Raw genomic sequence first — 70,144 nt, 5'->3', positions numbered from 1 at the left:
CCCCACGCTTGTCTCAAAGCAGTCCCCACGCTTGTCTCAAAGCAGTCCCCACACTTGTCTCAAAGCAGACCCCACGCTTGTCTCAAAGCAGACCCCACGCTTGTCTCAAAGCAGTCCCCACGCTTGTCTCAAAGCAGACCCCACGCTTGTCTCAAAGCAGTCCCCACGCTTGTCTCAAAGCAGTCCCCACGCTTGTCTCAAAGCAGACCCCACGCTTGTCTCAAAGCAGTCCCCACGCTTGTCTCAAAGCAGACCCCACGCTTGTCTCAAAGCAGACCCCACGCTTGTCTCAAAGCAGACCCCACGCTTGTCTCAAAGCAGACCCCACGCTTGTCTCAAAGCAGTCCCCACGCTTGTCTCAAAGCAGACCCCACGCTTGTCTCAAAGCAGTCCCCACGCTTGTCTCAAAGCAGACCCCACGCTTGTCTCAAAGCAGACCCCACGCTTGTCTCAAAGCAGACCCCACGCTTGTCTCAAAGCAGTCCCCACGCTTGTCTCAAAGCAGTCCCCACGCTTGTCTCAAAGCAGTCCCCACGCTTTTCTCAAAGCAGACACCACGCTTGTCTCAAAGCAGACCCCACGCTTGTCTCAAAGCAGACCCCACGCTTGTCTCAAAGCAGACCCCACGCTTGTCTCAAAGCAGTCCCCACGCTTGTCTCAAAGCAGTCCCCATGCTTGTCTCAAAGCAGACCCCACGCTTGTCTCAAAGCAGTTCCGACGCTTGTCTCAAAGCAGTCCCCACGCTTGTCTCAAAGCAGACCCCACGCTTGTCTCAAAGCAGACCCCACGCTTGTCTCAAAGCAGTCCCCACGCTTGTCTCAAAGCAGACCCCATGCTTGTCTCAAAGCAGACCCCACCATACCCAGTTCAAAGGCACTTAAATCTGTCTCGATTGTCTCAAGATCTGTATCGCTTTCCCCCTTTTCCGCCCGTCTGCTCTCAAAAATTTGATGGAGGTGTAGTAGCTGCTGCTGGGTCAGGTTTTTTTTTCTCCCCCTCGCATCTGCCATGTTTTCAAGACAGCAATCTCCGCTAAGCCAAGCCTGGACAGGGATCTTCACTAGTTCTCTAGCATTCCACGACCCATTGGAATATCCCTGAGCTGTTGCACCGCCTCCTCGCTGATGGAAATCAAGATAATCGATCTGGGAGGAATCAAACACACGTGAATGAACCTGCTGTGGAGAGAAGTGGTGTAGTCGGTGGTAGAGAAAGAAGGGAGGGTGTAAGACAAGAAAAGGGAGGATTGCTGCTCTGCTGGCAGAGAGTATTTGAAGTCTGGGAGACGAAAGAGTAGCCCACATCACTCTGCCTCCTTCCCTACCTCTGTCTACATCCCCCTCTCATTCTCCCTCTGTGCTGCCTTAGTGACAGATCCCTCTGTTTTTATTGGCCCAATGCCCAACCAAGTCATGACATACTGTATGTACACACTCACATACATCATCAGTACCTCTTTATTGCGTACGTGCTGGTGCGTGCGTGCAGGTGTGTGTGTGACATCGATACCTCTTTATTCCTGACAACTTCAAAACACTCCCAGTCCCTTTCATCCCTTATCTGTTCTACCAAGGGAGAGGCCCTACAGAGCAGCCCGGCCTCAGCGCCATACGAAACATACTTGAAGTAATTCTGAGCACCTCCAAGACATATGATACCTACTTATGGTCTAGTTAGTTTGGCCTGAGACCACGTTGTACAGAAGGAGGTATGCTTGTCCTGAGACACTATGCAGTGGTAACATTTTGTCATTCTGACGTCTGACCAATACAACTTTTGAAATTTTTATTTTTTTTTACATGGAAAAACCTTATCATCATTCAAAAAAGATTTCTTCGCTGAAACCATTTTGGCCTCCATCCAGCAAGAAAGAATTATACTTCCACTAGGCTACACATTTAGCTGTGTTACAAAATGGTGGTGGTTTTCGTTCAATCCATATCGTTATCTGAGGTATCATATTTCCACTGGGTCCTGACTTGAGAAAAGTAATTAATCCACATGGAGAAAGAAATCACACAATCTAATATGCTTGGCTCCAGTCTCACTAGACAGACTAATAAAATGCTCATTACTGCCAGGGGTGAAGGCAGAAGTCATTTCTTACTGGTACGGGACCTACTATATGTGTTTCTGCAGATTTTCTATAGCATTTTAGAATAGCACACTACTGACGGGCGGGCGGACGGATGGACAGAGTCAGACAGTCAGACACTGTAAGAGGAGAGAAAGAAGGAAAGAGGGGGAAAATGAGAAACAAGGGGCTGTGTGATGAAAAAGTGCTGGTAAAGAAGAGAGTGAAAAGAGTCTTGATGGACAGAGCAATTACAGGGGAAAGAAAGAGAAAGGAGGAGAGCAGAAGTGGAAATAGATGAAAAGAAGAGAGCAGAGGAGAAAAGAGGAAGTAATCCTGTTGCTGTCATTATGCTAGACAGATAATCCTGTTGTAATCCTGTTGCTGTCATTATGCTAGACAGATAATCCTGTTGTAATCCTGTTGCTGTCATTATGCTAGACAGATGACCCTGTTGTAATCCTGTTGCTGTCATTATGCTAGACAGATAATCCTGTTGTAATCCTGTTGCTGTCATTATGGTAGACAGATGACCCTGTTGTAATCCTGTTGCTGTCATTATGCTAGACAGATAATCCTGTTGTAATCCTGTTGCTGTCATTATGCTAGACAGATGACCCTGTTGTAATCCTGTTGCTGTCATTATGGTAGACAGATGATCCTGCTGTAATCCTGTTGCTGTCATTATGCTAGACAGATGATCCTGTTGTAATCCTGTTGCTGCCATTATGCTAGACAGATAATCCTGTTGTAATCCTGTTGCTGTCATTATGCTAGACAGATGATCCTGCTGTAATCCTGTTGCTGTCATTATGCTAGACAGATGATCCTGTTGTAATCCTGTTGCTGTCATTATGCTAGACTGATGATCCTGCTGTAATCCTGTTGCTGTCATTATGCTAGACAGATGACCCTGTTGTAATCCTGTTGCTGTCATTATGCTAGACAGATGATCCTGCTGTAATCCTGTTGCTGTCATTATGCTAGACAGATAATCCTGTTGTAATCCTGTTGCTGTCATTATGCTAGACAGATGATCCTGCTGTAATCCTGTTGCTGTCATTATGCTAGACAGATGATCCTGCTTTAATCCTGTTGCTGTCATTATGCTAGACAGATGATCCTGCTGTAATCCTGTTTCTGTCATTATGCTAGACAGATAATCCTGTTGTAATCCTGTTGCTGTCATTATGCTAGACAGATGACCCTGTTGTAATCCTGTTGCTGTCATTATGCTAGACAGATGATCCTGCTGTAATCCTGTTGCTGTCATTATGCTAGACAGATAATCCTGTTGTAATCCTGTTGCTGTCATTATGCTAGACAGATGACCCTGTTGTAATCCTGTTGCTGTCATTATGCTAGACAGATGATCCTGCTGTAATCCTGTTGCTGTCATTATGCTAGACAGATGATCCTGCTGTAATCCTGTTGCTGTCATTATGCTAGACAGATAATCCTGTTGTAATCCTGTTGCTGTCATTATGCTAGACAGATGATCCTGCTGTAATCCTGTTGCTGTCATTATGCTAGACAGATAATCCTGTTGTAATCCTGTTGCTGTCATTATGCTAGACAAATACTTGTTTCGATGTATCACATGGGACTCGCGATAGGTGGAACACTTCAGGAAGAACTAATCACACAACGTCTGTCGGAGACATGAGGTAAGTCCCTCCCTCCTTATAAGGTGTCACTCACCCGCCCACTGGTAATTCTCAGTCTCTTCCTTGCAAAGGTTACTACGCTCCTGAAGCTCTTCTCAGCACGACTTGATCCCTATCTTCCTGCCTAATTGTTTGCAGGCGAACCCTGAGATTAACACTGACGAATCTAGGACCTCAGCATTAGCTCCCGGTATGTTCATTAAGTGTGCGGAAGTGGAGAACCCTATGGGTTGGGTCTGCGTCTGCCCGCTGCAAGGGGAAATTGCATCGTCTGTGGAGCAGGTCATCGACTGTCACCTGCCCACCATCAAGGACCGTGCAGGTACGATCATCGCCAACCCTGCCCACCCAAGACACCCCATCTTTCAAAAACTCCGCTCTGACAGATGGTTTCGGTCAATCATGACCTAACCGCCCGCCATCTGAACCGTTTTTTTCCCCCATCCTGTGGCTCGGATCAACCGGCCATCGGTCTCATAGGGATTAAGTGACTTTACATTGGGACAATTACTGCACCTCAAATATGAATCTGCACTATATTGCATTTGACAGAGTTCTATGTTTTAGGTTTACTGTACCGATATTGAATATTCTATATGATATCTGTGGTCTATCTGTCTGTATGTTGTCGATTGCTGGCAGCACTTTCACACTAAAGCAAATTCTGGGTATGTGTAAATGTACTTGGTGAATAAAGGTGATTCTGATTAGACGATTACCAGCTTTGCTCCCCGACAAAGAGCTAGCGGTACAAGACACGGCTTCTCTTGTAACCAACTCTCTTCCCTTCCTTTGGAATTGTGGTGGCCGACATCAACCGCCAGGGTATCACTTGCTCTCTGCATCTACACAGACTAGCTGTCAAGATTAGTCTGTGGAGCAGAGTACACCTACTCTTACTATGCACGACTCATGTCCCAGGCATACTGAATGTAGGAGCGGACTTGTTGTCCACGGGATTGGAGACTCTATTCCCAAGTGGTGAACCAGATCTGGGAGAGATGAGGTTGAGCCACCTTAGATGTCTTCGCATAGCACAAAGACACACACTGCCCGCTGTTCTTTGAGCTAGCAGGAAATACACCACTAGGGTGCACCAGATGCACTGCCACACCCTTGACCAAGGGTCTGTTACACAAATGCTTGTTTTGCTATGGTTGAGAAGCATATTTTGAAAATCTGAGATGACAGTGTTGTTAACAAAAGGCTAAGCTTGAGAGCTAGCATATTCATTTCATTTCATTTGCGATTTTCATTAATAGTTAACGTTGCGTTATGGTAATGAGCTTGAGGCTGTATTCACGATCCCGGATCCGGGATGGCTCGACACAAGAAGTTAATCAGCTTCTTGATATGCCACACCTGTCATGTGGATGGATTATCTTGGCAAGGAGAAATGCTCACTAACAGGGATGTTAACAAATATGTGCACACAATTTGAGAGAAATATGAAGCTTTTTGTGCATCTGGAACATTTCTGGGATCTTTTATTTCAGCTCATTAAACAATACCCCATAATGTCAAAGTGGAATTGTGTTTTTCGAAATTTGTACAAATTAAAGCTGAAATGTCTGGTGTTAATAATTATTCAACTCCTTTGCTATGCCAAGCCTAAATAACTGCAGGAGTATGAATGTGCTTAACAAGTCACATAATACATTGCATGGACTCTGTGTGCAATAACAGTATTTAACATGATTTGTTAATGACTACCTCATCTCTGTACCCCACACATACAATTATCTGTAAGGTCCCTCAGCATGGTGGTTATTAATTACACTTTGGATTGTGTATCAATACACCCAGTCCCTACAAAGATACAGGCGTTGATGGAGAGGAAGGAAACCACCATGATTTCACCATGAGGACAATGGTGACTTTAAAACAGTTACAGAGTTTAATGGCTGTGATAGGAGAAAACTGAGGATGGATCAACAACATTGTAGTTATGCCACAATAATAGGGAAATGTCAGTTGTACAACTGAAATGTGTCTTCTGCATTCAACCCAACCCCTCTGAATCAGAGAGGTGCGGGGGGGCTGCTTTAATCGACACCCGTGGAACAGTGGGTTAACTGCCTTGCTCAGGGGCAGAACGACAGATTTTTACCTTGTCAGCTCAGGAATCCAATCCAGCAACCGTTTGGTTACTGGCCCAACACTCTAACCACTAGTCTACCTGCGCTAACCTAATTGACAGAGTGAAAAGAATGAAGCCTGTACAGAATACAAAATATTCCAAAAGCTGCATCCTGTTTGCAACAAGGCTCTAAATTAAAACTGCTGACAATGTGGCAAAGAAAGTAATGTTATGTCCTGAATAGAAAGTGTTTTGTTTGGGGCAAATCCAATACAACACTCTACTGAGTATCACGCTCCTTATTTTTAAGTATAGTGGGTAGCTACATTGTGTTATGGGTATGCTTGTAATCGTTAAGGACTGTGGAGTTTTCCAGAATAAAAAGTAATGGAATGGAGCTAAGCACAGGCAAAATCCTAAAGGAAATCCTGGTTCAGTCTGCTTTCCACCAGACACTGGGAGATTAATTGACCTTTCTGCAGGACAATAACCTAAAACACAAGGCCAAATCTACACTGAAGTTGCTAATGTGATTAGCATGAGGCTGTAAGTAACAAGAACATTTCCCAGGACATAGAAATATCTGATATGGGCAGAAAGCTTAAATTCTTGTTAATCTAATTGCACTGTCCAATTTACAGTAGCTATTACGGTGAAAGAATGCACAGGAGAGTGCACAGTTAGGAACTTGAAAATGTATTAATAAACCAACTAGGCACATTTGGACAGTCTCGATAAAACATTTTGAACAGAAATGCAATGGTTCATTGAATCAGTCTAAAACTTTGCACATACACTTGGACAGTCTCGATAAAACATTTTGAACAGAAATGCAATGGTACATTGAATCAGTCTAAAACTTTGCACATACACTGCTGCCATCTAGTGGCCAAAATATTACTTGCACCTAACCTGGCATAGTACATGATGGCCTTTCTCTTGCATTTTAAAGTTGATGGAACAAAAATCAACAAAAAAATGTTAGTTTTTTTGTAATATATTTTACCAGATCTAATGTGTTATATTCTCCTACATTCATTTAACTTTTCCAGAAACTCCTTTCAAATGGTATCAATAATATGCATATCCTTGCTTTAGGTCCTGAGCTACAGACAGTTAGATTTGGGTATGTCATTTTAGGCGAAAATTGAAAAAGAAATGTGTTATCCTTAAGAGGGGGTTAAGTGTACTAGAACATCTATGGCAAGACCTTTTCTAGCAATGATCAACAACCAATTTGACAGAGTTTAAACTCCTTAGGGTTGCAATCCCGTTAACGGGATCGATATGACAACAGCCAGTGAAGATGCTGAGCGCCAAATTCAAAACAACAGAAATCTCATAATTAAAATTCATCAAACATACATGTATCTTAAAACTTTTTTAAAGGTAATCTTTTGGTTAATCCCACCACAGTGTCTGATTTCAAAAACGCTTTACAGCGAAAGCTCCACAAACGATTATGTTTGTGTCACAAAAAGCACAAATAGAGATAAAATTAATCACTAACCTTTGATGATCTTCATCAGATGACACTCATAGGACTTCATGGGACATGTTACACAATACATATATGTTTTGTTTGATAAAGTTCATATTTATATTTTAAAAAATCTGAGCATTACGTTCACTAGTTCCAAAAACATCCGGTGATATTTCAGAGAGCCACATAATTTTACAGAAAAACTCATCATAAATGTCGAAGAAAATTCAAGTGTTAGACATGGAAATATAGATATACCTCTCCTTAATGCAACCGCTGTGTCAGATTTCTAAAAAACTTTATGGAAAAAGCAAACCATACAATAATCTGAGACGGTGCTCAGAAAACAAATCCAATTTTCCGCCATGTTGGAGTCAACAGAAATCAGAAATTACATTATAAATATTCCCTTACCTTTGATGATCTTCCTCAGAATGCACTCCCAGGAATCACAGTTCCACAATAAATGCTTGATTTGTTCGATAATGTCCATTATTTTTGTCCAAGCAGCTACTTTTGTTAGTGCGTTAGGTACACATATCCAAACGCTCGTGCAGGTCAGGCATAACTTCGGACACAAACTTTTAAAAGTTATATTACAGGTCTTAGAAACATTTCAAACTAAGTATAGATTCAATCTTTAGGGTGTTGTTATCATAAATCTTCAATAAAGTTCCAACCGGAGAATTCCTTTGTGTCTAGAGAAGCAAGTCGATATCATGTGAAATGCGCGTGCCAGTAACCTGACTCATTCCCCTCTCATTCAGCCCCACAACACAGTAGAAGCCTCATTCACGTTTCTAAAGATGGTTGACATCTAGTTGTCGTGTCTTTGGCTATGCCAGATTAATTGCTATGACATGCTATTCTATAAAATTAATATCACCTGATGGGGCTAATCATGTAAATGTAATTAACTAGAGAGTCAGGCACCACAAAAAAATATTTATAGAGCTGTTATCTTCCGAATAAGCGCTTAAAGATTTAGCAATATTTTACATCAATAGCAGTCAACATTAATCATCATCTTACTTCAGTCTCATATTCTGAAAGTTGTAAATTCTTGGTTATCTGCAAGAATCCTGGCTAACAAGTTGAATCAGCAATACAAAATTGGGTTTAATTATTTATTTACTAAATACCTAACTAATCACACAGAATAACATATACAAATAATTAATTATACCTGGATAATTCTTTACGTCATAGGAAACGTCCCTAGCAGGCGGAAACAGATATGATAGCTTGTTACACAAAGGAAAAGGGGCGGGGTTTGAGTGAAAGAGCGGGAGACTGGGGGACAAAGGGAAGAAGCTGTGCTATCATAAATACAGTATCTTATGCATTCTAAATTACCGCCCATTTGGAAAAGGAAAACGCAATAAATATTTACTCTGAGCTGCGCTTCAGTAGGTTGGCGGTAGATGGAAGACCGTGTTGCCAAACCGAGTCCTTTGTCCTTTGAAGAATGTCTCTAGTGGTCACTTGGATAAGTTGTAGTAACGTCGTTGTGTGGTAGATGGCATACTCTGTCTGTTCCTTCCTAACCTGCATTTGCAGCTGCGGTCGCTAACTCAACGGCTAGGAGGTATCACTTCTGTCGTGAATAAGAGTTCAAGGTTCATACCATTCGCAACCAAAGCTCATGCTGATGTTGGCTTCGTTCTGTGGTTTTTATCTGAACCATTCTGACATGGGATCGTCATCTCACATCCGCAGAACAGAAAGTTATGTTGTAGTCAAGAGCTTATATAGGAAGGAAGAGGAGGCTGTGTTTGAAGAGTTTTATAGCCTTTGTCCCTTCACAGGGGAGGGCCACTGATTGAGCAGCCCTATCTTGTGAAATTCCAAATCTCACATTTTAGAAGCTAAAATCACATTTCATCCCATCACAAATAATTTCATATTCAAACATTTAAATTGAACAACAATTCCATGTGAATCTGATAACTCTGATGTGTGGACTTTCCACTGTGGAGTTTATGTCATCTTATCATTGATGAGAATGTCTCAGATGACAACCAAACTGACATCATATTCATTAAGTACCACTGCATATGTTCAATTGTTCGGATTACCAGAATATAGTTAATTTCCCCCCACATACTGATATTCCCAGAATCTCTATGTTAAGTTTTTTAAAAAAGTAACCTCAGTAGGTTAGAGAAGAGAAAAGGGGGGAAGAGGTATTTATGACAGTCATAAACCTATCCCCCAGGCCAAAGTCATGATAGAGGAAGCCCTAGGAAGTGCAACTTCATCCATATCCCACTGTGAATTCAATTGGGCTTGGGTTGAAAATCGACCAACCTCAGATTTCTCACTTCCTGTTTGGATTTCTTCTCAGGTTTCTGCCTGCCATATGAGTTCTGTTAGACTCACAGACATCATTCAAACAGTTTTATAAACTTCAGAGTGTTTTCTATCCATAATATACATATATTAGCAACTGGGACTGAGGAGTAGGCCATTTACTCTGGGCACCTTTCATCCAAGCTACTCAATACTGCCCCTGCAGCCATAAAAAGTTAACCAGAAAAACTCACAGCTTTAATCGCTGCCAAAGTGGCTTCTATAAAGTATTGACTCAGGGGTGTGACTAGTTAGGTCAATTAGATATTTCTGTATTTCATTGTCAATAAATTTGCAAACATTTCTAAAAACATGCACGTAATGCATGTAAACACACACCTTGCTAGCACAGGGGATCTCTGAGGGAGTTCCTGACTCCATTACATACAGAAGATGCAGTGATGAAATCCATCCTTTATCTTCATATGTGCGCGTGTCTGGTTGGAAAAGAAAATATGCAGAAATATGCAGTTACAGAGGATGGGACGTTTAGTGGGAGGGAGGTATGAAGAGTATGCCAAAGAAGCGGAAGGATTGTGAGAATGAGAAAAGACAAAAGGAAGAAAGAGGAAAGGGAGAGAGAGCGAGAGAGAAAGGTAAGGAAATGGGGGATACCGAGTCAGTTGTACAACTGAATGCATTCAACTGGAATGTGGCTTCCGCATTTAACCCAACCCCTCTGAATCGAGAGAGAGAGAGAGAGAGAGAGAGAGAGAAACAAGACTCTTGGGAGTTGGGTTTATTGTCTTTGCTGGAGTGGAGTGGTGAGCAGTATAGAACACTGAGAGGTTACTGGAGGGCAGCTAGGGCCTTCAATCTCCATTCAGCCTTCACTGAGAGGTTACTGGAGGGCAGCTAGGGCCTTCAATCTCCATTCAGCCTTCACTGAGAGGTTACTGGAGGGCAGCTAGGGCCTTCAACCTCCATTCAGCCTTCACTGAGAGGTTACTGGAGGGCAGCTAGGGCCTTCAACCTCCATTCAGCCTTCACTGAGAGGTTACTGGAGGGCAGCTAGGGCCTTCAACCTCCATTCAGCCTTCACTGAGAGGTTACTGGAGGGCAGCTAGGGCCTTCAACCTCCATTCAGCCTTCACTGAGAGGTTACTGGAGGGCAACTAGGGCCTTCAATCTCCATTCAGCCTTCACTGAGAAGTTACTGGAGGGCAGCTAGGGCCTTCAATCTCCATTCAGCCTTCACTGAGAGGTTACTGGAGGGCAACTAGGGCCTTCAATCTCCATTCAGCCTTCACTGAGAGGTTACTGGAGGGCAGCTAGGGCCTTCAACCTCCATTCAGCCTTCACTGAGAGGTTACTGGAGGGCAACTAGGGCCTTCAATCTCCATTCAGCCTTCACTGAGAGGTTACTGGAGGGCAGCTAGGGCCTTCAACCTCCATTCAGCCTTCACTGAGAGGTTACTGGAGGGCAACTAGGGCCTTCAATCTCCATTCAGCCTTCACTGAGAGGTTACTGGAGGGCAGCTAGGGCCTTCAACCTCCATTCAGCCTTCACTGAGAGGTTACTGGAGGGCAACTAGGGCCTTCAATCTCCATTCAGCCTTCACTGAGAGGTTACTGGAGGGCAGCTAGGGCCTTCAACCTCCATTCAGCCTTCACTGAGAGGTTACTGGAGGGCAACTAGGGCCTTCAATCTCCATTCAGCCTTCACTGAGAGGTTACTGGAGGGCAACTAGGGCCTTCAATCTCCATTCAGCCTTCACTGAGAGGTTACTGGAGGGCAGCTAGGGCCTTCAACCTCCATTCAGCCTTCACTGAGAGGTTACTGGAGGGCAGCTAGGGCCTTCAATCTCCATTCAGTCTTCACTGAGAGGTTACTGGAGGGCAGCTAGGGCCTTCAACCTCCATTCAGCCTTCACTGAGAGGTTACTGGAGGGCAACTAGGGCCTTCAACCTCCATTCAGCCTTCACTGAGAGGTTACTGGAGGGCAGCTAGGGCCTTCAATCTCCATTCAGCCTTCACTGAGAGGTTACTGGAGGGCAGCTAGGGCCTTCAACCTCCATTCAGCCTTCACTGAGAGGTTACTGGAGGGCAGCTAGGGCCTTCAACCTCCATTCAGCCTTCACTGAGAGGTTACTGGAGGGCAGCTAGGGCCTTCAACCTCCATTCAGCCTTCACTGAGAGGTTACTGGAGGGCAGCTAGGGCCTTCAACCTCCATTCAGCCTTCACTGAGAGGTTACTGGAGGGCAACTAGGGCCTTCAATCTCCATTCAGCCTTCACTGAGAGGTTACTGGAGGGCAGCTAGGGCCTTCAACCTCCATTCAGCCTTCACTGAGAGGTTACTGGAGGGCAACTAGGGCCTTCAATCTCCATTCAGCCTTCACTGAGAGGTTACTGGAGGGCAGCTAGGGCCTTCAACCTCCATTCAGCCTTCACTGAGAGGTTACTGGAGGGCAACTAGGGCCTTCAATCTCCATTCAGCCTTCACTGAGAGGTTACTGGAGGGCAACTAGGGCCTTCAATCTCCATTCAGCCTTCACTGAGAGGTTACTGGAGGGCAGCTAGGGCCTTCAACCTCCATTCAGCCTTCACTGAGAGGTTACTGGAGGGCAGCTAGGGCCTTCAATCTCCATTCAGTCTTCACTGAGAGGTTACTGGAGGGCAGCTAGGGCCTTCAACCTCCATTCAGCCTTCACTGAGAGGTTACTGGAGGGCAACTAGGGCCTTCAACCTCCATTCAGCCTTCACTGAGAGGTTACTGGAGGGCAGCTAGGGCCTTCAATCTCCATTCAGCCTTCACTGAGAGGTTACTGGAGGGCAGCTAGGGCCTTCAACCTCCATTCAGCCTTCACTGAGAGGTTACTGGAGGGCAGCTAGGGCCTTCAACCTCCATTCAGCCTTCACTGAGAGGTTACTGGAGGGCAGCTAGGGCCTTCAACCTCCATTCAGCCTTCACTGAGAGGTTACTGGAGGGCAGCTAGGGCCTTCAACCTCCATTCAGCCTTCACTGAGAGAACAGAACCACAGGCAAACACACACACACATGCACACATATGCACGCACACGTACACACGCACACACTAGCATACAATGCCACTACAATAATGTTTACATATCTTGCGTTACTCATCTCATATGTATATACTGTATTTTATACCATCTATTGCATCTTGCCTATGCCGCTCGGTCATTGCTCATCCATATATTTGTACATAAAGTATATATTCTTATTCCATTCTTTTACTTAGATTTGTGTGTATTAGGTAGTTGTTGTGGAATTGTTAGATTACTTGTTAGATATTGCTGCACTGCCGGTACTAGTGGCACAAGCATTTCGCTCCACTCGCAATAACATCTGCTAACCGTGTGTATGTGACCAATAAAATTTGATTTGATTTGATTTGAAACACACGTGCGCACACACCAAAACAAACATACAACCTGTGACTGTTCTCTCCCTCTCTCTGTCTTTCTCTTTCTGACTTAATTTGCAACAAATACAAAACACTCTATTGTTAATTGTCTCGCTCTACTAACTCAGCTGGTTTGTTTACTGCAAGCTGGGTGTCTGTCTGACAGACATTGTTGCTGTTTCACTTGTCTCACAGCAATGGTTCCCTTACAAACCCTGTCCTCATTGGCAGACAGTTTCACACTAAACAGGATATCAATTCCACAGCAGCCGGATGTAATCAGTGTTCAGTTCCAGAACCCCAGCTGCTAGAGGTGAAGGATCATGGGTAGAGAGGTCCACTCTGGGATCAAATTGCAGTGTAACGTGTCGGAAAATAATCTTATCAAAAGATTCTTCCTAATGAGTCGTGATGTCATTACCAATTAACCTTCTGATCGGGCTAATCTGATTAAGGAATGACATAATATGGAATTATGAAAATGCAAGATAATTATAAGTGGATAAAGCATCATTTCGCAATGATCAACAACAGTCAATTCTAAACCACAGTTTTGTTCTGTGTACCCTTGTGCCTCTTAAAAGCTGCTTCGCACACACACACACACACACACACACACACACACACACACACACACACACACACACACACACACACACACACACACACACACACACACACACACACACACACACTGACTGGTCGAGGTTCTTGTGGTGTCACTGCCAAGTCATCTCCACCGGCGCCGATGTCTGCTGTTAATGAGTGGGCTGGCGGGACACACAGACTCCGAGGTGACATTTGTGTGTGTTCACGTGTGTGTGTGTCATAATGACTCAATTGCAACTTACCATCCTGTATCCATTTGATGATCATTAAAGCACACTCTCTTTTCTATTTCTCTCCATCTAGATAAATGGAACTCAAGTATCTTCAGTGCGTCATCCGCAGAACCCAATATTAGACCTAGCTTATACAACAATGTGATGTTTCCCCATACCCCAGGCTACCGCTGCGACTCCCGAGGTCTTGCTGTGGACGAGCTGGATGTTGTGCAATACCCTGACTCACATCTAAAATAAGTCATCCAACAGGAAACAATCTATACGAGCTACTTCGAAGAAGTTGCACCAAAATCCACTGGCCGAGGTCTCGTTAGGTAACCATACGTGTGGGTAGAGGTCAGAATAACTCCAGTTTCAGGTGTATGAGTGGTCTGTAGAGTAGAGTGGGTCTATATTTGTCATAATCCATGGATGACATCTAAATGTATTGAAATTAGAACAAGCATTTCATCTTCCAGCTTTGAAGTAGCCATAGTGTGAAATGTAGGTGTGGGCAATGTTCCCTCTAAGCTCCCCTTTTAGTTAACAATGTCAATGTTTCGCTCTACTGTGGGAATTGTGCTGGAATCAGCACTTTCAATGTAACATACTGAAACAAACTATGCAAGACTTAGTATGCAAAACAAACTTTGCAAGAAATGTTCTTGTAGGAAGAGCGCGTCGGAGTAGGATTCTATTGCATAGACAGGCACGACTCAGACTCATATTCTACACAGAGCTGTGCGCCATAACTAATCAGAGCTTGAGTAGGGCAATGCGCAAATATCCATTAACATATATGGATCTGTACCATTCACTTTGAACTGGACTGTTACACAGGGTGGAGCAGGTGAACCCAAGTGCAGACTCAGACGAGGAGACAGGGATAAGGTAGCTAAGGTATTTATTGAAAAGCAGGGGGGAGATGGGGTGCAGGCCAGGGGAAGCTCGGGCAGGTAGCAGGGAACCAGGAGCTGAAGCTGGGGCTAGGGGAATAGGGACAGGGTAACCAGGTCTGGAGCGGAATCTAAGGAAGAAGTAGAGCGGGGGTCCAGGGCAGGGAAGCAGGACTGATGAGATGAGGAACTGGAGACAGGGACCAGAGTCAGAGTGGACGGAACTGTAGCAGAGAGAAAAGCAGCGCCAGGCAAGGGAAAAACAGGCACAACAGGATAACAGGAACTATGCAGAAACAACTGGCAAGAACCGCAGACCGACTGCACAGAGGCAACAAACTAGCAGTGTGGAAGTGGCAGGGCTGAGTATTTATAGAGACCTTGATTATGGAACAGGTTGCAGCTGGTGGGGATCTGCTCCACCTGCAGCACTCCTGTCTCCACTCACACAATCACACACACACACAGAGGCAGTGGGAGAGAGCAGTGGGGGAGAGGCGGCTGGTTAGGGAGACACGGGATGAGAAGTAGAGGGTGTGGCAGGGGCAAATGTAACATGTACTGTGTTTACAACACGAGCGGTCGAGAGTAGATGTGGTTGTCCAGAGGTGCATCTAGCCATCTGTCTACATTTGTTCACATTCTTTGCTAGATAGTGAGTTATTAGCCCAGTGAGAGCTAATTTCCAGTTAACAATGGGGGAGTGGTTCCTTCCCACAAGAGCACACAATGTGTGTCTTTGACAAGCAAGTCAGATGAAGAGCTTTTTTTATGTTTAAAGGGGCAGTGTTTTAGACTGTCTTGAATAAGCTATGTAGCCAATAGGCAGAGGGTAGCATAATTTGTCTGAGCTGTCATCAAGGCAAAGGGTGGCTACTTTGAAGATTCTCAAATATAAAATATATGTTTATCACCTTTTTGGCTACTACATGATTCCATATGTGTTATTTCATAGTATTGATGTCTTTACTATTATTATACAATGCAGAAAATAGTAAAAATTAAGAAAACACCTGAAATGAGTAGGTGTGTCCAAACTTTTGACTGGTACTGTATGTGTCCTATTTAACTATTGCTGTACATATACTATTCTTCAGATATACTACATAGTCCATCCACATACTGTCCATATTGCTTATACATCCCATCAGTTAGATATATACAGTACCAGTCAAAAGTTTGGACACACCTACTTATCAGCATTATGAAATAACACATATGGAATCATGTAGTAACCATAAAAGTGTTAAACAAATCAAAATATAGTTGAGATTCTTCAAAATAACCACCCTTTTCCTTGATAGCAGCTTTGCACACTCTTGGCATTCTCTCAACCAGCTTCATGAGGTAGTCACCTGGAATGCATTTCAATTAACAGGTGTGCCTTCTTAAAAGTTAATTTGTGGAATTTCTTTCCTTCTTCAAGGGTTTGAGACAGTCATCTTGTCTCAAACCCATTAAGGTAGGGGTGGTATACAGAAGATAGCCATATTTGGTAAAAGACCAATCCATATTATGGCAAGAACAGCTCAAATAAGCAAAGAGAAATGGCAGTCCATCATTACTTTAAGACATGAAGGTCAGTCAATGCAAAAAATGTCAAGAACATGGAAAGTTTCTTCAAGTGCAGTCGCAAAAACCATCAAGCGCTATGATGGAACTGGCTCTCATGAGGACCGCCACAGGAAAGGAAGACCCAGAGTTACCTCTGCTGGATATGTTCATTAGTGTTAACTGCACCTCAGATTGCAGCCCAAATAAATGCTTCACAGAGTTCAAGTAACAGACACATTTCAACATCAACTGTTCAATGGAGACTGTGTAAAATCAGGCCTTCATCATCGAATTGCTGCAAAGAAATTACTACTGAAGGACACCAATAAGAGGAAGAGACTTTCTTGGGCCAAGAAACACGAGCAATGGACATTAGAACAGTGGAAATCTGTCCTTTGATCTGATTAGTCCAAATTTGAGATTTTTGGTTCCAACCACAGTAGTGTATATGTACTCCAAAACATATATGGGGGATTGAAAATGATAGAGACAATTACATCTGCAATATTAAAGTCCTGCAAGTTTTTTCCAAAAGTCTCATGGAATGAAGGCCTACATTGAACAACACATGTTCTGCTACTGTAGGCTGAATGATAGAACAGCTAATTCCATGTTAATAATATTGTTATTTTTTGATGGCAGGCCAATCGAGTAGGCCTACATTATGATAAAATTGCCACAGTAGCCTACTGTTAAAACTGTAACTTAAGTGTACTGCCTCATTGTTCACAGTAAACGCACCAAATTTTGAGCCTAATTTTCATAACATTCATAAAATTTCTCCGACCTAATATTTCTCCGTGCAAATATTGGAAGGAACATTGGGTATGAGGATTTGATAATTAGATGCCCTACATTTAAAATATGACTGTAATGTGCTTTTATCGTTTATTGTCATTGCGACATTGACTGTGTATTCATCTTGAATACACAGTTTCCAGCAGCATTCAAGCGCATGGATGCACATGTTTGTTTTACTATCCTTTTGGGCACCAGACAATTGATTCTCATTCAAAAATCTATTTTCCCTAACCACTATCCCTTAAACTAACCAGAGCTATAAGCTTAACCCTAACGTTAACCACAAACCTTAACCGTAATTGTACCTTCAACCTAACTAAACGTAAAATCATTTTTCCCTATGGGGACCACTTCCCAGAATGTTCCTTGTTTTACAACCCTTGTGAGACCCTTGGATCCCCACAAGGATAGCAAAACCAAAGACACACACACACACACACACACTCTCTCCCAGAGGACATCATTCACATGTTAATTAGCAGGTAATGGGACTGAGGGTGATATACTGGATGTGTGTGTGTGTGTGTGTGTGTGTGTGTGTGTGTGTGTGTGTGTGTGTGTGTGTGTGTGTGTGTGTGTGTGTGTGTGTGTGTGTGTGTGTGTGTGTGTGTGTGTGTGTGTGTGTGTGTGTGTGTGTGTGTGTGTGTGTGTGTGTGTGTGTGTGAGTGATGTCCTAGGGGGAAGTATTCTACCTAACTGCCTTTCCACCAGCTCCCCATCCCACATACATTTTCCTCCCCAGGGGAACAGGGGTATCGATTTGTGGTTCCCAGGACATCAATCTCGTTTGGAGGAGATGAACACGATTAGAGAGAGATGAGAAGCAGGGGAGGGAGGTGTTAATCTAAGTGTGTGTGTGTGTGTGTGTGTGTGTGTGTGTGTGTGTGTGTGTGTGTGTGTGTGTGTGTGTGTGTGTGTGTGTGTGTGTGTGTGTGTGTGTGTGTGTGTGTCAAATCAAATCAAAGTTTAAGGGTCACATATACAGTTTAGCAGATTTATAGCAGGTGCAGCGAAATGCTTGTGTTACCAGCGCCTAACAGTATAGCTAACTGTCAAACAAGTACACAAATTATTATAAAAAACAAGAAATCCCGAATGTCAAAATGAATCAAACTAACACGGTTTCAGTAATCTAAATGCAATCTATTAGCATATACACCAAAAAGATATACTTGGAATGAAATGAGCAGTAGATAAATTAGAGTGAGCTATGTCGAGAATCCAGTGTAGAAATAAACAGTGTAACAAAATGCAATATAAAGTAGTAGATACAGTGCATTCGGAAAGTATTCAAACCCCATCATTTTTTCCACATTTTGTTACATTACAGCCTTATACTAAAATTGACACAATTACTTTTTTTCCCTCATCAATCCACACACAATACCCCATAATGACAAATATATATATAAATACATTATTTACGTAAGTATTCAGACTCTTTGCTATGAGACTCAAAATTGAGCTTCCTTGAGCAGTTTCTACAACCAGATTGGAGTCCACCTGTGGTAAATTCAATTGAGTTGAGTTTATTTTATTTTTACAGGGACAGTGCAAATTAATCAACGTATCAGTAAAAGTGCCGGTTTTAGCCAGCCGGCTAATTTTCAACCTCAGTCCCTGGGCAGGTTATTAATTGATTGGACATGATTTGGAAAGGGACTCACCTGTCTATATAAGGTCCCACAGTTGACAGTGCATGTCAGAGCAAAAACCAAGCCATGAGGTCGAAGGAAATGTCCTTAGAGCTCAGAGACAGGATTGTGTCAATGCACAGGTCTGGGGAAGAGTACCAAAACATTTCTGCAGCATTGAAGGTCCCCAAGAACAGTGGCTTCCGTCATTCTTAAATGGAAGAAGTTTGGAACCACCAAGACTCTTCCTCGAGCTGGGCGCCCTGCCAAACTGAGCAATCGGGGGAGAAGGACTTTAGTCATGGAGGTGACCAAGAACCTGATGGTCACTCTGAATGAGCTCCAGAGTTCCTCTGTGGAGGTGGGAGAACCTTGCAGAAGGACACCCATTTCTGCAGCACTCCACCAATCAGGCCTTTATGGTAGAGTGGCCAGGCGGAAGCCACTCCTCAGTAAAAGGCACATGACAGCCACTTGGAGTTTTCCAAGAGGCACCTAAAGGACTGGTCTGATGAAACCAAGATTGAACTCTTTGGCCTGAATGCCAAGCGTCACGTCTGGAGGAAACCTGGCACCATCTCTATGGTGAAGCATGGTGGTGGCAGCATCATCCTGTGGGGATGTTTTTCAGCAGCAGGGACTGGGAGACTAGTCAGAACCGAGAGAAAGATGAACAGCGCAAAGTACAGAGAGATCCTTGATGAAAACCTTCTCCAGAGTACTCAGGACCTCAGACTAGGGCGAAGGTTCACCTTCCAACAGAACACAGACCCTAAGCACAGAGCCATGACGACGCAGGAGTGGCTTCGGGGCAAGTCTCTGAATGCCTTTGAGTGGCCCAGCCAGAGCCTGGTCTTGAACCCGATCAAGCATCTCTGGAGAGGCCTGTAAATAGCTGTGCAGCGACACTCCCCATCCAATCTGACAGAGCTTGAGAGGATCTGCTGAGAATAATAGGAGAAACTCCCCACATCAAATCAAATCAAATGTTATTTGTCACAGGTGTCAACATTACAGCTTACAAGCCTTTAACCATCAATGCCGTTTTAATGAAAACAAGTGTTAAGTAAAAAATAGAGAAGTAAACAATTCAAAGCAGCAGTAGAAAAGCAGTACGAGTGTGCCAAGCTTGTAGCGTCATACCCAAGAAGACTCAAAGCTGATATCGCTGCCACAGGTGCTTCAACAAAGTACTGAGTGAAGGGTCTGAATACTTATGTCAATTTGACATTTCAGTTTTATATGAAATAAATCAAATGTGCAAAAAATGTCTAAACCTGTTTTTGCTTTGTCATTATGTGGTATTGTGTGTTGATTGCACTTAATCCATTTTAGAATACGGCTGTAACATGACAAAATGTGTAAAAAGTCAAGGGGTCTGAATACTTTCCCGAATGTTCTGCATATTAGAACGAGTTATGTGAAGAATAAAGTATTTACACGGCGTGTAAAGCAGTATAAAAGAAGCGTTCCAGTGTTTAATGTCTCTATATACGTGGGATAGCAGAGTTCGCTGTGTGCGAGTTTTGTCTATGTACGTGTGTTTGTGAGTATGGACATAGGCGTGCGTGTGAGTGTATTTGGGGTTACAGGTGTGTGCATGTGTATGAGGTGTGTGTGTGTGAGCTTACAGTATGTGTGAGTGTCTCTTATTACAGAAGATTGTGTGATCGCTTGTACAACAGTCTGATGGTCTGGAAATAGAAACTGTTTTGCAGCCTTTCATTCCTTTGTTGCACCTTTACTGTCTTTGTCTGATAGATGGTAGCAGAGTGAACAGACCGTGACTCGAATGGCTGAGGTCCTTGATGATTTTTGACACAGAGTGCTGTAAATGTCCTGGAGGGCAGGCAGCATTTAGCCTCTGGAGAGCCATTCAGTTGAGGGCGGTGCAGTTACCATGCCAGGGCTTGATGCAGCCCGACAGAATGCTCTCAATGGTGCATCTGTAGAAGTTTGTGAGGGTCTTGAGGGCCATGCCGAATTTCTTCAGTGCCTGAGGTTGTAGAGGCGCTGTTGTTGTGTGTGTGCTTGTGTTTGTGTGTGCATGTTTTTGTGTGTGTGTGTGTGTGTGTGTGTTAGTACCTATTATTTGATCCACATCACCTCAATTTATCCAAGGTGTCAGACAGGACTGTATGATCTATCATACTACGCTCATAACAATGTCTATATTCTCTTAGGTTAAGTATATCTCCATAGACATTAAATGCAAACAGAGCATATTAGTATTCTTTGACATTGTGTTTTGGGTTGTTCTTCAATCCCGGAGAGCTACAGGATGTGCTTTAATATCAGCCCAGCACAGTCACCTTATTACACATTGTATTTGTATTTATTATGGATCCCCATTACCAAGGCAGCAGCTACTCTTCCTGTAGTCTGGAAGAGTAGCTGATCAATCAATCAATCTTGATTAGCTAAAGCAGGTGTGTTAGTGCTGGGCTGGAACTAAAGCCTGCATATCCTGAAGACCTACGCGCTGGATAGATTTCTTTTCGGCTCCCTCTTGAGCCACCCACGGCCCTCCTACAAAGCAGCACAGGAGCAGAACCATCTGTGTGTGTGTGTGTGTGTGTGTGTGTGTGTGTATGTGTGTGTGTGTGCATTTGTGCATATGGCTGAAAGAAGTAATCCATTAAAAGCTGCAGTTACACACAATACCACAGGCAAGCAATACCACAGCTACTGTGTAACCTCATCAGTATCATAATATAAGATGGCGCCGTACTGTATGGCTGCCGTCTTGAGAGCTCAGGCCCAACTTTGCTATTTTGGGATTATTTTGGCGGTTATCTCTACTCTTTTTGCACTACAGTTTACAATTGGCTCATTCATCCCCCTCCTCTCCCTTGTAACTATTCCCCAGGTCGTTGCTGCAAATGAGAACGTGTTCTCAGTCAACTTACCTGGTAAAATAACGGATAAATAAATAAAAAATAAACATGTATTTGCTATAATTTCTTATGAACAACAAAAACTTGAAAACATCAGACTGGCAGTTACTAACCTACATTTCAGCTGCAACTTCGACCCATATGTTTTGGGGACTCCACCGACAGCGTCGATGAGCTAACCACCTCGGGTTTCATCAGGAAAAGCATCGCTGACGTTGTCCCCACAGTGAAGGTTCACTGCTTCCCCAACCAAAAGCCCTAGATTAACACTGAGCGCTAAGCTAAAGGACAGACACACATAGGGCCGTTGTACCAGAACTCTTGCTACGACCTCCGCAGATCCATCAAACAGGTAAAAGGACAGTATAGGAACAAGGTGGAATCCTATTACACTGGCTCCGACGCTTGACACGTGGAAGGGGCTACAGTCCATTGTGGATCACAAAGGTAGCCGTGATCTATCCGACAATGGCTCTCTACTAGACGAACTCAATACATTTTATGAACACTTCGACAAAAACAACACAGAGCCGTGCACGAGGGCCCTCGCCGTCTCAGAGGACTGAGTAATCTCTCTCTCCGGGGCCAACGTAAGGTCAACACTCACAAGGCCACAGGGCCAGACGATATTCCAGGGGGAATTCTCAGAGCATGCAGACCAGCTGGCAGGCATCTTCACGGTCATTTTCGTGGGTGCACACCCCTTTCCACATCGACAGGGCCACAGTGGAGAGGGTCAAGAGCTTCAAGTTCCTCGGTGTCCACATCACTGAAGACTTAACATGGTCCTCTCACACCCCAGAAAAGACCCCAGAAACCGAGACATGAACTATTCTCCATGCTCCCATTCGAGAGGCGGTACCGGTATATCAAGGCTCAGACAAACAGACTCCCAAACAGCTTCTATCCCCTGGCCATAAGACTGTTAAATGGCTAACAACCACTCCCTCTCCCACAGACTGTCCACAGTGAATCTATACCCATGCACAGGTCTCTACCCACTCAGACACAACCTACATCTGCTAAAATAATTATTGATTGCCATAACCATTAGTATTTATCTATTTATCCTGCTACTGGTGACTATTACTTCTGTTTACATATAGATTTTACCATTAGTATATTACCATGAGTATTTATCTATTTATCCTGCTACTGGTGACTATTACTTCTGTTTACATATAGATTTGACCATTAGTATTTATCTATTTATCCTGCTACTGGTGACTATTACTTCTGTTTACATATAGATTTTACCATTAGTATTTATATATTCCAGCTAAGAGTCTCTTTTCAGCCCTGTTTACATGTATATCCTACTACTAGTCTCTTTTCAGCCCTGTTTACATGTATATCCTACTACCAGTCTCTTTTCAGCCCTGTTTACATGTATATCCTACTACTAGTCTCTTTTCAGCCCTGTTTACATGTATATCCTACTACTAGTCTCTTTTCAGCCCTGTTTACATGTATATCCTACTACTAGTCTCTTTTCAGCCCTGTTTACATGTATATCCTACGACTAGTCTCTTTTCAGCCCTGTTTACATGTATATCCTACTACTAGTCTCTTTTCAGCCCTGTTTACATGTATATCCTACTACCAGTCTCTTTTCAGCCCTGTTTACATGTATATCCTACTACCAGTCTCTTTTCAGCCCTGTTTACATGTATATCCTACTACCAGTCTCTTTTCAGCCCTGTTTACATGTATATCCTACTACTAGTCTCTTTTCAGCCCTGTTTACATGTATATCCTACTACTAGTCTCTTTCAGCCCTGTTTACATGTATATCCTACTACTAGTCTCTTTTCAGCCCTGTTTACATGTATATCCTACTACTAGTCTCTTTTCAGCCCTGTTTACATGTATATCCTACTACCAGTCTCTTTTCAGCCCTGTTTACATGTATATCCTACGACTAGTCTCTTTTCAGCCCTGTTTACATGTATATCCTACGACTAGTCTCTTTTCAGCCCTGTTTACATGTATATCCTACTACTAGTCTCTTTTCAGCCCTGTTTACATGTATATCCTACGACTAGTCTCTTTTCAGCCCTGTTTACATGTATATCCTACTACTAGTCTCTTTTCAGCCCTGTTTACATGTATATCCTACGACTAGTCTCTTTCAGCCCTGTTTACATGTATATCCTACTACTAGTCTCTTTTCAGCCCTGTTTACATGTATATCCTACTACTAGTCAATTGTTAGTCCCCCTGCACATTAAATAAGGTACTGGCACTGGCCTGCATTCTCGTGTTCTCATCGTAGTTCTTCTCTGGTTTAAATCATACTTTAAAAGAATATACACTACAGTTCAAAAGTTTGGGGTCACTTAGAAATGTCTTCATTTTTATAAGAACATTTTTAAAAATGGTCCATTAAAATAACATAAAATTGATCAGAAATACAGTGTAGACATTGTTCATGTTGTAAATGACTATTGTAGCTGGAAACGACTGATTTTTAAAGGAATATCTATATAGACGTACAGAGGTCCATTATCAGCAACCATCACTCCTGTGTTCCAATGGCATGTTGTGTTAGCTAATCCAACTTTATCATTTTAAAAGGCTAATTGTTCATTAGAAAACCCTTTTTCAATTATGTTAGCACAGCTGAAAACTGTCGTCCTGCTTAAAGAATCAATACAATTGGCCTTCATTAGACTAGTTGAAACTGAAGATCTTGTATAACGCTGTGCACTACTCCCTTCACAGAACAGCGCAAACTGGCTCTAACCAGAATAGAAAGTGGGAGGCCCCGGTGCACAACTGAGCAAGAGGACAAGTACATTAGAGTGTCTAGTTTGAGAAACAGACGCCTCACAAGTCCTGAACTAGCAGCTTTGTTAATTAGTACCCGCAAAACACCAGTCTCAACGTCAACGGTGAAGAAGGCGACTCCGGGATGCTGGCCTTCTAGGTAGAGTTGCAAATAAAGAGCCATATCTCAGACTGGCCAATAAAAATAAAAGAATAAGATGGGCAAAAGAACACAGACACTGGACAGAGGAACTCTCTATATTTATGTATTCATAAATATATAAATAAATACATGAAACCGAAAACAAACAGCAAACGCGGTTTCTAACTTGACCGTGGTTTATCTCCTCCACACTTTTCTCTTGTTCCCATTGATTTGTTCTCTTGGCCCCTCTCTCTGCTTTGCCGGTAGTGGGTGAATGAGTGCGCGTGTGTACATGAGCATGCGTACGTGTCAGGGCCTTTACTTCTCTCCCTTGCTTGGCCAGTGGTGTATCTGCTCCAGCTTCTTCACACAGATCTGTACAGAATTATCCTCATTAAACTGGATCCCATCCACATTAAACGTATTGATCTGCCCTGCACCGTCTCCCAGCTCAAGACTTCCTCCTCCACCTCTCTCTCTCGCCCCTCTCTCCCTCTCTCCCTCTCTCTCTCTCTGTGTCTCGCTCTGTGAAGCCAAGAGCCCACCTCACCTCCGCTCTGTGTTGTTTGCTCATTTATAGTCACGGTTCCCAAAATGCAATATCAACGCCCTCTACTCTGAACTGCGTGGTGCTAGCATCCCACAAGCTATAATTACGCACACACACATGCATTCAAACACACACACACACACTAATTACCCTCCTTTCTGGTACAAATGTACTCAGATTCACAGGGGGACGGGAGGCATGTTTTAGATTCCATTCAATTCCAGGAAAACATTTTAATCACAGACCTTTAATTGTGGTGATGAGTGTGATGACTGAACCAGAGGAGGGAAACACAGACCTGATTGTTGAGTGTGACAACCTCACTCTCTCTTACAGGCAAACAAACGGTGAGCGTATGGATGCGTCCCAAATGGCATCCTGTTCCCTATATAGTGCACTACTTTTGACCAGAGCCCTGGTCCCTGCATTTGGGAAGCATCCAATGAGTGGCCCCTGCGACAATCCTTCATCTGAATAAATGCAGTTATTCTAATGAAGCATAATTACAGCAGACACTGTTAATTAACAGGATCATCATGTGGGCACATTGTATCTGTTCATTAGCATTATCCACAGACAGACACAAAGTGGAGGAGACCCTCCGGAAAATTAAACTCAATCAGCAACCCTTAGAAGGTGCTTAGTTTTCTCGGAAAATCAAACAACTTTCTTGGACAACCACAGAAACATTAACACAAACAAATTACCTTAACCTCTTTCGAGGAACAACACCTTGTGACCCCTACTCTCCCTCGTTATGTAGTTATAGCGAGAAAGAGAGAGAAGAGAGAAAGCAGGGAAAAGAAAGAGAAACAGAAAGAGAGAGGGTGGGAAAGGGAGAGCGAGAGAGAGAGAGAGAGAGAGAGAGAGAGAGAGAGAGAGAGAGAGAAAGCAGGGAAAAGAAAGAGAGAGGGCGGGAGAGGAATGGCGAGAGAGAGAGAGAGAGAGAGAGAGAGAGAGAGAGAGAGAGAGAGAGAGAAAGTAGTTCGTATCATTATATCGTAAGCATCAGTCTCAGGCACAGAAGGTCTGCGAGAAGGGCTTGTAGTAATGGCTGGAGCGGAATGAGTGGAATGGTATCAAAAACATCAAACACATAGTTTGACGCTATTCCATTTGTTCCGTTCCAGACATTATTATGAGCTGTCCTCCCCCCAGCAGGCTCCACTGGTCCCAGAGCACCATCAGCCTTTTGTCCAAAGGCCGGCAGATGGTGATATTGAGTCTTTTAATATTCCCGTCCAAATTGAATGCATGCAGTCGGCTATAAACTTGTATTCCCCGTGGACCAATCAGGCTGCTCAGTGAGGGCTACCGAGTGGTTGTTATGTGGAAAGAGGATCCGCGGTTTTAGCCTTGTTTCGATGTGCTGGCTGAGGCAGGCTGGAGTTTTCTGTCTCTGATTATTTCTGTTTCTCTCTCGCTCCTCTTGTGGGACTGCCCTCTCACTCCCTCTTTATAAACGGGTCATTTGATAGCATGATTATTATCGAAAATAGTATTATGATGTGATGTAATCTCCCAGTCTCCAACCGACAGTGGAGTAGCTGTCCCTCCAGCGCAGCTCTCCACATGAGTCTACAGCGCCCTCTACAGCATGGCTATGGCAGCACATGTGTCACATGTGCCTATGGCTCTTTTTAGCCCTTCATTTTTCTCCCCTCATGTGTTTTATTTGGAATATAATTACAGTTTTTTTTCCTGAGTGCTGAAACACTAGCGGTGATTATCTATCTCTGAAACCATTTACACTTGTCGCCGAAGCGTTTGCCAGGTGTGCCAAACTGAATGCACGATCTCTGCTTTACACTCGGGCTGGAATTTTTAGAACTCACTTTTTTTTGCAAAACACAACTCACTGCTTTACAGTCAGCTTGCAATTTGATAACACACTTCTAGCAAAACCGTAAACATGGGCCTCTACGTTGCTACGCTATTTCGCCACTTGCCTTTCCACATTGACACATGAACAGACTTTCAGATAATGAGTTCACTTACAAATCAGAGCTTGAGCACTAGAAATAGGCCACAGGTAAACATTTGGTTTGGACAACAATGGAGGCCAATATTGGACAGAGAGTAAGAGGGGTGAGAACTAGAGGAGGAGGATGAGGAGATGAAGAAGGAGGAGGCAGAGAAGGAAGAGGTGAAGTAGGACGGGGGTAAAGGAGAGGACGGGGAAGAGGAAGGGGAGTCCGGAACACAATAACTGATTAATTCAGATCGACTGTGGTTGACTATGTTGTCAAGCATGGGATGAGCATGAGGGAGGCTGGGCAATGGGTTCAACCACATCTGAGCCACTATACTGTTGCAGGTATCATTAGGACATTTCTAAATGAGAACCGGTAAGTAACTGGAAGGGCTGTAGTCTTACTGGTACAGTAATATGTACTGTACATTCATAATGAGAAGGATCTATCACTAAAACCATTCAAATGTTTTTACAGAATTGCAAGAAAACCAGTATCTGGTGCAAGATGTTGACTGTTCAACCCAGAGCAGGAGACCCACATTGTAAATAGGGTAATTGCAAATAACGACTCGGAGAACTGCAGGACCACATAATGGCAGATAACACCATATTCCAAAACGTCGACAGAGTGAGTCTCTCTGCACGGTCTCATCTACTGAAACACAATAGAATGAGGATGAAGCAGCTGTACAGAGTCCCTTAGGAAAAAAAACTCAGACCGTGTAAAACAACTGAGATATGAATATGTGCAGGTAAGCTATACTATCCTATCGTTGGTACTGGATCTGGAAGTGTATGGTGCTACATCGTATTGACTGATCCATGTCTTTTTGTACTGTGCTACATTTGTTTTTTCTTGTCTCTTTCAGAGAATGATGGAGCTAGAAGCAGATGCATCATGAGCTAATATATGTGGACGAGGCAGGTTTCAGCCTTGCAAAAACAAGGGGCCGCGGCAGAAATATCATCGGACACCGTGCCACCATCAACGTCCCGGGATAACGTGGTGGCAACATAACAATGTGTGTGGCTATTAGTCAAAACGGCATCCTTCGCCATCATGCAATCCTAGGCCCATACAACACTGCACACATTATCACATTTCTGGACATCCTACACAACAGACTAATCCATAATGACCAAGGGCCAGAGTACGTTATCATCTGGGACAATGTTAGTTTCCACCGGGCTGCTGTGCCTGCAATTGGTCACCCACTTCTACAGGCAATGGAGGAGGCTTTTGCAAGACATGTATAATGTTTTGCTGATTTGGTGTAAGGTTTTGTGGTTAGTGTGTAGAGTTTTGTAAAAAAAAAAGCCTATATTTTCAAAGCAATCAGGGGGAAAAAAAACTTAGGAGGGAAAAAAAGAAACCTGCACACTGCTCTTGATAGTATCACTGCTCTTGATAGTATCACTGCTCTTGATAGTATCACTGCTCTTGATACTATCACTGCTCTTGATAGTATACTGCTCTTGATAGTATCACTGCTCTTGATAGTATCACTGCTCTTGATAGTATCACTGCTCTTGATAGTATCACTGCTCTTTAATAAGCTTCACGTATCAGCCTCACGGCTTATTAAAGAGCGGTGATACTATCAAGAGCAGTGTGCAGGTTTCTTTTCCCCCTGATTTTATTCAACTGTTACCATGCACTTGCAAAAAAGATAGATGTGCGAGGGCCTTTTGAATGTTGACTGTATTAAACTTAAATGTTTTCCTATCGTGGGTTTTGGTTTATTTCTTGTCTACTTGAGTGACTTCCTCTACTTTTACTTTGGTTAACTGCCTTTTCAGTGTTTGGCTCATTTTGTTAATGAGGGTGTTAATCAGGGACCTGATGAGCATTGGGGTTAATGAGCTGTCCCTGAACAAAGGCAGCTCTCTGACAATGTTCAGGAGACGCAAGCCACACCCCTCTACATCTGGGGAGAGGGGACCTTCTCAGGAGAGCGAGCCGAACTCCGAGTGAGTGCGTACCAAATGGTTTCCAGTATGATGAAGTTACTGATGAAGCTTTCTCCACCCTCTCCAGATGTCGTAACGAGACTGCTGAGCCTGCGACTACCCGCATTGGAACCCTGTGATGCCGGGGGGGGGGGGGACTCTAGCGTGTATGCGGTGTGAGTGTGCACGGGCCTGTCCTTGTTCTGCATTGCTTTTATCCTGTAACCACTTTTTTTCCCTCTTTCATAAATAATAATAAAAAGAACCATAAATGGACTGTCTGTTTGTGGTTCCGGGATTCTAATGAACCTTGGTTACAGGACTAGACGTGGCTACGTTATCCAGATATTGAGTCCAAGACAGCCCCAGAACAACAGTAATGACATCTCATTTTATATCGCTGATGTACAAACCTGTTTTCATTCTCATAATGAGCACCATGAACACTTGCTGTTCTCTTATTCCCCCCCCCCCCCCCCCCTCCCTCCTGGGGGGGTAACACAGCCTCAGACCGGTAGGGGAGAATACAAGAGGAGAACCTGCAAAGGGATACATTAAACTAGATGAGATTCAAACTGACCTGGTCCCAGATGGCTGTCTTCTAAATTCATTACCTACAGCTGTTGGAATTGCAAGTGCATCTCTCTAAAGTTGATCTCCTATAATGTGTAAGGAGGTACAGCAGGCAACCATATTAGCAAAATGGTACAGTAGCTATTTGGCACATTGCAGTGGAACTGCAGTACATTAATACTAGGCAGAGAGGAGGCAAGCAGTTCATTTACATACCGCCCACCTTATATCCCTCACACTGTGGGCACAGCTAGGGAACAGAAGGGACTGCGTACGACCATACACTTGGCTGGGTGTATTGTTCCTGAGGCTTTGCTTTGTCATCAAATTAGCTGTAATTACTAGACTGTACAGTATATTCTCACAGATCTAGGCACACTGCCTGCCAATGTTAGTTTCACCTTTTTAGTATGGCCACTGCTGCCTGTGGTGCTGTTTGTGGGGCTTATTGTACATACCGCACACACACACCACAACAGTCAACTTCTCATTGCGAATTGGTTGAGAAGGTTTTCAAAAGCAAGACAAAACAGCAGCAGAGCAATACAACTAGAATCTCATTTGGATTGGATTCCGTCAATGCCCCGACCAGCTCAGTATGTGTGTGTGTATCTTCTAGTGCATTATGAAAACCCCACATTGAAGCTGTTTTGATTTGATGGCAGCCATAAAGACAGAGGCGTTATGAAGCGAGGAGATAGGCTTTTTGAAACGAGGAGATATGCAGCAGGGATTTGGCCCTAACTCAGTGATTTGTTAACTTGTTAATTCACCATGACTGACCGTGTTGCACCGATGTGGATTTGGTGGAATGTTAAGCTATGAAGGCAGAGATGAACAATATCAACTTCAGGCCTATGGATGATTCCTCACGAGACTAGAACAAAAAAAGGAACATTTTTGGATTTTCACAACAAGTAATCTATAGACGGGTCCTTCGGAGGAAGGATTGTTGGAACATTGTTGAGATTTTAGTCTTACCTAGACCTTTAAGACTCCATAATGTTTCATCTGTGTGTGCTCTGTAGTATTTGGAATTCAATAAAACATTTCTTACATTAATATATTAGTATTGAAAAATATAAACATGAATATTGAAAATACAATTTTATATTTGGCTAATATTTCCATATACTGGCACAAATGTTCCAACTTCAATGAATGATTTCTGAATTATGCTTTAAGACAATAATCCTACCTCCAAAACGACACTTCTGTGGATACAATTTTGCGAAAATAAAAAAGAATCATTGCTTCATGAGGAATCACCCGTATCTAAGGCTATAGATCCCTGTAGTAGCCACTTCTCTAATTCGTAAGTGTGTGTAACATGATCTCAAGTCAGTTCTTCTTTATAATGACAGCCTACACCGGCCAAACCCAGACCATGCTGGACCAATTGTGCAACGCCCTATGGGACTCCCAATCACAGTTGGTTGTAAAACAGCCTGGATTCGAACCAGGGTGTCTGTAGTGACACCTCTAGCACTGAGATGCAGTGCCTTAGACTGCTGCACCAATTGCGGTTGGTTCGGTTTCGGTAATAATTCTGAATAGGGTCAAGGTTTCGGATAGGGTTAAAACAAAACAAAATACAACTAGTGCCTATCACTAGGATTCAACACAAGACCCTTGGAGCCGCCCCTGTCCACAGCACACTAGCAAAACCTAAGCCTGCTTGATGGTAATAGCACTCAGTGTTGCCACTATTGGCCGGTTCTGAAAGCATCTCCCAACGTCCTGGGTACCTGAACAGACAGCAGAGTTCGAAGTGGATCTTGAGCTACCTGACTGGTGTGTGTGTGTGTGTCTTTGATCTGTGTGGTCTATTGCTTCCCTTTCTCAGTGGGTCATCATAACAGGAGAGAGTGAGGGAGTGAAGGATAGGAAGGGAACTTCAAGGGACACGTAACTATTCCTTTCCTCCTCCTCTTCTCAGACACCCTGGGAGAATCCCAAATGGTTTTGCTCTTTTCCTTTCTCCCGTCCTCTCCTTGCTTCTTTTAGAAAAAGGTCAAAAGGTAACCGAGGAGCGGAGGCGAGGAGAGGAAACGTAGAAATAAATACTCTTGAAATGAGACTCTCCTTCTCTGCTCGCACGTCATCAGACAAATGACGTTTGCTCTTCTCCACAAATGTAGCTAGTTGTGGCAGACAACAGCATATGTATTTAAATGTGTGCATGCTCTTCTCCATTTAGAAAACAACAGCTGATTCAAAGGGGGTGTGGCGTATTTTAAAACACCTCCACGCTACCTGCCGTGAGAATAGTCTTGTGCATGCTTTGTCCAAGTAGGTAATCGGGGAGAGGATCAGACTCTCCTAGACCGCTTGACACTCTTCGCTTATCAGTTGCCGGGTAAAGGAGGAGAGAGGATGGAGGAGTCGCGCAGAGAACAGACTTTTGCCCAAATCTCCATTTGTCACATGACAGGATCAGGCAGGAACTACCTGCAGGCATATCTCATGTAGCTCTATAACATACATATTTTGGTAATTTTTCACTTGGGGTGCCCCTTCCAGCATTGGGGAACATCCCGCGCCCCCCACTTGCGTGCACGTTTCTTCAACTTGATTGGAGTCCACTTGTGGTAAATGTAATTAATTGGACATGATTTGGAAAGGCATACACCTGTCTATATAAAGATCCCACAGTTGACAGTGCATGTCAGAGCAAAAACCAAGCCATGAGGTCGAAGGAATTGTCCGTAGAGCTCCGAGACAGGATTGTGTCGAGGCACAGATCTGGGGAAGGACACCAAAACGTTTTTGCAGAATTGATGGTCCGCAAGAACACAGTGGCTTCCATCATTCTTAATAAATGGAAGAAGTTTGGAACCACCAAGACTCTTCCTAGATTTGGCCACCCGGGAAAACTGAGCAATCAGGGGAGAAGGGCCTTGGTCAGGGAGGTGACCAAGAACCCGATGGTCACTCTGACAGAGCTCCAGATTTCTGTGGAGATGGAAGAACCTTCCAGAAGGACAACCATCTCTGCAGCACTCCACCAATCAGGCCTTTATGGTAGAGTGGCCAGGCGGAAGCCACTCCTCAGTAAAAGGCACATGACAGACAGCTTGTAGTTTGCCATAAAGCACCTAAAGGACTCTGTCTATGAGAAACAGGATTCTCTGGTCTGATGAAACCCAGATTGAACTCTTTGGCCTGAATGCCAAGCATCACTTCTGGAGGAAACCTGGCACCATCCCTATGGTGACGCGTGGTGGTAGCATCATGCTGTGGGGATATTTTTCAGCGGCAGGGACTAGGAGACTAGTCAGGAGTGAGGGAAAGATGAACGTAGCAAAGTACAGAGAGATCCTTGATGAAAACCTGCTCCAGAGCACTCAGGACCTCAGACTGGGGTGAAGGTTCACCTTCCAACAGGACAACAACCCTAAGCACACAACTTAGACAATGCAGGAGTTGCTTCGGGACAAGTCTCGGAATGTCCTTGAGTGGTTCAGTCAGAGCCCAGACTTGAACCCGATCTAACATCTCTGGAGAGACCTGAAAATAGCTGTGCACCGACGCTGCCCATCCAACCTGACAGAGTTTGAGAGGATCTGCAGAGAAGAATGGGAGAAACTCCACAAATACAGGTGTGTCAAGCTTGTAGCGTCATACCCAAGAAGACTCGAGGCTGTTATCTCTGCCAAGGGTGCTTCAACAAAGTACTGAGTAAAGGGTCTGAATACTTATTTCAAATGTGATATTTCTGTTTTTTTGTGCAAAAATGTCAACAAATCGGTTTTTGCTTCGTCATTATGGGTTATTGTGTGTAGATTGATGACGGGGGGGAAAAAACTATTGAATACATTTTAAAATAAGGCTGTAACGTAACAAAATGTGGAAAAAGTCAAGGAGTCTGAATACTTTCTGAAGGCACTGCAGATTCCATGTCACAATAAGTTGACAAATTAGGTTGAAACAACGTTGATCTATCAGTTTGTGCCCAGTGGGTCCCTGCGGTCCAAAATCGTCTCTGGTTTGATCATCAGGGCAAGACTTGGAAGTCTCCTCCACACCTGTCTCCACAAGTACCTCATCCAGGTCAGGCTCAACTTCAGAGCAATCACTACTGCCGAACGACTCCATTTTTTAAATTCTCAAGGTTCTCAAGAGAGCAATTAGATTCATAAGTAAGTTTACTTGATTTGTACTCAGGAGACAATGGTTTGTAGCTAGTGCCATTGTTTCGACATTGTGTCGTCACACTTCTCTCTCCACAATACCTGTCAACCAGAGCTTCTTCTATGATATATTGACGATTGCACATTTTAATGTACTTCCTGCCACCTACTGTACGGGGATGGAAACAGGATTTCCCCCAGAAACTGAACAAACTACATCAAATAAAATGCATCAAACAACTTTACTGTTATAAAAATCCCTACACAGGCTGAAGGGGAGCTTGGGAGGGTGGGCCGTTTTCCAGCGCCAGTACCCCTTGCAAGTCTTCAGATTTAAAATCATAAAGTTCCAAACCATTTCTGCCACAGCCCCAATTTTCAGTTTCTTAGACTTCTTTGAGACTTGAGCCGTACAGTTTATAACTGTGGCAATGAGTGCCACAAAATCCACCTTTTTAACACACAGGGTATCTTTTGACTGGCAGCAAACATGTACTACAGCCTGTGGTGCTTCCACTATCATATCTTCACTAGCATCACTTGTTTTCTCAATTCTTTGAATCACCTTCGCCTCTGACATTAGATTGGTCGCTCTAACTTTTGCCACCTCAATCTCCTTCACAGGGCACTCCAGGAACTCAGCATTGTGATCCCCACCACAACTGCAACACCGTCATCCTTCCACGCACTGTTCTTTAGTATACTCCGTCCTTCTACACTGTTCTTTAGTATACTCCGTCCTTCTACACTGTTCTTTAGTATACTCTGTCCTTCTACACTGTTCTTTAGTATACTCCGTCCTTCTACACTGTTCTTTAGTATACTCCGTCCTTCTACACTGTTCTTTAGTATACTCCGTCCTTCTACACACTGTTCTTTAGTATACTCCGTCCTTCTACACTGTTCTTTAGTATACTCCGTACTTCTACATTGTTCTTTAGTATACTCCGTCCTTCTACACTGTTCTTTAGTATACTCCGTCCTTCTACACTGTTCTTTAGTATACTTCTACACTGTTCTTTAGTATACTCCTTCCTTCTACACACTGTTCTTTAGTATACTCCGTCCTTCTACACTGTTCTTTAGTATACTCCGTCCTTCTACACTGTTCTTTAGTATACTCTGTCCTTCTACACTGTTCTTTAGTATACTCTGTCCTTCTACACTGTTCTTTAGTATACTCTGTCCTTCTACACTGTTCTTTAGTATACTCCGTCCTTCTACACTGTTCTTTAGTATACTCTGTTTTTCTACACTGTTCTTTAGTATACTCCTTCCTTCTACACACTGTTCTTTAGTATACTCCGTCCTTCTACACTGTTCTTTAGTATACTCCGTCCTTCTACACTGTTCTTTAGTATACTCTGTCCTTCTACACTGTTCTTTAGTATACTCTGTCCTTCTACACTGTTCTTTAGTATACTCTGTCCTTCTACACTGTTCTTTAGTATACTCCGTCCTTCTACACTGTTCTTTAGTATACTCTGTCCTTCTACACTGTTCTTTAGTATACTCCGTCCTTCTACACTGTTCTTTAGTATACTCTGTCCTTCTACACTGTTCTTTAGTATACTCTGTCCTTCTACACACTGTTCTTTAGTATACTCCGTCCTTCTACACTGTTCTTTAGTATACTCTGTCCTTCTACACTGTTCTTTAGTATACTCTGTCCTTCTACACTGTTCTTTAGTATACTCTGTCCTTCTACACTGTTCTTTAGTATACGCTGTCCTTCTACACTGTTCTTTAGTATACTCTGTCCTTCTACACTGTTCTTTAGTATACTCTGTCCTTCTACACACTGTTCTTTAGTATACTCCGTCCTTCTACACTGTTCTTTAGTATACTCCGTCCTTCTACACTGTTCTTTAGTATACTCTGTCCTTCTACACTCTGTCCTTCTACCCCCCCCCCCCCCCCCCCCACACACACACACACACACACACGCACACACACACACACTTCGGGTTGCAACCATTTACCTACAGTTCTATTTTACTTCAGCACGCTAGGTGGCGGTATGATTCGTTTGTGGCGCGGAGACACGAAGTCAGAAACCGGAAACACGCGACCATCGTCATCTGCAGGAAAAATAACAACAACACATTTCGTCACTGTGTAGATTTGTTGGAGACAATTTAACACTGTCTAGCGCTTTTAATCTTTAACTCGTGTTCTGCCCTCGCTTCATGGTAAGCTTTTAAACACCATATTCGTTGTTCAATAACATGATACAGCTGTTACGATGAAAAATAACTGCAGCAGATAGAGATAGCCAAATTTGCTTGAGTTCTTCACTGGCTGGGTTTGTTTACCAGGCTAGCTAACTTATTTTCGCTTGGGGGAAAAAACACGTTGACGGTGCCGCTTCTAAACCGTGGTCGGTGATGTTTCCTTTCTCTTTTGTTTCAATCAGGGTGCCTAGCCCTGGGTTTTCTTCTAAGCTATATCTACCTGGTAACATCAGCCTAACGTCACTCCTCCAACATGGCCCAACCGAGAGGAGTCAACAGTCTACAGTTCAACCAGGACCAGAGTAAGACTAGAGTAGCCTACTCTGTGAAGCCAGACAGAGATCTGTAGAGGACATTACTTGTGTCAGTCTTACTCTTGTTTCAGACCGTGTTCATTGATCAGTGTACCTACCCCTCCCTCCCCAGGTTGTTTCTGTTGTGCCATGGAAACCGGTGTCAGGATCTACAATGTGGAGCCTCTTATAGAGAAGGGGCACCTTGGTGAGTGGAATTCAGACCTGCGGTACGAGCGATCTGTGTGTTCGCATACTGTGTGTGTGATCATCCTGTGCTTGTGTGTGTCAGACCATGAGCAGGTGGGTAGTGTGGCCCAGTGTTCAATGCTGCATCGCTCCAACCTGCTGGCTGTAGTAGGAGGTGGAGTCAACCCCAAGTTCTCTGAGATCTCAGGTGAGTGGATGAGCGGACCACATATTTGATTGAATTACTGATTAGTCTTGATTTTCCAAACTACTCAGGGTGTTGAAGAGCGGAGATAAACTTTACACATGCGCAGATACTCCGTATGACTGTTGAGAGCAAATCCCTGCATTGCGCTCATCTCAATGTCTGCAGTGCAGGTCATGGCAATGTCAAATTGCTGGGTCTCAGTTTAAATTATGGCTGTGACTGGGACTGATTTGATTTAGATTTTAGAACATGTTTGATAATGATTCCAATGTATTGTTTTCATTTAATTCAAAACAGAATGTAATTTTTTTAATCCTAGTGTTGATCTGGGATGATGCTCGGGAGGGGAGGGACCCCAAGGACAAGCTAGTGCTGGAGTTTACCTTTACCAAGCCTGTTCTGGCCGTACGCATGAGACACGACAAGTGAGTTACTATCTGTTTAGTAACATTCTCCTGAACAAGCCCCAACTTTCCATAGAGCACCCTGTAGTGTGTTGTTTTACTAACCCTTTTCTCCCTCTGCTTTCTCACACTCCAACCCCTCCCCTCGCTTACTCGCTTTCTCTCTCTCTCTCTCTCTCTCTCTCTCAGGATCATCATTGTGTTAAAGAACAGGATCTATGTCTACAGTTTCCCTGACAACCCTGTGAAACTGTTTGAGTTTGACACCAGAGACAACCCTAAAGGTACAAACACACACACATACACGCACACGCTCCTGGTTATGTTTATCTGATAGACGTGTAGATACCCCCCTCTCCCCTCTCTCTCTCTGTCAGGACTGTGTGACCTGTGCCCCAGTCTGGAGAAACAGCTGCTGGTCTTCCCTGGACATAAGTGTGGAAGTCTACAGCTTGTGGTAATTCATCCATTTCATTTAAAAGTGTATTGCATGGTACTATACTAACTATGTTGGTTTATAAGCTGTTCATAAAGCACACCTTCACATGTCATTCCATCGACTGATGGATTCCTAGTGTTGAAGACGATCTGCCCTTTCGAAACTGCTCTGTGTGTGCTGATAATTTTTCACATTACCCATGAGGTCCCAGTCAGTCCGTGTTGAACTCTCTCCCTCTCTCCGCTCCAGGACCTTTCCAACACCAAGCCTGGCACATCGTCCGCCCCCTTTACCATCAACGCCCACCAGAGTGAGATCGCCTGCCTGGCACTCAACCAGCCTGGCAGCGTCGCGGCCTCGGCCTCCCGCAAGGGTACCCTTATCAGACTGTTTGATACTACCACCAGAGACAAACTAGTGGAGCTGCGCAGAGGAACAGACCCTGCTACACTCTACTGGTACTGGGGGGGAGAGAGAGGAAGGGGTGGGGTGGGGTGGAAGTGATGCTGAGTGTCTCATCACTTCTCTTTCTTGCTCTCTCTTACCAGCATCAACTTCAGTCATGACTCTTCGTTCCTGTGTGCCTCCAGTGACAAGGGCACTGTTCACATCTTTGCTCTCAAAGATACTAAACTCAACAGACGCTCAGCGTAAGATGCACGCATGTGTGTGTTTGAGAGAGAGTTTCGTTGTGTGGTTTAGCATTCCATTTGAGCTAATATTCCAATCCTTGTACTCCGTGTCATATGCCAATGACAGATGACACGGAATACAAGAAGTGGAATTTTAGCTAAAAAGACTGGCAACCAGGCTAGTGTTTGTGCGGACCTCAATTCCAAAGTTGACAATTTACTGTTCATGGCTTGTTTATGCCACTATCACCACTCTTCCCCTCTCTACAGATTGGCTCGTGTGGGGAAGGTGGGCCCAGTGATTGGTCAGTATGTGGACAGCCAGTGGTCATTGGCCAGTTTCACCGTTCCGGCAGAGTGTGCCTGTATCTGTGCGTTTGGGAAGAACACCTCTAAAAATGTCAACTCTGTCATCGGTCAGTCCTCTAAGCAACTAGACAGCAATGTTTCATATCTATCAATCAATATAGTTATTGTCCTACATGTAGTTGGAACATTCATGGTACTGTGGGTATTAACAATATATTTATTTAATTTATACAATAAAGCTGTGTTGTGTAAAATTGTAATAATAGTTTTAAATATGTTTTTTTTCTTCTCTGCATTCCTCCCTTTTCTAGCTATCTGTGTTGACGGGACGTTCCATAAATATGTGTTCACCCCTGATGGCAACTGTAACCGAGAAGCCTTTGACGTTTACCTGGACATCTGTGATGATGACGACTTCTAAGAGGATGGAGAGAGGGAAGAAGGAGAGCGGGAGAGAGAGAAGGGGGGGGGGGGGCAGGGGAGAAGAGAAGAGACCTGGTGATAAATGTAATAATGGTAGGTTGGATTTAGAATCAGACAAAGGTGAAGCAGATGTTGTACAGAACAAAATACAGGTGTGTGAAAAGGGTCTGTTTAACGCGATTGCCTCGTGTTCTTATTGTAACCAAGTGTATTTAAAAATGTATGAAGATTAAAAACATTTTTACGATGACTGCTGTCTTGTCTGTGGTCCCCTTTTGAGTTAATAAATTAAGCCTGTTCAAATGTGGTGTAGTCACTTCCAGGACACACACAGATACAGGGTGCAATTCATATTATAGGAAAATAATAAACAATTGATGCGAATATTTTTAAAGGGCGTTCATTGGTTTCGACCTGGGGACACGTCAACCCCTCGTGACTGCCATATTGAGCAACAGCGTAACAAAAAGCGGATGTTCTTAGCTAAGACAAGATTTTATCAAGCTAGCGAACGTCAGTTGGTCAGTTTTTTCCACTTTCACTTCTTGAAAAATAGTAAGTGATCCCGGAAAAACTGACATCGAGGGACTTAAGTTGTTAAAAAAAATTTGTTCCGGGGCCGTAACATCGTCGCTTGACTATTGAACAGGTAACGTTAACTGGTCCACAATTTCTATTTATTTATTTATATTCTTACACTAGCTAGCTCGCTAACGTTAGAACATTGTTTTCTGTGACAGTCCATATAACGTTAGCTAGCTAGCTAGTATTTCGATGATAAATGAGTAAAGTTAGCTAACGATTTTGTCGTATATCTGCGTACTTGGTTGGCATCAATCAACATGAGCCGTTAGCCTAGCTGTTTGACAGTTCTTGATAGTCGGCAGTGCAGCGTGACCAGTCAGCAGATGGCTAGTTCGCATACACTGCCTGCTAGCCAGAATAGATTCCGACCCTATTTTTGCTTACACTTGCACTGGGGTCTGACCGTCTTCCTGTTTAGATTAAGACACAGCGGAGCCAGTGCGAGATTGAGGCTCAGAAAATGTACCTCAATCCAGGGATGAGAAATACATTATACCTCCGAATTGTCTCATTATCCTAACCATTACAATGAGAAGATTGAACTATTCATAGTGCCCTTGTCATCATGCTAGGTAGCAGAAGCCATTTTGGAATATCAGTGTTAGCCAATCAGCTCCTTTGTTGTTAAATGCAACGTGCCATTCCATAATGGCTGCTGTGGCTACTGCTAGTTAGCATGAGGACAAACGGCAGTTTATTAAAAACTAGCAGTCTTTCCGGTGTAACAGTTGGAATAATGGGACAATTTGGAGAAAAACTCATTTCTCATCCCTGGATTGAGGTAGGTTTTCCGAGCAATACATTGTGCCCACTCAGCTGTCTCTAATCAGGAAGTCTGTCTGACGCTAGCTCAATTGTGGACTAAAATAGGGTTACCTTAACGTAAACTCACTCACTTTTGTACATCGCCTTGGTCCGTACAACTTTCCTTATTTTAGCGCCCTAAAAACGTAATACTTCCAGGTCAACTGTAATGTCAATACCATTGTAAAGCACAATTTCTCCCCTTTCCAACTGAATCAATTACATGACCTAAACGCTGCACGATTCAAGCAGGCAATGAGCCCCATCGGGTCTTTTTAAAAATGGCAAGTGGGGAAGCGAAACTAATGCGTGGTAGTGAGAAGGAGAGATCTCGTGTGGGAAAACAATCTGTCCAACTTATCACCTTATCGCCTCTAAAATGCAAATAAAACACTATAAAGAGTTTATATAATGTGTCATTACATACCTATTTGAAGATTTGTGTCGAATTTGAATATGGTTTTTAGGGCTGTGCTAAAGTGATCTTAGAAGTAAACAACGGCTTTGAGAATGATGATCGCATGCAAAAAATGACTAGGTATCCCCCCTTACGTCACTGTCCATTTCTTGTTTTTGTAAGGATGAGAGAAGGGCTACACCTGGTGGAGAGAAATTGGAAGACAGAACTAGTTGCTTTATGTTACGACATGACACGTTGGAGGGTCTGTTTTTAAAAAGTTTTCTCCAATACTATAGAGCCATTACCATGTCGATCAACGCTTGAATAGAAACCTAGTTCACACCCCCGATTTTGAAGTCAACACAGTCGCTACAATCCCATTTAGTTTTCTTTGTAGCCTTATTTGAATGTTGCGGTTGTGCACATTTGTACGGAAGGGGGTGAGTTTACTTACCTTGTACACCAAAGACCTTACAATTTCTGTTTAGAGGTGAATTGGCTTTGGCAGCCAAACACTCCATCTAAGTGTGAATTAATTCTCAAGTGCGGTACGGTTCTGGGAACATAAAACCCTCAACTTTCATATCACATCAAAATCATTTCCCAAATGCAAAATATACACTTACTGTACACTGTTTTTAACTGGATTTAAAACAGTTGCCACCAACAGTATTTTTTTATATTTAAACACAGGTGTTCGGAGACGCAGATGGCTAATTAGCACAGGTAGGCCTCTGTCTTCAGGCTGTTTTCCATAAACAAATGCTGTAACATGGAAATATGACTGTTTAAGAACCATAACCCTATCGACGGGTTGGTTGTTTAGCAACAAAACCGACGTGTGTGTGCAACTATGGGGCAAAACAGGCGGGCTTAGATTGACAACATGTAAACTATATTTTGTCTCCAGCGTTTATTGAAAACATAAATACATTTGCACAATGAGCACTTGTTGTTTCTCAAATACCTCGTTACAGTTGTTGGGTAGCTGGCTAGTGAATTTTTGCCATATTAGCATAGGCGTGACATCTGTCAAAACGCCTCAAAACAAGACCTGGTATCCAGAACAAGATAAAACTATCTCAAACGTGCCACCTACGATTCCCCGCATGGCAGCTTCTTGCCATTTTGTTTCTCGCTGATGAGAGACATGTTTCATATGTTTTTAACGTTCAGAACGAGCATTGGGGCTCTTAACAAAAATCCCCCAGCTAGAAGATACTATCATCAATAGGTGCTAAAGGCAAATCTTTTTTATAACTTACCCAAGATGGACCACAGCCTCTCATTTCCAATGGAAGCAAATTCATTATAGTTGGCAGAACAAGCAAGGAGGTGGACAGAGCCAAGCATGAGCTAGTGAGATCCGTTCTAGCATGTATTTGCATATTTCTGTTAGGGAATGCCAACTCTGAAGTGTGCGGGTGCAATAACTCAATTCGCCCTTGCACTCCTTCTAAACAACACAATTTTGTAAAACTTTGGCAAAGGGTAAAGTCTACAAAACTTGGTCCAGTCTGTTCGTAACAGATTCTAGTACAGAAAACAGTATTGAGATCAAATGTTTAATCAATGACAATATTAGCAGAATGACAGCCAAAATCCACATCTTCCACAGCTGGCAACTGTGCTTCCTCTCAACACTATATTTGGTGACTAGTGGTAATGCTAACCAGATGCTTCAGATTTATTCATTCGGTGAAACATCTGGTCATGTTTTTTAGTTATTAGCTACAGTTAATATGATCACAATTTTAGTTAGGCCTACTTAATTAGGTCTTAACTCGCTATTCCGTTTAGCAGTCTCCAGATGGCCAGTCTATTGCATTTCAATTTAGCTTTCTACATATTTAGCTAGATGGTATGCTAATTTACTAGCGGTTCTTAGCAAAGGGAAAGGGATGATGGGTTTTGGATTTCTGAACTTAACATGGTATTAATCATTCGTTATAATAGAGACCTGAGGGGTGCCATACCTCGTCAGTTGTCCAACTGAATGTATTCAACTGAAATGTCTTCCGCATTTAACCCAACTAACAAGTCTGTGTTCTGTGTAAATAAGGATGTTATCGCAATTAACCCAAAAGCCGACTGTTTCGTTACGACTGACTTCCCAGTTCCAGATCCAGCTAGTTGACTGTTGTCCCGTCTGTCTCTTCTCAGAAGAGTCACATCCCCAGGGAAGGATGGCCTCCCGTAAGAAGGTGCTGCTGAAGGTGATCATCCTCGGAGACTCTGGGTGAGTGATCGGAAGATCGTCATGGTGTTTACACAACCAGATATCACTCATTTTGGATATTCCCAACTGACGTGCATAGGTTCTGTAGCACCCTTGCATGCGAGTGTACAACAGCCTCTGTCAAGAAGTCAGGATCTTTCAGGCACATGTAGCTGTGCAAGTCGTCAGTGGTTTCGAAGCCCTTCTCTGGCTGTTACCCTCAATCGCTACAGTTCTATATGTGCAGCTAAGTGTGTGTGTGTGTTCCTTCCCAGGGTAGGGAAGACTTCTCTGATGAACCAGTATGTAAATAAGAAGTTCAGTAACCAGTACAAGGCCACTATAGGAGCGGACTTCCTCACCAAGGAGGTGATGGTGGACGACAGGCTGGTCACCATGCAGGTGTGTCTCGTGTGTGTGTGTGTGTGTGTGTGTGTGCTGGTATATTTAAGCAATAAGGCATGAGAGGGTGTGGTATATGTCCAATATACCACAGCTAAGGGCGGTTCTTATGCATGATGCAAAGTGGAGTGCCTGGATACAGCCCTTAGCCGTGGTATATTGGTCATATACCACAAACCCCCAAGGTTCGTTATTGCTATTATAAACTGGTTAGAAAGTGTAATTACAGAAGTAAAAAGACCGGTTTTGTCATACCCGTGGTATACTGTCTGAAAAACCATGGCTGTCAGCCAATTAGCATCCAGGGCTCGAACCACCCAGTTTATAATATTAGCCTAGTCATGAGTGCTTACCTCTGCTGGCTTGTCATAGTGTGTTTAAGTCAGAGATTGGGCAACTCATTCTGTGACGAGTCATATGGTTTCATTCTTTCTTTCCCTCTCTTTATTACCTCTTACGCATCTCTCCCTTTCCCTCTCCCGCTTTCCTCCCTCTCTCGCACCCCCATGTCCTGTAAAGAGTTTTTGTTGCAAGGCACATTTCTATGAAAACAGACAATTAAATGCTATTTTATCTTAATCGCTGTTCCCCCCCCCCCCTTCTCACTCTTTCTCTTTTTCCTCCTCACTCCGATCCTCTCCCTCTCTCCTTTTCTCTCCCTCTCTGTGTAATCACCTTTAAAAATTATACAACAAAATACTAAAATGCCAAAAACATGGTAATCATCGTCTCTTCTGTCAGATCTGGGACACGGCCGGGCAGGAGCGGTTCCAGTCTCTGGGCGTGGCGTTCTACCGCGGCGCTGACTGCTGTGTGCTGGTCTACGATGTCACGGCGCCCAACACCTTCAAGACACTGGACAGCTGGAGGGATGAGTTCCTGATCCAGGCCAGCCCCAGAGACCCAGACAACTTCCCCTTTGTGGTGCTAGGCAACAAGATTGACCTCGAGAACAGACAGGTTGGTATGTCGGTGTCCGTCCATTGGCGAGCCAGAACAGGCAGGTGGTGGGGTGTAGGTCAGACTTGGTCAAATGTTTGTTGTGATTTCTACATCCCTTAACCTTCTCATGCATGAGTTCCAAATATCTAACGGTCACCCTAGTGTGAGTTTTTAAAATGTATTTATTACATTTATTCAATTTTTATGGGCGTGATGTCGGAATGTGATTGTTACGCAACAGGACCGGTCCAACCAAGGCACTCAGCCTATAGATAATAAGCAGGCTATGTTTTGTCCATTTTAAAGTTATTTTCTAGCACGTTTTATTTTGTAATCAGATTTTGAATTGAGACGTGTTCTGCCCGCTCATCAATTCACACAGCCCTTTCACTGTATACTGCGTTGTCGTTTCTACTGTAGCACACCGTATGGAGCATAAGGTGTTTAACTGTTATTCACATTGTCAAGCATTCCTGTTCTTGCATAGATTATAATGTGTGTAGTAGAGGTCGACCGATTATGATTTTTCAACGCCGATACCGATTTATTGGAGGACCAAAAAAAGCCGATACCGATTAATCAGCTGATTTAAAATAAAATAATAATGTAATAAATAAAATAAAATAAATATATTTTTTAAAACGTTTTTTTATTTATTTTTACTTTATTTATTTGTAATAATGACAATTACAACAATACTGAATGAACACTTATTTTAACATAATATAATACATCAATAAAATCAATTTAGCCTCAAGTAAATAATGAAACATGTTCAATTTGGTTTAAATAATGCAAAAACAAAGTGTTGGAGAAGAAAGTAAAAGGCAATAGTGCCATGTAAGAAAGCTAACGTTTCAGTTCCTTGCTCAGAACATGAGAACATATGAAAGCTGGTGGTTCCTTTTTAACATGAGTCTTCAATATTCCCAGGTAAGAAGTTTTAGGTTGTAGTTATTATAGGAATTATAGGACTATTTCCCTCTATCATTTGTATTTCATTAACCTTTGACTATTGGATGTTCTTATAGGCACTTTAGTATTGCCAGTGTAACAGTATAGCTTCCGTCCCTCTCCTCGCTCCTCCCTGGGCTCGAACCAGCAACACAACAACAACAGCCACCATCGAAGCAGCTTTACCCATGCAGAGCAAGGGGAACAACCACTAGAAGGCTCAGAGCGAGTGGCGTTTGAAACGCTATTAGCGCGCACCCCGCTAACTAGCTAGCCATTTTCACTTCGGTTACACCAGCCTCATCTCGGGAGTTGATAGGCTTGAAACAGAGCAATGCTTGACGCACAATGAAGAGCTGCTGGCAAAACGCACGAAAGTGCTGTCTGAATGAATGTTTACGCACCTGCTTCTGCCTACCACCGCTCAGTCAGATACTTAGATACTTGTATGCTCAGTCAGATTATATGCAACGCAGGACACGCTAGATAATATCTAGTGATATCATCAACCATGTGTAGTTAACTAGTGATTATGATTGATTGTTTTTTATAAGATAAGTTTAATGCTAGCTAGCAACTTACCTTGGCTTACTGCATTCACATAACAGGCTCCATGTGGAGTGCAACGAGAGAGGCAGGTCGTTATTGCGTTGGACTCGTTAACTGTAAGTTTGCACGAATGGATCCCCCGAGCTGACAAGGTGAAAATCTGTCGTTCTGCCCCTGAACAAGGCAGTTGACCCACCGTTCCTAGGCCGTCATTGCAAATAAGAATGTGTTCTTAACTGACTTGTCTAGTTAAATAAAGGTATAAAATAAAAATAAATGTCAAATCGGTGCCCCAAAATTGCAATTGTTATGAAAACTTTATCGGCCCTAATTAATCGGCCATTCCGATTAATCGGTCAGACCAAAGATGTTATAATAATAATAATAATAATAATAATAAAATGTGGTAAAGAGATGGTTCACTCATCTTTCAAGTAAACTTCCAGAAGTGATGGTAAATGGACGCAACTCATCTTGTAACCTTTTTTGAAAGTGTTTTACTCAATTATTTCTATCACTGGTGAGGTTCCCCGTGGTGTGATGAATTGTAAATAGTAATTACTATTAGCTAATTCATATTACGGTTTCTGTCAGAGGAGAGTTGGCTAAATATGACTGCTTGTGTTGGGGTTACTCTTTCCTCATTCTTTCCTCATTTTTCTACATTAGCGCTACGACTAATGTAGTCAAAATGTTCCCGTTTTGGATGGGAATTGTGTTGTGCTGTCTCTACTTCTGTGAATGTCTGAGCATTGCATCCAACAAAAAAAATGCTCACATTGAGGACATAACGCTGTAAAGACAAAATGCTAAATGTTTCTGTGAGAGAAAAAAAACTGTGGCCAGCTCGAACGCTGACTGTTGCGTCAATCGTAACTAGGACGTTCTAAATAAGTGTTCTAGTTTGAGCGTACGCTGCAGGAACCACTGTAGAATGATTACACACCCGTGTGTTCGTACGTGCCAAAAGGATGAGTATATGCCACAGGTAGTTCCATGTAAAATGAGGAAGTATGTATGACACAATGGCGTTAATAATCTTCTGTTGTGTAGGTGACGACAAAACGTGCCCAGGCCTGGTGTGCCAGTAAGAGCAGCATCCCCTACTTTGAGACCAGCGCCAAGGAGGCCATCAACGTAGACCAAGCATTCCAGACCATTGCCCGCAATGCCCTTAAACAGGTACACACACAAAATATAGACTCAAGCAGCCGCAGGTAAACCTGTAGGCAGAGTGCCTCCAGCTGTTCAGAAACACCCTTTCTCTCCCTGGCTGGGAAACACCTGTTAGACTGGTTCACTGAGGTTGCTGTGGAACTCATGATGTCATAGTCAAACACTGTGTCATCAAAGAGGAATATTGTTTTTTGGGGGGGTAGAATTCTTGTACTTCTGATTTGTGCACACTGTTTGTGGCTGTGTGTAATCCCGTGCTTTGTGTGTCTGTAGGAGTCTGAGGTGGAGACGTATGACTTCCCAGACCAGATCAAACTGAGAGACGACCGGCCCGCCGAACCCAGCGACGGCTGCTCCTGCTGAGACCAACCAACAATGGATAGAGGGGACCAGGAAGACCATGGGGTGCAGCTCAACAATTCTCCTTGTCTCTTTTACCTCCTCTGCACTGGTGTGAAAGACTGGGACAGGTGATGCTAATTCGGAGGCCGTCTCCCACACAGCCTTCCCGTGTTCTCACATCAGTGCAGATGAAGATGATTCGAGGGGAGATTGAGATGCACCCCGAGGAGAGAGCCCGGGGACACACCCCCAGTCCTCTCCCCTCAGTCAGCTACAGAAGACTCCAGGTGAAAAGAGAGAAAACCCTTATTGTTCTTAAGTCCCTGTCTCCCGTGGCGACCTGGCCGACAGGAAGGAGAGAAAGCCCCTCTTGCACAGCATCACTTTTTAACAAGGTAGAAGAATCATTGCTACTATGGAAAATACAATCAGGATGCTCTTATTATAATGATGTTTTCTTGTCTTTTGTTCTGGTTTTAATTGTTCCTTTCTATAATACTGAGGTACAGACTGCTCATCTGTCTGTTTGTGATCCAGGTAGACATTCTCCTTAACTACAGATCTAGGATCAGATTCCTGTTTTCCACAGAACCTAACATTCACCATTGGAGGGATTAGAAGCCTGTGTCAGTGTTAAGGAGACATTTGTACCTACTCGACTCGCTCTGTGCCTTTCATCTCATGACAAGTATTACTGTGGCAGATCTCGTATGTATGTATATGTGTTATTTTTCTGCAGTTCTTATGTTGCCAAACTTTGTGTCAACCCTAGACCTTTTCTTTGACTTGTTTCTCGTTGAGCCAGTTCTCTTCAATGATTTAGTGTTTGAAATCGTTGTGTAGAGAGTCATAAGCTAACCAGATGCATTGAAAGTCAATCTGCAATTAGAATATTCGGTCAACCCAACAGCAACCCTCGGCAGTATCAGTTCTGTGTTTAGGTTCTGTTCTCCTTTTTTATCTTGTATTAAGTTATGTACATTTCTTGTTTTTGTTGCCTTATCCATATTACACACGACTATGTCCCTGTACATTGGCTATAAATTCTTGAGTCCAAAGTCAAACCTAACCTCAAGGCCCCTAATAAATCTAAACATATCTGATTTGTGTAAGCAGTATAGTACTACAATAGTTTCTACCATATTATTTTACACCACTTGTCAGGTCTAGGCGGCTCTCTCTAAGTGTTGATTTGGGATGTCCTCTGCCCTAACCGTAGTCCCAGGCCAGACTTTCATTCCACTGTATCTTGAATCTGCCGATCTACACCAACTAGTGTTGCTCTATATTCATGTAACAGAAATGAACATGTTCTTAAACCAATTAACAAAAATCCTTAGTCCTATGTGATGATTTTTTTTAGCACAACTCCTACTTCAACTGTCACCTTTTGAATATGCTCTTTCTCCACTGTAAACTAATAAATGTTTACTTTATGGAAATATGTCGGTTGTCTTTCTTTAGTTATATTATTGGACCTGCAGGGCCCACTCCTCTAAATGTCATTTTAATCTGTGACAATGTACCAAACATTAGGAACAGCTTCCCTACTATTGAGTTGCACATTTTGCCCTCAGAACAGCCTCAACTAGTTGGGATGTGGACTCGACAAAGTGTTAAGCGTTCCACGGGGATGCTGGCCCATGTTGACTCCAATGCTTCCCACAGTTGGCAAGTTGGCTGGATGTCCTTCGGGTGGTGGACCATTCTTGATACAGATGCGTGGAAAAACCCGACAAACTCAAACCAGTACACCTAGCACCTACTCCCCATACAAAGGCACTTCTATTTAGTTTTGCCAATTCACCCTCTGAATGGCACACATTCAAAATCCATATCTCAGTGGTCTCAAGGCTTAGAAATCATTCTTTAACCGGTCTCCTCCCCTTCATCTACACTGAAGTGGCTTTAAGTGACATCCATAAAGGATCATAGCTTTCACCTGGTTAGTCTCATGGAAAGAGCAGGTGTTCCTAATGTTTTGTGCAATCACACTATCTGATTTTGAAAAATAGAAAGTTTATTCCACAATACAACCAAATGAATACATAGACAAATCTAAACAAAGAAATAGTCTATCCATATGTCACTGAAATGAGGCAATTCCCATGTGTCTAGATAAATAGCACTTGTACTTTTGTTTTTTGTTCCAGTTCCCTTATTTAAATAGAATGATGGAAATTGGGACAATGGTGTCCCTCTGTACTGGGGATCATTACAGCTCATCCTGGGTTTCTCTTTCCCTCTGGTCATCATGTCATTGTAGAGCTGACTGTTTGTGTGGTCACAGAGACAGGGGGTCCAAAGGCCTCCATGGTCTCCATCACAAGGGAGAGGTGGTCCATAAACGACCCCACAGAGACACGCAGAATACGGGCCTCATCGGCTCTCCACCTCCTAATGGAAAGAGGGAGATTCACGTGGACGGTCAGTATGATACAACTTAACAACCTCGTATACAGTGGTACCACCATACACACTTACACCATTGATTACACTTGGTGGTAGTACACGCGAACACACAACAGACACTCACACAGACAGCGTGCAGCCGGACACCGTGAGCTCCTTGCTGATGCCTCCTTTCCGGGGCTCACGGTCTGGGGAGAGGGACTGGAGCGCGATGGACGCCTCGCGACTTGATGGGAACGGGACGTCTAGTACACTGCGGGACTGTCAAGGAAGTTTTCACTGATTCATGCTAAATTATCAAAATATGCATACAATATTAAAGAGGCAATTTACGACCAAGCGTTAATGTCAATAACCGTCATATTGACGTCTTATGTGGAGTACATAGGATACAATTCCAATTTGCCTTGCTTGTGATTGTTTTCCGTGCAGGGCGCCGCCATGATGGTTTTTCTTCTAAGTAAATCAAGATGTGGCGACCGCAGATTCGTCTGGATGCAACAAATATAGATTTACAATCTGATGTGGAGATTCGTCACGGTTGATGAATAAAGTTGTTTTTACATATACAAAAAACGTAACGTGGATTTGTCTACATAAAAAAAAGTTTTAAAAGTTGTTAACAATCTTATTAGCAATAGACCTATTCAACATATTGAGCTTGACACATCTCAGGCAAAACATGTGAATCCAATATGTATGTTGTTAAGGATATTATTTAAATGATGTAAACTAATCACCCATACGTTTATGTAAAAAATATATCTACATGTGTATGCCAATGGACGCGCGCGCACAGCTCCGCGTATGGCTACATTGAATACTCTAGAAATTGTCATTTGAGCGATCCGCTCTTCACTCGAGCGCAGCCGGCAAAGGGCGAGAATGTGTCTGGTAGGTATGTCTATCTTCATGATCGGAAGTGTCTTTATACACCTTTAAAACTTCCGTTTTTAATTAACATTCGTCGCAGTCTCATTTCGATTAGCCTGTCCTGTTTGATTTTCACATCAGCTATAAATCCATTTACACACGATGAGATTGGTGATCCGCACATAACTGTGAGTGCAGCATTAGCAGTCGGCACGCGCATCTTCTTCACTTACACCCAGACAAGCGCTTGGACAGGTAAGACAACATGTTTTACATCTTCAAATGTATTTTTACTGCATTAACGCGAAATTCCCAAAGTATCAGTAAGTGGTTTATGTGTGTTAGATATTTCCGTTTTATAGTAACCTGCATGTGCATATGGTTATTGTATTTCACTGTGTTTGTGTGGATTAAGCAATAATGAATTCAGCATGTGGTGGGGTCCCCAAAACTCACTAGTGAAACTCTTTATTCGCCATTCCTGTGGTGTGTGCCTCTGTCTGACTGCCTATCCTCCTGCATGTAATGTGCATATCAGGGCTATGGGTACTTTGAGGGACTTGCAGTTTGCACTGCAGCTGAAGATCGAGGAGCTCCGCCAGAGAGACAGTCTGATAGATGAGCTGGAGTTGGAGCTGGACACCAAGGATGATCTCATCCGACAGCTGCAGACAGAACTGGACCGCCATCGCAACGCTCCTCAACACGCAGGGGCCACTGGGAGCACAGAGAACACAGGTAGGTGCTACTCGTTACACCCTTACATGAACATGCACCTCTAATACAACACAGACCTAGAGGAAGAGGAAAACAACACAGGGTACCAGACCAGTCATAATGCCCCTGGAGGTGTTCAAGTGAATTCAAGGGTAGTTAGGCATGAACCTGTGAGCCATCACTCTCAAGGCTAATGTGACAGATTGGGGTTGAACGCGGTCTCCTAACTGCCACAAGACTGTGTTAGCTCGCTGAGGTAAAGCCTGACCAAAATGGGTGTCTGTCAGGACCCGGGCTGTCCCCACCAGTGCCTGATGAGCCGCAGAGGACTAAGAGACAGGCAATATCAGCAGAACCCACAGCCCTGGACCCTGCCCAACTCGCACACGTCACACTCACCAACTACAGCAAGAGTGAAGAGTGAGTACGCGCACGTGCACACGCACACGCACACACACACACACACACACACTGATCCTGTCTCTGTACATGTGTACAGGTCTAGAGAGCTGATCCATAGAGCTCTGTTGGAGAATGAATTCATGAAACACCTGGAGCAGGGACAGGTACTAGTATTACTACAACTGTATAGTATTACTGTGGTACTACTGCTACTCTCACTGTCTATTCTTAGATATCCAATTATTTATTCCCCCCCCTCTCTTTCTCTCTCAATTTAATGAAACAAGTGCTATATTTTTATTAATGGGTCTCTTGCTTTGTCTCTCTCTCTCTCTTTGTCTCTTTCTCTATGTCTCTCACTCCTCACTCTGTAGATTCAGACCATAGTTGACTGTATGCATCCCACTCGTCTGGCCCGGGGCTGCTGTGTCATACAGGAGGGAGATGACGGTTCTCTGGTCTATGTGCTGGAGGGTGAGAGGCATGGAGGGAGGTGGAGGGATGGGGGGGAGGGAGGGATGAAGCGAAAGAGAGGACGGGGGAAAATAGGGCAATGACGAGGGATAGAGGGAAGGGGGGAGGGAGGGTGAGCGAGAAGGGGAGAGAGGGTGAGAGGTGGAGGGAGGGAGGGTGAGAGATGGAGGGAGCGAGGGTGAAAGAGAGGAGGGCGAGACTGTGAGAGAGGAAGGGGGGAGGGAAGTAGATAGGTGAGAAGTTATGACAGTCTAGGCGAAAGGGGAGGCAAGGGAGGGACAGATAATACCACAATGAGACAGATATTTCACAGAATGTATAAATGTGAAGCATCCGGTCGGTGTTTCACTACCAAGTATGGTAGTGAGAGGAAGCCCAGTGGCCGGCAGTGGGAGATGATGGAACAAGATGGATTTTGCCAGACATTCTGCTAATTTACTCATCAAACATTTGATCTCAATACAGTTCTCTGTTCCCAAAACTACAATTTGTTACAAACAGAGTGGACTACGTTCTTTAGACTTTACCCTCTGCCAAGATTTTTTAAAATAGAAGGTGTGGATATGTGAATTGAGTTATTGCACACGCGCACTTTAGAGTACGAGTTCCCCAAATGCTAGAAAACGCCAATAGGATCTCATTAGCTCGTGTTTGGCTCTGCCCACCTCCTTGCTTGTTCTGCCATCTATGGCTCATTTGCTTCCATTTGAAACAACAGGCTGTGGTCTATCTTGGTTTAGTTATAAGAATCTTTGATTATACTATATATATCAGGTGATATCATACAGTGAGCTCACTGTAGCAGAGGCAGACAGGTCACACACACACACTTCTTGCTCTCTCAGGCGCTTTGAAACATCTGTTCCTGACACCTTGACTCCTCTCCTCTGAAAAATATCTAATCTGTCCTCTCTCTTTTTACCAGTCTCTTTGTCTCTCTCTGTTTCTCATTCACACACACACAGACACACACAATTAGACCATGTTGATTATACAGTCCATTCACTTTGGTATACATCCATCTAGAGAGTATGGGTGAATTACCATGAAGAGATTATTAATATCAATGCAGTCCTTTACAGTTGAAGTCAGACGTTTACATACACCATAGCCAAATACATTTAAACTCAGTTTTTCACAATTCCTGACATTTAATCCTAGTAAAAATTCCCAGTCTTAGGTCAGTTAGGATCACCACTTTATTTTAAGAATGTGAAATGTCAGAATAATATTAAAGATAATTATTTATTTCAGCTTTTATTTCTTTCATCGCATTCCGAGTGGGTCAGAAGTTTACATAGACTCAATTAGTATTTGGTAGCATTGCCTTTAAATTGTTTAACTTGGGTCAAACGTTTCGGGTAGCCTTCCACAAGCTTCCCACAATAAGTTGGGTGAATTTTGGCCCATTCCTCCTTACAGAGCTGGTGCAACTGAGTCAGGTTTGTAGACCTTGCTCGCACATGCTTTTTCAGTTCTTCCCACAAACGTTTTGTAGAATTGAGGTCAGGGCTTTGTGATGGCCACTCCAATACCTTGACTTTGTTGTCCTTAAGCCCTTTTGCCACAACTTTGGAAGTATGCTTGGGGTCATTGTCCATTTGGAAGATCCATTTGCGACCAAGCTTTAACTTCCTGACTGATGTCTTGAGATGTTGCTTCAATATATCCACATAGTTTTCCTGCCTCATGATGCCATAGATTTTGTGAAGCGCACCAGTCCCTCCTACAGCAAAGCACCCACACAACATGATGCTGCCACCCCCGTGCTTCACGGTTGGGATGGTGTTCTTCGGCTTGCAAGCCTCACCCTTTTTCCTCCAAACATAACAGGCCAAACAGTTCTATTTTTGTTACCAGAGGACATTTCTCCAAAAAGTACGATCTTTGCCCCCATGTGCATTTGCGAACTGATACTTTTGTACCTGTTTCCTCCACCATCATCACAAGGTTCTTTGCTGTTGTTCTGGGATTGATTTGCACTTTTCGCACCAAAGAACGTTCATCTCTAGGAGACAGAACGAGTCTCCTTCCTGAGCGGTATGACGGCTGCGTGGTCCCATGGTGTTTATACTTGCGTACTATTGTTTGTAAAGATGAACGTGGTACCTTCTGGCGTTTGGACATTGTTCCAAGGATGAACCAGACTTGTGGAGGTCTACAAAAAAAATTCTGAGGTCTTGGCTGATTTCTTTTCATTTTGCCATGATGTCAAGCAAAGAGGGACTGAGTTTGAAGGTCGGCCTTGAAATACATCCACAGGCACACCTCCAATTGACTCAAAGTATGTCAATTAGCCTATCAGAAGCTTCTAAAGCCATGACATCATTTTCTGGAATTTTCCAAGCTGTTTAAAGGCACAGTCAACTTAGTGTATGTAAACGTCTGACCCACTGGAATTGTGATACAGTGAATTATAGTGAAATAATCTGTCTGTTAACAATTGTTGGGAAAATTACTTGTGTCATGCACGAAGTAGATGTCCTAACCGACTTGCCAAAAGTTTGTTAACAAGAAATTTGTGGACAGGTTAAAAAAACGAGGTTTAATGACTCCAACCTAAATGTATGTAAACTTCCGACTCCAACTGTAAGTGTGAATGAGTGGGGAGTTGGGGAGTTCTGTTCAGGCAGGTTTGATGATGTAATGTTGTTTATGTGCCTGAGTGTGTGCGGTTGTGTGTGTGTAGAGGGAAAGGTGGAGGTGACTAAAGGGGGACAGAAGCTGTGCACCATCGATCCCGGGAAGGTCTTTGGAGAACTGGCCATCCTCTACAACTGTACCAGGACTGCTACTGTTACAGGTAACACACACACACATCGCTGCTATTTTAGGTAAGACACACACACACTTATTTGATTGAGTTCAGGATTAGGAATTGTTTTAGTAATTTCTTCATCCTCCTCTCTGCCACTGACGTTTAGTCTGATGGATTGAGGTGAGATTTGGTGTCAGACTAGTGTGTGTGTGTGTGTGTGTGTTTAGGCTAAGTGATTGGGGTGAGGCGTGGTGTTAGATCTACGCTGTGCTAAAAGTATTTATTTAATATCAGCAGAGAGATACAGTAATAATTGAAAATCCCCCCCACACAGACACACACACACACTCTGTAGGCGGTGACTGTCTGATTTGGGCTATAATATGCCAGTGCTGTCAGTAGGCTGCCTGCCTGTGTGTGTGCGCACGTGAGTATGTGACCACCTCCGCAGTTCACAAATCATCCTCTGACATCTTCTACTCTTTCTTCTTTTTTTTGTCTCTCTCTCTCTCTCTCACTCCCTCTCTCTCTGAGTGGTGAAATGTTTACTGTACAATGCTATTCAGGGTCAGGCAGTTATTGGTCTGCTGAGCGAGAGAGGGAGGGAGAGAGAGATGTGAATAGGAAAAGAAACAACTCCTCTGACTGCTTTCTCAGTCCCTCTCCTTTAGCATCTCTCCCCCATCCTTTCCCCTCCTCTGTCCCTTCCTCTGTCCTGTCCTCTCCTCTTTCCTCTCCTCTGTCCTCTCCTCTGTCCTCTCCTCTTTCCTCTCCTATGTCCTCACCTCTTTCCTCTCCTCTTTCCTCTCATCTGTCCTCTCCTCTTTCCCCTCTGTCCTCTCCTCTTTCCCCTCCTCTGTCCTCTCCTCTGTCCTCTCCTCTTTCCCCTCCTCTTTCCCCTCTGTCCCCTCCTCTGTCCTCTTCTCTTTCGCCTCCTCTGTCCTCTCCTCTTTCCCCTCCTCTTTCCCCTCCTCTGTCCCCTCCTCTTTCCCCTCCTCTGTCCCCTCCTCTTTCCCCTCCTCTGTCCTCTCCTCTTTCCCCTCCTCTGTCCCCTCCTCTGTCCTCTCCTCTTTCCCCTCCTCTGTCCTCTCCTCTTTCCCCTCCTCTGTCCTCTCCTCTGTCCTTTCCCCTCCTCTTTCCCCTCCTCTGTCCTCTCCTCTTTCCCCTCCTCTGTCCTCTCCTCTTTCCCCTCCTCTGTCCCCTCCTCTGTCCTCTCCTCTTTCCCCTCCCCTGTCCTCTCCTCTGTCCTTTCCCCTCCTCTTTCCCCTCCTCTGTCCTCTCCTCTGTCCTCTCCTCTTTCCTCTCCTATGTCCTCACCTCTTTCCTCTCCTCTTTCCTCTCATCTGTCCTCTCCTCTTTCCCCTCTGTCCTCTCCTCTTTCCCCTCCTCTGTCCTCTCCTCTTTCCCCTCCTCTTTCCCCTCTGTCCCCTCCTCTGTCCTCTCCTCTTTCCCCTCCTCTGTCCTCTCCTCTTTCCCCTCCTCTTTCCCCTCCTCTGTCCCCTCCTCTTTCCCCTCCTCTGTCCTCTCCTCTTTCCCCTCCTCTGTCCCCTCCTCTGTCCTCTCCTCTTTCCCCTCCTCTGTCCTCTCCTCTGTCCTTTCCCCTCCTCTTTCCCCTCCTCTGTCCTCTCCTCTTTCCCCTCCTCTGTCCTCTCCTCTTTCCCCTCCTCTGTCCTCTCCTCTGTCCACTCCTCTTTTTCCCCTCCTCTGTCCTCTCCTCTTTCCCTTCCTCTGTCCTCTCCTCTTTCCCTTCCTCTGTCCTCTCCTCTGTCCTCTCCTCTTTCCCCTCCTCTGTCCTCTCCTCTGTCCTCTCCTCTGTCCTCTCCTCTGTCCTCTCCTCTTTCCCCTCCTCTGTCCTCTCCTCTGTCCTCTCCTCTGTCCTCTCCTCTTTCCCTTCCTCTGTCCTCTCCTCTTTCCCTTCCTCTGTCCTCTCCTCTTTCCCTTCCTCTGTCCTCTCCTCTTTCCCCTCCTCTGTCCTCTCCTCTTTCCCCTCCTCTGTCCCCTCCTCTGTCCTCTCCTCTTTCCACACCCGCAAGTCTTTTGATTGGACCATGTGTTCTACAGCGTTCCATTGTGTCCCTTCATGCTTCCTCATGTCTCTGTCTCTCTCCATCACCGGAGTTGATTGACAGGTAGTGAACATGTGTGGTGTGGGCGAATTACCCTCTATAGAATTACCCTCTGATTAGAATAGAGAGAAACAGTGTGTGTGTGTGTGTGTGTTATAGCAGGTAATTAGAGTGGGAATGTGAAGGCTCTCATCTCTAGAAGGAGAACTGTTGAGATAATGGCATTTCCTATCAACTGCTATGTGTACTGTGCTGTTGCGTGTTGTTGCACATGTGACTGCGTGTGTACTTTTGTCCGTGTATTATTGTGTGTGTATGTTTTTCATAAAGTGTGCAGTACGTGTGGTTGTAAATGTGTGTGAGAGAGAAAGAGCGAGACCTTGAAACTGTGCCCTGTTCATTCCTTTAGCAACCATGCACACACACGCACGCAGGGCCTGCATCTCTCTGATTGTTTGTGTATGTAAGTCTTTCATTGAGATTCCCTCTACTGGCTACTTGCTAAAGGATTGAATCATATTATCGTCTTTGTGTGTGTTGAACGGGATGGAGAGTGTTCCTGTGAGCGGTAGGTGTGAATATGGAGGCTTTGAAATTCATTGAAATTGTCCTGCTCTTCTTTCACCCCTCTCCACTTCCTCATATCTCTCTCTGAACCCTTCTCTCTGCCTTTCTGTCCCCCTCTCTTTCTCCTCTCCCTCTTTCTCCCCCTCTCTTTCTCCCCCTCTCTTTCTCGCTCTCCATTTCTCCCTCCAGCTCTGACGGACATTAAGCTGTGGGCGATAGACAGACAGGGTTTCCAGACCATCATGATGAGGACTGGACTCATTAAACACTCCCAGTATATGGAGTTCCTCCGCAGGTAACACACACACACGCACAGCTAACACACACAAACACAGGCACGCACGCACCCACTCACACACACACACACACACACACACACAGGCACGCACCCACACACACACACAAACACAGGCACGCACGCACACACACAGACACACACAAACACAGGCACGCACGCACCCACACAAACACAGGCACGCACCCACACACACACACACACACAAACACAGGCACGCACGCACACACACAAACACAGGCACGCATGCACACACAGGCACGCGCGCACACACGCATGCACCCACACACACACAGGCACGCACGCACGCACCCACACACACGCACAGCTAAAACACACACAAACACAGGCACGCACACACACAAACACAGGCACGCACGCACCCACACACAAACACAGGCACACACCCACACACACACACAAACACAGGCACGCACACACGCATGCACCCACACACACACAGGCACGCACGTACGCACCCACACACACACACGCACCCACACACAGGCACGCACGTACGCACCCACACACACACACGCACCCACACACAGGCACGCACGCACCCACACACACACGCACCCACACACAGGCACGCACGCACACACGCATGCACCCACACACACACACACAAACACAGGCACGCACCCACACACACACACACACACAAACACACACACACACACGCACACACACACACACAAGCATGGTTCGCTTCTGCTTGGAACACTCTTTATGATGTAGCTATGCAGACTTCTGTGAGCCTAGTTGGATAGACAGATGATTAAGATTCAGTAGCCACAGAACACAGAATGTTCGCTAGCTTCTGTCACGTCTATGGTTGCAAAGCTAAAAGTCATTTACCAAAGTTACTGGAATACTCTGTCATTTTGGTATTTAACAGGTAATCTATGGTCATTTTGGAAATTTCTACTAAAATAACTCTTTTTTTCAATAAGTATTTGTATTATAATTTTTTATATCCGTGTCCTTATCGCGTGTAACTAACATACGGACGGAGACAAGATACACATTCCTCTCCACGATTTCATCTGAGGGACAATAAAGTGCTGAAACCCTCATATTAAATGGTATTCACTAAGTTGATGGTTTATATTTAAAATAATGTATTACAGCTTCTTCACTCTATTTTTGATTTAAAATCATCTTTTTGGATTATTTGATATATTCCACGTGTGATAAATCCACGCAGAGGGCCAGAGATAATTACAAACACCTGAGATAATCTGAAGTACCCCAAATGGCCACTAGATGTTTTGTAATAAATTACATGAAATTCTTGAAAGTTACCAAAATTCTAGTAGTTTACTGGTAAACATAGAAAGTTTCAAGTAATATACCCTCCCTTTGCAACCCTAGTCACGTATTTTCAAATTATTATTCACACAATTGATTTTGGCAAGCATGTTGTTGTTGTTCTCTCTCCATCTCTTTCTCTTTCTGTCAGTGTTCCCTCCTTTCAGTCGTTGCCTGAGGACGTTCTTAGTAAGGTAGCTGATGTTCTGGAGGAGGTGAGGAGTGCACACACACACACACACACACACACACACACACACACACACACAAGCATGGTCAGATGGAGAGCAGCTGGTGGTGACAGTCAGTGTGGATTTGTTTTAAGAGTTTGTGTGTTCGTGTGTGTGCATGAGGGCACTTGCGTGTGTGTGTTAACTGCATACTGCCATAGTCACATGCCTTCCAGCTTTTAGAGACACGCAGACTGTTTCTCCTTTCTGTGGTAAAGTGCTTCATGCCCTTCATTTCCCTTGCTGTCCCCTCTCTCCATCTCTCCCTCCCTCCATCTTTCACTCTCTCCCTTTGTCTCTCTGCCCACCTCTCTCTCTCTCCTATTCTGCTGTCCTGTCTCTTTCCCTCTCCCTTGTCCTCTCCTGCTCCCCACCTCTCTCTCTCCTCCTCTGCTGTCCTCTGTCTCTCTCCCTCTCCCTTATCCTCTCCCACTCCCTTTCCTCATCTCTCTTTCTCCCTCTCTCTATCTCTCTCCCTCTCGCTCAGACTCACTACAGTGAAGGTGATTACATCATCAGGCAGGGCGCCACAGGAGACACCTTCTTCATCATCAGCGAAGGACAGGTGAGGAAGAGGAAGTGGAGGAGAGAAGTGTATAAAATCACAATCACACTGCCACCATGTGGACACAATCAGTAATGCAATTAAAACATACCAGTAATAATCATAATTTAAGTTCACAGACTTCCTCCCAATAACTTCCTCTCTCTTCCCCTCTCCTCTCCACCCCTTTTTTCTTGTCTCTCCTGTCTGCGCTCAGGTAAAGGTCACGCAACAGAAATCATCCAATGAGGAGCCAGAGTTTCTGACCACACTCTCTAGGGGGGACTGGTTTGGAGAGCAGGCGCTAAAAGGGTGAGACAACAGCACCTCTAACAACCAAACAACACCTCTAACAACCAAACAACACCTCTAACAACCAAACAACAACAAGCAGCTTTAGAGAACAACCAAACACTCCCCTCTAACAACACCTCTAACAACCAAACAACACCTCTAACAACAAATAACACCTCTGACAACCAAACAACAACAAGCAGCTTTAGAGAACAACCAAACACTCCCCTCTAACAACCAAACAACACCTCTAACAACACCTCTAACAACCAAACACTCCCCTCTAACAACCAAACAACACCTCTAACAACCAAACAACACCTCTAACAACCAAACACCTCCCCTCTAACAACCAAACAACACCTCTAACAACCAAACAACACCTCTGACAACCAAACAACAACAAGCAGCTTTAGAGAACAACCAAACACACCCCTCTAACAACCAAACAACACCTCTAACAACCAAACACCTCTAACAACCAAATAACACCTCTAACCAACCAAACAACACCTCTAACAACCAAACAACAACAAGCAGCTTTAGAGAACAACCAAACACTCCCCTCTAACAACCAAACAACACCTCTAACAACCAAACAACACATCTAACAACCAAACAACACCTCTAACAGCCAAACAGCACCTCTAACAACCAAACAACACCTCTAACAACCAAACAACACCTCTAACAGCCAAACAACAACCAGCAACTTCAGAGAACAACCAAACACACCACTAACAACAAAACAACTCCCCTAACAACCAAACAGCACCTCTAACAACCAAACAACAACAAGCAGCTTTAGAGAACAACCAAACACACCCCTCTAACAACACCTCTAACAACAAAACAACTCCCCTAACAACCAAACAGCACCTCTAACAACCAAACAACAACAAGCAGCTTTAGAGAACAACCAAACACTCCCCTCTAACAACCAAACAACACCTCTAACAACCAAACAACACCTCTAACAACCAAACAACACATCTAACAACCAAACAACACCTCTAACAGCCAAACAGCACCTCTAACAACCAAACAACACCTCTAACAACCAAACAACACCTCTAACAGCCAAACAACAACCAGCAACTTCAGAGAACAACCAAACACACCACTAACAACAAAACAACTCCCCTAACAACCAAACAGCACCTCTAACAACCAAACAACAACAAGCAGCTTTAGAGAACAACCAAACACTCCCCTCTAACAACCAAACAACACCTCTAACAACACCTCTAACAACCAAACAACACCTCTAACAACCAAACAACAAGCAACTCTAGAGAACAACCAAACAACACCTCTAACAACCAAACAACACCTCTAACAACCAAATACACCTTTAACAACCAAACAACAACCAGCAGCTTTAGAGAACAATCAAACACACCTCTAACAACCAAACAACACCTCTAACAACCAAACAACACCTCTAACAACCAAACAACACCTCTAACAACCAAACAACAACCAGCAGCTTTAGAGAACAATCAAACACACCTCTAACAACCAAACACACCTCTAACAACCAAACAACACCTCTAACAACCAAACAACAACCAGCAGCTTTAGAGAACAATCAAACACTCCAACCAATTGCCTAAGTAAACATATAGTCTCATAGGATTAGAGTAGAGTTGTCTTTGGCAAAGGAAGATAATAAAGATGACTGCTTATTTATGTTTATAATGAATGAATGAATGAATAAATATTTCTCTCTCTCCCCAGGGAGGATGTTCGTACGGCCAATGTCACAGCAGTAGGGGGAGTGACCTGTCTGGTCGTGGACAGAGAGTGAGAGACCCCTGGGGGGAGAAAGCAAGAGTGTGTGTGTGTGTGTGTGCCACAGGAGGCTGCTGAGGGGAGGATGGCTCAAATGGAGTATATGAGACCGTGTCAAACACATGGAAACCACGTGTTCAATGAGTTCAATGACCATTCCACTCCGGCCATTACTATGAGCCCATCCTCCCCAATTAAGGCGCCACCAACCTCCTGTGGTGCGTGTGTGTGTAACTGAACCCTTCTTCATTGGTAGATGCGGGGTTGTGTAACCCTAACCCCTCCCCTGTTCCAGGTCGTTCATGCAGCTGATAGGAGGGCTTGATGACGACAGCAGCAGACACAACGAGAGTGACGAGCTCAAGGCCAAGTAAGTGTCGCTACACCTCTCAATTCTCTTCTTCCGCTCCTCCTTTCTCTTGTTTCACCCAAACTAAGTTAAGTACATTTAGTTTGGGATATATCCAACCACACAGACTCGCTAGTTTCAGTGAAAAGATATTGGGCAATTGATTGACCCCCCCTCCGTCTCCAGGTTGGAGGCAGAGGCAGTGTTTTTCTCCAACGTGTCTCTCAACGATTTCCACGTCATCTGCACCCTCGGAATTGGAGGCTTCAGTCGCGTCGAACTGGTGGGTGCGAGTGTGTGTATAACGTGTGTGCGCTAACAGGACTGTGTGTGTGTGCAACGCCTGTGTATGTGTGTGTGTTTAATATGTATAATGTGTGTGTGTGTGTGTGTGTGTTCAGGTGCAGTTGAAGAGTGACACCAGCAGGTCGTTTGCTATGAAGGTTCTGAAGAAGCGTCACATTCTGGACACCAGCCAACAGGGCCACATCCTCTCAGAGAGACGCATCATGATGGACGCACACGGCCCCTTCACCGTCCGGTACACACACACACCACACAACCACTTCACTGACAATTACGCACACACACACACACACACTGACGCTGTGTGTCCTTGTCCAGGTTGTATCGGACGTTTAGGGACTCGAAGTATCTGTACATGCTGCAGGAGGCCTGTCTGGGAGGAGAACTGTGGACTCTACTGAGTGCCAGGTGTGTGTGTAGGTCTAGAACGACTCCAACTGAAACCTGACTGTACACAAACTGCTCAGCCAGCTATCCACTAACCCTAGTGTCATGCCCACATCTCGGTTCAACTCTAACCCTCAACCACAACCCACAACCTAACCCTAGCTTCACGTCCACCTCCCAGTTCAACCCGAACCAGAACCCTCACCCTGGCAAATTGTTACATATCAATAGAGTCGCGGTTGATAGTCTGAGCACCCCTGGATCATCTATGGGCCTAAACATGTTCATCTGACTCTTCTAGGGGTTCGTTTGAGGACGGCACCACACGGTTCTATACAGGCTGTGTTGTAGAGGCTCTGGCCTTCCTCCATGTTCGAGGCATCATCTACAGAGACCTCAAACCTGAGAACATCATACTGGACCAACGAGGATACGCCAAACTGGTACTAGTGCACACAAACACCTCCGACGCGGCATAGAGTTTTCAGAATAAGCAGGCAGTGTGGTTTTTCCTTCGTCTTCAGTTGATTGAATCTCGGGGCGCAGACACACAGAACAAAAAGCACCATTTTAAGTGTGCGTGTTTATCTATCAGGTGGACTTTGGCTTTGCTAAGAAGGTGGGTCTGGGTCAGAAGACGTGGACGTTCTGTGGGACTCCAGAATACGTGGCCCCAGAGATCATCCTGAACAAGGGACACGACATCTCTGCAGACTGCTGGTCCCTGGGGATACTCATCTATGAACTGCTCAGCGGCAGGTACACCGTGTGTGTGTGTGTGCGCGTGCGCGCGCTCAGAGATGGGATCTTCTTATTGGTCTCAATGCCGAGATTGTCTTTCTCTATCTCTCTCTCTCTCCCTCCCCACCTCCTCTCCAGTCCTCCGTTCTCTGGTTCTGACCCAATGAACACCTATAACATCATCCTGAGAGGAATCGACATGGTGGAGTTCCCCAAGAAGATCTCCAAGAGTGCTGCCAACCTCATCAAACGCCTCTGCAGGTTACACGCCCACACAAACAAACACACACACCCACACAAACACAGAGCATAGAGACCTCATCAAATGGTTCTTGCTGCAGAGTATGTATATGTGACTGTGTGTGTGTGTGTGTGTGTGTGTGTGTGTGTGTGTGTGTGTGTGTGTGTGTGTGTGTGTGTGTGTGTGTGTGTGTGTGTGTGTGTGTGTGTGTGTGTGTGTGTGTGTGTGTGTGTGTGTGTGTGTGTGTGTGTGTGTTGCCCAGGGACAACCCATCTGAGAGGGTGGGGAACCAGAAGAATGGGGTGAAGGACATCCAGAAACACAAGTAAGAGTTACCGTGGTGACGAGGACTGCTGGACCTACCAGCCAATAGGACTGCATGGAACAGAAATAGCTATATTCTCTGAAAGGACGTTTTGTTCTTCAGCTCCCATGCAGGTTATTTTGCCTCAATTAGGGTGCCATTTTTGGATACAGCCACGGTTATCTTCATACAACAACGAGAGCTGAGTTTAGTTGTCCTGTGATTCTTTTGATTTGTCTTCAGGTGGTTTGAAGGTTTCAATTGGGAGGGCCTCCGACAGACAACTCTGGCCCCTCCTTTCACTCCTACTGTGAGTATACACGTTAATACACACACACATATACACACACACACACACACACACTCAGCCGTGTCTCCTCTTTCCCAGGTGGAGGGTCCACTGGACACCAGAAACTTTGACTGCTTCCCCGATGACAGCGAGGCCCCGCCCCCAGACGAGGAGTCCGGCTGGGACCTGGAGTTCTAATTGGACAACATACATTATGTAGAACAGACATGCCCTTTCTGACATGTAGATTAAGGCATCGCGTCAGCTCCAATAATGGCATTTCTGTCTGCGCCCTCCCCAATGCGAACCTGGTTGTGCTAGGTTTAACTGGTGGGTTTACCAGGTGAGTTAGGAGTATCTGACAGGTTACCAGGTAAGCTAAGTATGTCAGGTTGTGGCTCTGCCAAAGTGAGCTGGGGGAGTGATAGAACCCCCAGGTAGCAGCGGCCAATCAGCTGCTGCTGTCACCGACTCCTCCTCGTGACAGTTTTCTACAATACAATAAGAGTTTTGGGATTTGTTTGTGTTCATCTGTTTTGACTGGGGTGATTGTTAGTTCCCGCAGTATTTGGTCGTAAAATATATAACCAAAATAAAAAGTATCTATCAAAAAACATTCAACTCTGTAGCAAATGTCTGAATAACTCGACAGAGCGGCGTCGTGCAGGAGCACCCAGAGGGAGAGAGATGTGACTGTGCATGTCAAGGGAAGAATAAGGGGAAGAGTGTGAGAATGAATGAGGGGAAAGTTAATGAACGTTAAAACAGAACCATTTCCTCTCTCACATGTCACAGCTCTGAGACCCTTAACAGCCATTTGAACCTCTTATGAGCGGTGACAGGTTATCAGATCCAAAATAGGTTGTCGACTGTTACTCCATGGCAACACAGGTCATTATGGAGACCCTGCCACCTCCACGAACAACCTCCCCCCCTGATAACACACACACCAACACGCATGCCTTTCACAATGACTGATCGGCCTTTCTACATGACTGAACCACATGAACATGAAACATGACTGGAATTTTTAAAACAACTCATTTCAGTTTCCTAGGCCTAATTTAACTTGGGAGGTCACCTACTCTAAATCAAAACTTGAGCTAATCGTAGTCGTATTACAATGCTGAAAGGTTTCTGGTTTTGCAGACAAGTCATTTTTCCTACAACCACACCTGAACAGTTGCTTCTGACATTAGCAGACCCATTGTAACCTCACCAGATGCATTTTGAAATAAACTAATCACTTTAGTTTCAATTTCCACAATGAACGTTCTTACATGAATAAATATGAGCAGACGCACGGAAAGTTCCAAAGCGCTCAGTGGAAACATTTGATAAATTAGCCTAACGCACGCACCGCGACCCCCACTGGAGATGCCGGTCGCTGATTGGACAAACCCGCTGGGGGTCCAGTGATTTGTGTAACAAACGGGTATAAAAAAAACAGCTCGTCAACGTAACACTAACCTGGGAACTAACAGAGAGCTACATCCCAAGTGTTCTCCACCAAAAATCAAGCCGACCTCTTCTACCTCTTGCACCCGATGAACATCACCATATTTCAACAAGATGCTAGCTAAATTCGGCCTGTTCGCGATCTTCCTAGTCCTGGGGACCTCCGCCTTCGATGTCGAACCGGAGGAATCCTCTCCTGGCCGTGCGCGCTTCTCCTCCAGTAGCCCCTGTGAGTACCGTTAGTTAGCCTAAAGTGCAAAAGACGATGCAAACTGCAGTTCTTATCCAAAAAAAGGCTGTAGATACAGAGTGCGTTGGGTTCATGCACAAGAGTTGGGTGTGAAAGTTGCCTCCTGTAATCAAACCTTGCTAAAATAGTTGCATACCCATGAATAGAGACATAGGCACTTTCTTAAATGTATGTGAGTGTAGCCCACTACAGCCTCTGTCAATTGCTGAAGTTTGATGTAACCCCCCCCCCCCCCCCCTCCCCCTCTCTCCAGCGGATGTGGCTGGGTGCTTGAATGGTGCTCTAGCTGTGGGATGTGGAACATTTGCCTGCCTGGAGAATTCTACCTGTGACACGGATGGCATGCACGATATCTGCCAACTGTTCCTCCACACCGCAGCTACCTTCAACACACAAGTAATCTGTACACACACACACACACTTTTTTGACGACCCACCGCAATGTCTCTAACCCTGTGTGTGTGTGTGTGTGTGTGTGTGTGTGTGTGTGTGTGTGTGTGTGTGTGTGTGTGTGTGTGTGTGTGTGAGCGCAGGGTAAGACATTTGTAAAGGAGAGTCTGAGGTGTATTGCCAACGGCGTCACATCTAAAGTGTTCCAGACCATCAGGCGCTGTGGAATCTTCCAGAGGATGATCTCTGAGGTCAGTCACTGGCTTTATTAGAGATTCAATCCGTGTCAGCCGTCATATCTTCCTATCGGCGCCAAAGTGATCCCAAATAACCTCTACTGTGTGGTAGGATGAAGTGCTAGTTTCTGAGAGTTAAAAGGGTTGTGTGTGTGTGTTTGTGTGTGTAGGTCCAGGAGGAGTGTTACAGTAGACTGGACATCTGTGGTGTGGCTCGCTCCAACCCTGAGGCCATTGGAGAGGTGGTACAGGTACCTGCACACTTCCCCAACAGGTGAGCCAAACTGTGTGTGCGCGTGACTAACCCGGTGTATTTGTCTAATGCGACGTGTGTGTTCCAGGTACTACAGCACTCTGCTTCAGTCCCTGCTGGCCTGTGATCAGGAGACAGTGGCGGTTGTCAGGGCGGAGTTTGTTTCTAGGCTGGGGCCAGACATGGAGACCCTCTTCCAGCTGCTGCAGAACAAGCCTTGCCCCCAGGAGTCTAACCAAGGTGCTAACTCCGCCCCCGCCGGCTGGCACTGGCCAATGGGGTCTCCCCCCTCCTTCAAGATCCAGCCCAGCATGAGAGGAAGAGACCCCACCCACCTGTTCGCTAGGAAACGCTCTCTGGAGGTGTCGGATAGAGAGATGGAGTAAAGAGGAGACAAACACTACCGGTCAAATGTTTTAGAACACCTGCTCATTCCAGGGTTTTTCTTTATTTCTACTATTTTCTCCATTGTAGAATAATAGTGAAGACATCCAAACTAGGAAGTAACATATGGAATCCTGTAGTAACCAAAAAAGTGTTATATTTTAATTTGAGATTCTTCAAAGTAGCCACCCTTTGCCTTGATGACAGCTTTGCACACTCTTGGCATTCTCTCAACCAGATTCATGAGGTAGTCACCTGGAATGCATTTCAATTAACAGGTGTGCCTTAAATGTTCATTTGTGGAATTTCTTTCCTTAATGTGTTTGAGCCAATCTGTTGTGTTGTGACAAGGTAGTGGGGGGATGCAGAAGATAGCCCTATTTAGGAAAATACCAAGTCCATATTATGGCAAGAACAGCTCAAATAAGCAAAGAAAAACGACAGTCCATCATTACTTTAGACATGAAGGTCAGTCCATACGGAAAATGTGAAGGACTTTGAAAGTTTCTTCAAGTGCAATTGCAAGAACCATGAAGCGCTATGATAGAACTGGCTCTCATGAGGACCGCCACAGGAATGGAAGACCCAGAGTTACCTCTGCTGCAGCGGATACGTTCATTAGAGTTACCAGCCTCAGAAATTGTTGACCAAATAAATGCTTCAGAGTTCAAGTAACAGACACATCTCAACATCAACTGTTCAGAGGAGACTGTGAATCAGGCCTTCATGGTTGAATTGCTGCAAAGAAACCACTACTAAAGGACACCAATAATAAGAAGAGACTTGCTTTGGGCAAGAAACACGAGCAATGGACACTAGACCCGTGGAAATTGTGAGATTTTTGGTTCCAACAGCCTTGTCTTTGTGAGACGCAGTGTGGGTGAACGGATGATGTCTCTGCATGTGTATTTCCCACCGTAAAGCTTGGAGGAGGAGGTGTTAGTGTGTGGGGGTGCTTTGCTAGTGACAGTCTGATTTATTTAGAATTCAAGGCACACAACCAGCATGGCTACCACAGCATTCTGCAGCGATACGCCATGCCATCTGGTTTGCTCTTAGTGGGACTACCATTTGATTTTCTCACCTCAACACTGTGTAAGGGCTATTTTACCAAGAAAGAGATTGATTGAGTGCTGCATCAGATGACCTGGCATCCACAATCCCCCAACCTCAAACAAATTGAGATGGTTTGGGATGAGTCGGACCGCAGAGTGAAGGAAAAGCAGCCAACAAGTGCTCAGCATATGTGGGAACTCCTTCAAGACTTTTGGAAAAGCATTCCAGGTGAAGCTGGTTGAGAGAATGCCAAGAGTGTGCCCAGCTGTTGTCAAAGCAAAGAGTGACTATTTGAAGAATTTTGATTTGTGTGACACTTTTTTGCTTACTACATGATTCCATGTGTAATGTCATAGTTTTGATGTATTCACTATTATTCTACAATGTAGAAAATAGTTTAAAAAATAAATAAAAACCCTTGAATGAGTAGGCGTGTCCAAACTTTTGACCGGTAGTGTACATGCACACCGCTCATACCTTATACACACAAACACACCACAGCTACCTTAAACACACAACTCAGACAGTCATGAATGCTTCAACTCGCCATGCATGCACGCACACACACACACACACGTGCACATGCACGCACACACACAGGTTTCTCCTCAAATGATTACGGCTAAATGATTAAGGGAAGTTTGGAGCTGCTGTAATGTAGAAGTTGATTTGGGGAAGCGTCGATCTCTAACTGCCGTTGAAAGTGTTTCTGTGCCGGTTGACGCTTGATGAGAGGGGGATGAAACTTGTTAGCTGGACGTTGAATGTGGAGGATGACATCCGCTCAGAACAGACTCAACTTAACCTAGAGAGCTGTTGAAAAGTCTGATCATTTAATGTGAACCAATTGAAACATTTCAAAGGCTATCTAAGAAGACGAACCTTCACTGTCGTTTCCATCTGATTTCAACATGGCACAGCAGTCATAACGTCCCCGTTTTGACCAGCGATTACCAAGAGAAGCCTATTTAAAAAGACCCCTGGATATATTACCATAATATTATTATTGATATATATTTTCTCACTAAATGTTTATTTATGACGTTGTTATACGTCTTTAGTTGTGATTGGTTTGAGTTGTCGGCAGCGGGCGGAGCTTGACATCTAGATGGGACGTCAAATTCGGATGCCGTGCTGTTATGCAGCTCTACGACGATGTCACCACCCCCTCACGGGGACATGATGTCGACGCGCTGGTCGTGGGGCTCACCACGTCCTTCTCTGTCACTGTCTGTGTTAATGTAAGATCCTATACTGTGTAAGAACACGACAATAGTATGCTGTGGAAGATGTGGTTAAATCGTGTATGATTTGAGATCCTGTGTGTGTGTGTGTGTTATAGTGTCGTCGAGTCTGGTACTCTACACTATGGGGGCTTGGGGGTAATTCTCTCTGCTATAAATAAATGTTGTGATCTGCATCAGATTTCAAATCAAATGTTATTTGTCACATGCGCTGATTGCAACAGGTGTACAGTAGACCTTACAGTGGAATGCTCACTTGCAAGCCCTTAACCAACAATGTAGTTT

At 44.3% G+C, this 70,144-nt stretch overlaps 5 protein-coding genes across 9 annotated transcripts; 4 read left to right on the top strand and 1 right to left on the bottom strand.

The window, feature by feature from the left end:
* The first annotated feature begins 35,785 nt into the window (after positions 1–35,785).
* wdr45 (WD repeat domain 45) lies at positions 35,786–39,109 on the top strand. 2 transcript variants are annotated; one of them, XM_020465733.2, is made up of 11 exons: positions 35,786–35,920; positions 36,145–36,264; positions 36,389–36,463; positions 36,548–36,652; positions 36,972–37,077; positions 37,246–37,340; positions 37,434–37,513; positions 37,745–37,953; positions 38,044–38,145; positions 38,398–38,543; positions 38,748–39,109. In XM_020465733.2, the coding sequence occupies exons 2-11, from the start codon at positions 36,216–36,218 to the stop codon at positions 38,855–38,857; spliced, it is 1,077 nt and encodes a 358-aa protein (XP_020321322.1). In that variant the 5' UTR covers positions 35,786–35,920; positions 36,145–36,215; the 3' UTR covers positions 38,858–39,109. The 2 variants fall into 2 exon arrangements, with proteins under 2 accessions (XP_020321322.1, XP_031664670.1); XM_031808810.1 differs by having other exon boundaries at positions 36,389–36,652.
* A 170-nt stretch (positions 39,110–39,279) lies between these two features.
* LOC109873793 (ras-related protein rab7) lies at positions 39,280–48,675 on the top strand. 3 transcript variants are annotated; one of them, XM_020465506.2, is made up of 7 exons: positions 39,305–39,508; positions 41,342–41,374; positions 42,812–42,887; positions 43,142–43,268; positions 44,010–44,228; positions 46,767–46,895; positions 47,163–48,675. In XM_020465506.2, exons 3-7 carry the CDS (start codon positions 42,835–42,837, stop codon positions 47,250–47,252), a joined length of 618 nt encoding a protein of 205 aa, XP_020321095.1. In that variant the 5' UTR covers positions 39,305–39,508; positions 41,342–41,374; positions 42,812–42,834; the 3' UTR covers positions 47,253–48,675. The 3 variants fall into 3 exon arrangements, with proteins under 3 accessions (XP_020321094.1, XP_020321095.1, XP_031664671.1); XM_020465505.2 differs by lacking the exon at positions 41,342–41,374 and having other exon boundaries at positions 39,280–39,508; XM_031808811.1 differs by lacking the exon at positions 41,342–41,374 and having other exon boundaries at positions 42,812–43,268.
* A 555-nt stretch (positions 48,676–49,230) lies between these two features.
* On the bottom strand, positions 49,231–50,127 carry lage3 (L antigen family member 3). Its single transcript, XM_020466031.2, has 3 exons — positions 50,037–50,127; positions 49,768–49,896; positions 49,231–49,628 (listed from the first exon to the last, which is right to left on the bottom strand). The coding sequence occupies exons 1-3, from the start codon at positions 50,084–50,086 to the stop codon at positions 49,484–49,486; spliced, it is 324 nt and encodes a 107-aa protein (XP_020321620.1). The 5' UTR covers positions 50,087–50,127; the 3' UTR covers positions 49,231–49,483.
* Positions 50,128–50,468: 341 nt separating this feature from the next.
* On the top strand, positions 50,469–65,205 carry LOC109874143 (cGMP-dependent protein kinase 1). Of its 2 annotated transcripts, XM_020465946.2 has the most exons (22): positions 50,469–50,537; positions 50,658–50,771; positions 51,055–51,254; positions 51,521–51,653; positions 51,733–51,799; positions 52,010–52,109; positions 54,799–54,912; positions 57,690–57,795; positions 59,261–59,324; positions 59,827–59,904; positions 60,101–60,195; positions 61,918–61,983; positions 62,267–62,341; positions 62,507–62,603; positions 62,722–62,861; positions 62,945–63,034; positions 63,315–63,456; positions 63,609–63,772; positions 63,893–64,015; positions 64,258–64,320; positions 64,543–64,609; positions 64,688–65,205. In XM_020465946.2, exons 3-22 carry the CDS (start codon positions 51,059–51,061, stop codon positions 64,784–64,786), a joined length of 2,079 nt encoding a protein of 692 aa, XP_020321535.1. In that variant the 5' UTR covers positions 50,469–50,537; positions 50,658–50,771; positions 51,055–51,058; the 3' UTR covers positions 64,787–65,205. The 2 variants fall into 2 exon arrangements, with proteins under 2 accessions (XP_020321535.1, XP_020321534.1); XM_020465945.2 differs by having other exon boundaries at positions 50,490–50,771.
* Positions 65,206–66,038: 833 nt separating this feature from the next.
* stc1l (stanniocalcin 1, like) lies at positions 66,039–67,632 on the top strand. The gene is made up of 5 exons (XM_031808808.1): positions 66,039–66,275; positions 66,550–66,692; positions 66,830–66,937; positions 67,093–67,196; positions 67,264–67,632. Exons 1-5 carry the CDS (start codon positions 66,161–66,163, stop codon positions 67,559–67,561), a joined length of 768 nt encoding a protein of 255 aa, XP_031664668.1. The 5' UTR covers positions 66,039–66,160; the 3' UTR covers positions 67,562–67,632.
* Positions 67,633–70,144: the final 2,512 nt, after the last annotated feature.

This window comes from Oncorhynchus kisutch, linkage group LG29 (assembly GCF_002021735.2).
Source record: "Oncorhynchus kisutch isolate 150728-3 linkage group LG29, Okis_V2, whole genome shotgun sequence".
NCBI lineage: Eukaryota > Metazoa > Chordata > Actinopteri > Salmoniformes > Salmonidae > Oncorhynchus > Oncorhynchus kisutch.
This window is presented reverse-complemented; position numbering and strand designations above follow the sequence as displayed.

Excerpts from the sequence above, each read along its gene's own strand:
- LOC109873793 (XM_031808811.1), top strand. The coding sequence starts at position 42,909 with ATGGTGTTTACACAACCAGATATCACTCATTTTGGATATTCCCAACTG. Across the intron at positions 44,229-46,766 it reads TTGACCTCGAGAACAGACAG|GTGACGACAAAACGTGCCCA; the intron begins GTTGGTATGTCG and ends TCTGTTGTGTAG. Across the intron at positions 46,896-47,162 it reads CCCGCAATGCCCTTAAACAG|GAGTCTGAGGTGGAGACGTA; the intron begins GTACACACACAA and ends GTGTGTCTGTAG.
- LOC109874143 (XM_020465946.2), top strand. The coding sequence starts at position 51,059 with ATGGGTACTTTGAGGGACTTGCAGTTTGCACTGCAGCTGAAGATCGAG. Across the intron at positions 54,913-57,689 it reads CAGGACTGCTACTGTTACAG|CTCTGACGGACATTAAGCTG; the intron begins GTAACACACACA and ends TTCTCCCTCCAG. Across the intron at positions 63,035-63,314 it reads TGGACTCTACTGAGTGCCAG|GGGTTCGTTTGAGGACGGCA; the intron begins GTGTGTGTGTAG and ends TGACTCTTCTAG.
- stc1l (XM_031808808.1), top strand. The coding sequence starts at position 66,161 with ATGCTAGCTAAATTCGGCCTGTTCGCGATCTTCCTAGTCCTGGGGACC. Across the intron at positions 66,276-66,549 it reads CTTCTCCTCCAGTAGCCCCT|CGGATGTGGCTGGGTGCTTG; the intron begins GTGAGTACCGTT and ends CCCTCTCTCCAG. Across the intron at positions 67,197-67,263 it reads CCTGCACACTTCCCCAACAG|GTACTACAGCACTCTGCTTC; the intron begins GTGAGCCAAACT and ends TGTGTGTTCCAG.
- lage3 (XM_020466031.2), bottom strand. The coding sequence starts at position 50,086 with ATGGCGGCGCCCTGCACGGAAAACAATCACAAGCAAGGCAAATTGGAA. Across the intron at positions 49,897-50,036 it reads AAGCAAGGCAAATTGGAATT|TGTACTAGACGTCCCGTTCC; the intron begins GTATCCTATGTA and ends ACAGTCCCGCAG. Across the intron at positions 49,629-49,767 it reads TCCGGCTGCACGCTGTCTGT|GAGGTGGAGAGCCGATGAGG; the intron begins GTGAGTGTCTGT and ends TCTTTCCATTAG.
- wdr45 (XM_031808810.1), top strand. The coding sequence starts at position 36,216 with ATGGCCCAACCGAGAGGAGTCAACAGTCTACAGTTCAACCAGGACCAG. Across the intron at positions 37,078-37,245 it reads GTACGCATGAGACACGACAA|GATCATCATTGTGTTAAAGA; the intron begins GTGAGTTACTAT and ends TCTCTCTCTCAG. Across the intron at positions 37,954-38,043 it reads GACCCTGCTACACTCTACTG|CATCAACTTCAGTCATGACT; the intron begins GTACTGGGGGGG and ends CTCTCTTACCAG.